This window comes from Candoia aspera, chromosome 1 (genome assembly GCF_035149785.1).
Source record: "Candoia aspera isolate rCanAsp1 chromosome 1, rCanAsp1.hap2, whole genome shotgun sequence".
Classification (NCBI taxonomy): domain Eukaryota; kingdom Metazoa; phylum Chordata; class Lepidosauria; order Squamata; family Boidae; genus Candoia; species Candoia aspera.
The window spans coordinates 323,902,675-323,963,622 of NC_086153.1; the positions used below are offsets into that span (position 1 = coordinate 323,902,675).

General features: G+C 42.4%; 1 protein-coding gene across 1 annotated transcript; it reads left to right on the top strand.

The window, feature by feature from the left end:
- Positions 1 to 13,614: 13,614 nt before the first annotated feature.
- Positions 13,615 to 60,410, top strand: GNG2 (G protein subunit gamma 2). Its single transcript, XM_063290528.1, has 3 exons — positions 13,615 to 13,843; positions 53,686 to 53,820; positions 59,554 to 60,410. The coding sequence occupies exons 2-3, from the start codon at positions 53,734 to 53,736 to the stop codon at positions 59,680 to 59,682; spliced, it is 216 nt and encodes a 71-aa protein (XP_063146598.1). The 5' UTR covers positions 13,615 to 13,843; positions 53,686 to 53,733; the 3' UTR covers positions 59,683 to 60,410.
- The last annotated feature ends 538 nt before the right edge of the window (positions 60,411 to 60,948 follow it).

Genomic DNA, 60,948 nt, shown 5'->3' on the forward strand with positions numbered 1-60,948 from the left:
GAGCCTTTTCCAGAAAGCTGCGTCTTCACATATTGTGTCCAAAGAGTTCTGAAATAGAGGGAATCAACGCTAATGTTGTCTTGGTCCTAATTAATATGTGGATTCTGAGCCTGAAGTCATTCCATTCCCAGGACTAGGAGAAAATGTAACTGGGAAGCTAAATAAATTTGCAGGGATTCCTGATGATTGTGGATGATGAGTAGGATAGGCTTATTGAACTCTGATGAGCATAAAAGATGGCTACCAGTAGTCTGAACCCAAACAGTGTGTGTGTGTGTGTGTCAGACAAACTGAGTGAGAGAGTATATTTGTATGTGAAGCAGGATTTGATTATTTTGCCCATAGCACTAGAGTTTACTAGGGCCTGCAGTTGCATTTCCAAACCTGTAAAGTAAGAGAAATGATGAAATGTCAATTTATAGCTCTACAGGCCTGGGCTCCATTTAATTTCCGGGTGCCCCAGCCTCTGAACCTGGGAGATTGGGACAGCCTTGTTTCCCAGCAGGTCAAAGGTACAGCATTTAGAGCAGCTGTTTGCAAAACGTTTCCCTTTCCCACAAGTATAAACTTAGTTGATGTTTCAGAAGGATGAGTCATAGCAGGGTTAGGTGACCAGGTTCTCCACAATATAAACCAACACCTATATATATATTTGTGCATCAGTTCTCAGGCAAATAAGAGAACTGAGGTAGCCCTCAGGTGCATGAGTTTAACTTCAAAAGTCTCTAAGGAATGGACAGAAGGGAAAAAGGAATAAAAGAAAATAGCATTTCCTCCCCACCTACACTCTGCTACAATTCCTTGAGCTCCCCATCAATACCCAAGTAGAACTGGATTGATTCAGACAAGTCTCTGGGGTGCCCTGTTGAATGGGTTTGTTCCATATTTCATCAGGTTTTTGTTGTTTATTCGTTTAGTCGCTTCCGACTCTTCGTGACTTCATGGACCAGCCCACGCCAGAGCTTCCTGTCGGTCGTCAACACCCCCAGCTCCCCCAGGGACGAGTCCGTCACCTCTAGAATATCATCCATCCATCTTGCCCTTGGTCGGCCCCTCTTCCTTTTGCCTTCCACTCTCCCTAGCATCAGCATCTTCTCCAGGGTGTCCTGTCTTCTCATTATGTGGCCAAAGTATTTCAGTTTTGCCTTTAATATCATTCCCTCAAGTGAGCAGTCTGGCTTTATTTCCTGGAGGATGGACTGGTTGGATCTTCTTGCAGTCCAGGGCACTCTCAGAATTTTCCTCCAACACCACAGTTCAAAAGCATCGATCTTCCTTCGCTCAGCCTTCCTTATGGTCCAGCTCTCGCAGCCATATGTTACTACAGGGAACACCATTGCTTTAACTATGCGGGCCTTTGTTGTCAGTGTGATGTCTCTGCTCTTAACTATTTTATCGAGATTTGTCATTGCTCTTCTTCCAAGGATTAAGCGTCTTCTGATTTCCTGACTGCAGTCAGCATCTGCAGTAATCTTTGCACCTAGGAATACAAAGTCTTTCACTGCTTCTACATTTTCTCCCTCTATTTGCCAGTTATCAATCAAGCTGGTTGCCATAATCTTGGTTTTTTTGAGGTTTAGCTGCAAGCCAGCTTTTGCACTTTCTTCTTTCACCTTCATCATAAGGCTCCTCAGTTCCTCTTCACTTTCAGCCATCAAAGTGGTATCATCTGCATATCTGAGATTGTTAATGTTTCTTCCAGAGATTTTAACTCCAGCCTTGGATTCCTCAAGCCCAGCTTGTCGCATGATGTGTTCTGCATACAAGTTGAATAGGTAGGGTGAGAGTATACAGCCCTGCCGTACTCCTTTCCCAATCTTAAACCAGTCTGTTGTTCCGTGGTCTGTTCTTACTGTTGCTACTTGGTCGTTATACAGATTCTTCAGGAGGCATACAAGATGACTTGGTATCCCCATACCACTAAGAACTTGCCACAATTTGTTATGGTCCACACAGTCAAATTTCATCAGGTAGTCCCGCTTTAAACTGGTCAATTAACTCTCTTTTATTCCAGCCCACATCCTGAGCTAACAACTGAAACTCAGCAGCATGCTCCCACAGTTGGTGGTCCCTTGTTTGATTGAATCACCAAAGTTAACCTTCAGTAGGATTAAGAAAAATGGGTGTTAATTGTCCAAGTCCAAGTTGTTGCGCAACACAAGGGAGATTGCTCATTTTGTGGCTTTTTTCTCATGAGGCCAATTATAAATCCTACACTAGTCTGTGAGAACATCCTCAGGTGTCCAGGAGATGTATAATTTACACTGAGCGAGGAATATAATACATTTACCAGGATCCCCATCTCATCTGGGAATGAAACAGGTGCTCAGGGTTGGAGGGTGGCTGCTGCAACAGGAGCAACAGCATACGAGCAACCATTTTGCAGCATATTCTGCCCCAACTTCTGGGCTGGCTGCTTCATTATCTAGGTTAAGGAAACATATACAGAGGACCTCTCTGGCAAGATTTATAAACTGGTACATTTCTGGCTTGACCCTTCATTATAATCTTTTTTGGGGATCATCAGTTGAGTTTCTGTAATCTCAGTTTCAATCACTAGATGGCAATGTAAGCAAGGATTTGTTTTTTAAAAGACTAAAGATGCCCTTGAGTGGTTTTGGATTCCTGACTTTATGGCCACCTCCATGACGTTTCTACCCAAGTGTCCTTTTTCCAATATTTTTTTGCTTTCGTTTTACTTTCCAATTTAGCCAACAGCCCTGGCATTCCATGGTGATCTCCCATCCAAATACATGTTGATCTTGGGGGAGCCTTAGTGAGGTTTAATAAATTGGCTAGGTCCAAACATTGCAAGGCCTGAGTTCACACATCAAAGAAAGCTATAAACCATAAATGCTGAGTTCATGCATCACACTTAGGTCAACTAGATAAAATACACTATGTGTAAACTTGGCCTATTAAACCATGGGATGACTTTCTTAAACGCATTTTCTGCCCAGAGTGAGTTTCTGGCAGCAGTGCCCTCAGCGTGAATACTGTATTAGAGTTCCAAAGTAATAGTAACAATAGCAACAAACAGAAAAGCAAGGATATACTATGAAAGAAACCTCCATCCAAACATTGCCCAAGACTCCAAATGTTGGGTGTAGACGAATCACCGTAGTCCCTCTCTAGTCCCCTGAGTCCCCAGCCAGAAGTATTGATGTCTACTTTGTCTGGAGGGCCCCAGGTTGCAGTAAGCTACCACACTCATTGGCAAGGTAGATAGCATCTTCTTACTGGACCACAACACCTTTTGGGGGTTGTGCTGTTTCAGGTGTAGCTGCATTCCTCTGCCTATCTCAGTAGCTAACCTAAGAATGAAAGGGCCAGTAAGGAGGTGAGGCCTATGTGGTTAATTAAAGTACCACAAAGGATGAAAAGCAAATCTAGAGCTGATGCTGGCTGAAGACTGGTCATTCCAACCTTGGAAGGACCACATTCCCCTTGATTACCTTGATGTCCTTTAGCCATGAGTACCCAGTGCATCATAGACTACAAAAGTAAATACAGTTTAGTCTATACAGTTTTATAGACTACAAAAATAAATACAGTTTAGCCATGTGTACTGCCAGGTAGAATGGAAATGAAAATATATGGCTGGGTTCATATAACATACAAGCCACACTGTGATTTGTTGAGTTTGGCTTAATGTGTTATGTGAATTGAGCTAATTACGATACCAATAAAAGAGAATATTATGAGCTAATTATGGTTTATCAGTAAACCATGACAACACAAGTCATGGCTTATTTTGAACTGTGACTGCAGTGTAAATGTAGGCAAAATCATCAGCCATAGCAAATGATTAGAGCAATGTGTCAACCAACCCACTAGGGCTTGTTCAATAAACTATGATTAAACCATGTCATAGGGTGATGTGGAAATCCAATCAATTAATCATAGACAGAAGCTGTTTTAAATGTTTTAAGAAATCCTAAGTAAAAGAAATGAAAGGCATGAGATAAGGAAAAAGAACATAAAAGAAGAAAAAGACATCTACTAATGTGTGTTTGTGTGTGTTGTAAGTGAAGGACTTTGAACATGCTACCATGCCATATGTATATACTGCTCTACTTGAAAGCAAATGTGTGTGTTTATTGATCATGTACTTGCCTGTTTTGCTATAATGCAGCATAAATTTAACTTATTATTCTTAAAATTTGGATGGAAGTAATAACCATCACTCCTAGTCTTACCAGCATAAGGAAACATTCTAGCATCTTTATAGCCAAGATATAGCCAAGCCAAAATAACAATATTTATTTAAATAAATAAATAAATAAATCATTAAATAAAGAAACCATTGCCTTTTCCCCACTGATTTTACTACTTTATGAGCAATTTGCTCAGTATTATCCCATTTCTCCCCCAAATCTTTAGGAATAGAACCTTAAGGAAAGGAAATTTAAAGAAGATCATAGAAGCAATTCCCATCTGCTCCTTTCTTCCTCCAGCCATGTGTGCCTCTTCTTGATATAACTTTATTGAAAGTTTTAAAAACAAGAGTAAAAATTAATTCAAACTAAAACAAAATAAGAAGGAAAAAAGAAAAAGGAAGAAATAAAAGAGGAAGCTAAAGTGCAAAAAGAAAAAAAGAAAAAAGGTAGAAGAAAACTAGAAAAGAAAGAAAAAAGATATAAAGAAGTGGCTTCCGATCTTCTTTACAGCAGTTATAAGTACAATTGTAGATTTACTTCTTTCTCTAAAGTTGCATCATGACTCTCTCCTTTCTATATTCTATCCTATCTAATTGTCAAAACCATCGATCATGTTCATTTTTTTCTGTTTTACACGAAAACTCCATAAGGGGTTTCCAGTCAGCAATAAACAAAGATATTATCTTTTCTCTAATCAAACAGGTCAATTTGGCCATCTCAGCAAGTTCTGTCATCTTCACCAACCATTCCTCTGTTGTAGGTATTGCCAAATCTTTCCATCTTTGTACATACAATAACCTTGCTGCAGTTATCATATATAAAAACAAAGTTCCATGACTTTTTCCCAGCTGTTTATCCATCAGTCCCCAGATGAAAAGTTCTGGTTTCAATTGTATGTTAATCTTTAAAATCCTCTGAATCAGTGTATGCATTTGAACCGAAAAACCTCTAGCCTTTTTGCATGTTCACCAAGCATGGTAAAATGCTTGTTCTTGTTCACATTTCTAACAGAAATTTGAAGTACTTTTATACATTCTAGATAATTTTTCTGGTGTCATATACCAACAGTACATCATTTTATAAAAGGTCTTTTCAAGATTATAACATAGTTTAGATTTCAATTCTTTCAACCACATAGTTTCCCATTGTTCCAACTGTATATTACAACCAAACGTTTTAGCCCACTTTATCATACATTCTTTCCCTTCTTCTTCTTCTGTTTCAAATTTCACTAAAAGTTTATACATTTTTGTAATCACATGTTCATCATCTGTACACAATTCCATTTCACAGCCAGCCATGTGTGCCTCTTCTTGAAAACTTGAGTACCCATAGGATTGGGACCAGGCAACATTTTTAAAATTTTGAAGCTATCTTGTGGATGCTTCCTCACAAAATGGCATTACAGGCAGAGGCCTGTCAATTCAGGAAATGGCTGCCAATGGATCCTATCTATATGTGTGCAGGGCATGAGGAATGAAAGGAATAGCTGAGTCCTCCAGCTTTGCTGCCCTCTCTCTTCTGCATGGCACCAACCAGCAGGAAAAACATCCACCCATCATAGTGCTGCAGCACCAGTAGGGTGTGGCTCTGGTTACAGAACTCTACCCATCATCTCTAGGCTCATTTGTGTGCCCCATGCCCTCCACCCCATATTTACCTAAGCTAAATAAATAATAATTTTAAAAATTGAATCACAAAGTAAGAGGAATCGTCATCAGCACTTAGGATTTTTCTCTCCTTCCTTTCCTTTTTTTTTAATAGGCAACATAAGCAGACTTTCAGATTCCTTTGTGTTCTGTTGGGAGGTAGAGATAGTCTCACTCAGGGTTTCTCAACCTTGGCAACTTTAAGATGAATGGACTTCAACTCCCAGAATTTCCCAGCCAGCCATGTTCCCCATGCTGGCTAGGGAATTCTGGGAGTTGAAGTCCACACATCTTAAAGTTGCCAAGGTTGAGAAACACTGGTCTAAATCATTCCACTGTTTTGCTGTTTCAGTGTTGTGCTAAACTGGTAAGGGCCATAGAGTTTAATGCATTTATGTTACTGCCAATAGAGTAGCCTAGCGCTACCATGCAAATTTTAGCGATGACCAGCTCAGTGCTGCCATGTCCAACTCTTAAGGAAGAGAACCACAGAATGGCAACAGAGAAGGCTAATCAAGGACCAGGAGGGAGAGGAGATTCCTGCCACAGCCTGAAACAGCCAAAACATATTGCTTTGATCCCAACCACTGCTAGCTTCTCCTCCAACATAATGACTGGTGACACACAAAAGATTTTACATACTTTGCCATTGCTGTTAGGAAAATACTTTTTTTTAACTCAGCTGAAGATGACGTAAAGCTTTCTCTGTCGTCAGTTGGAAGGCAACATCATGAGAATGGGGCAGAACAATAGTGTCAGGGCATGCTTATATCATGGGAAAAGGTTCTTAGGGTCATCTAGCTATTATTGTGCCAGTATAACAGGAATGAGAATAGGCTTTATATTGTCTCAAAAATGTCTGAGTAATACTAGTAAGACTAGTAGGAAAAAAGTAAAGAGGGCAGATTGAATGGATGGGGAAGCATCACAAATGGAATCACTGTGCCTTAATGGAACACCTTCAAGCCTTAATATAGCCAGCAACCAAGCCACCTACATGGATTGCCACCCATCACTCCTTCAGCTAGTCCTACTTAACAAAGGGTGGAGGGATTCCAGTTTGTACTAGCTGGGATATATGCATGGTTTACTTGAGGCAATTAAATTTCTGACCAGCAAGCCAAACCTTTGGTCTATCTAGACAATCTCCCCCAAACTGGCACTCTGCAGATGTATTGAGACCATCACACCCAGGATCTCATCCAGTATGGCCACCAGAGAATCCTGAAATGGAGTTTCAGGAGTAACACCTCCCAACACATGTGAAGGATATCAGGTTGGGGGAGGCTGACCAAACCAGTCCCTCTAGTCCCTTACATGGCTGAAGTAGACAACCCTGGAAATCAAAGAACCACAAAGTTCTGTGTGTAGACCAGACATGCTTGGAGTAACCTGGGGTCTTAGTCACCCTTCCCTTCCCATTCCATCAAACAAGACTTGATCCCTGTCCTTACTCTACAGAAATGTTGCCCCAGGCTCAACTATACACACACACACACACATATACATACACACACACACACACACACATATATATATATACATACATACATACACATACACGCACACACACATACCCACACACACACACACACATACACACACACATACACACACATACATACATATAGCATATGATGAGTGCACGACAAGAGAAAGGCAAATATATACACACAGTCCACACAGTTATATACAGAACTTCTGAAGGGATACCGTAGTAGCCTCATAACTGGATGTCCGGTTCAGCTATCCAGGCAATCGCTTCTGGCATTGCTTCGTGCAGATCTTCTAAGGAGCCAGGGAACGCACGTCGGGGGCAGTCTTGCACAATATTCGGCTGTGGAATAAACCAGGGCCAAGGCTGTTGTTCATAGGGTGTTAGCGTCAGCACCCCAGGATGTTCCATCCAGTCTGTTCAATAGATCGTTGCGGTTTTTCAATTTTGCAGCTGTTTTTTCCAGATGTTGTCAGAAGGTCAGTGATTTTGTCCAAGATCCTTCTGGATTATTCTGTCGACGTGCTGGTACTCCAGGAAACACACACGGAAGATGATCATCAGCTGATAGCTAGGGCCAAAATCCCCAGATACAAAATAACAGCCAGGATCTACTTACAAGCCATCTCCTCCATTTCTTCTGCAAATAAATTCTTACATGCTTTTTCTAGTTTCAGTAGGTATGTTCTAATTTCCAAAGGCTGCTCTTAAGTTTTGTTTTATTATTTTTTAAAGAGATTGATGTCTAGTATGCCATTTTGTATATTCCTTCTACGTTCCTAACAGCATCTAAGAAATAACAAAGATGATGGTGGTGATGGTAACAAAAATAACCTATACACTGCCCAGAGACATTAAGCTCCTAGGCAGCGGAAACAAAATAAATTAACAACAATACTTAATACTCAAATATTAAGGGTAGAGTTTTACTCAAAGGGAGGCAGATTTTTTGCTAGAAACTTTTCAGTCCAAAGGAGAAGGAACCTTTAAGAATGGAGGTTGGCAGGCTTTATGGATAATACTTTTTTCTTTCACAGTCAGGATCCAAAATATATGATCACCTCTTCTCTCTGGCAAGCACTTGACTAGAAGAACAAGAAAGAGTGCAATTCTACAGTGAACAACTGTATATTTTATGAGAGAGAAAAAATATATATCCAACACCACTGACCCCCTTTCCATGGCAACCAAAATTATTAGACAACTAGAACAAGCTCCCTTATGAAGAAAGGTTGCAATTGTGTATAAAAGGGAATGAGGTATTTAGAAAATGTGAGCAAGGGAGAAAATTATGGAGATGCACAGTTTTTCGTAGTATGGGAAAGTTTTTCTCTCTTTTTCAAAATACTAGAACTGAGGGCATCTCATGAAGCTGAGCTGGAGGAGATTTAAGAGAGACAGTGGAATTCCCTACCACAACATGGATCATTGCCCATGAACTTGGAGTGATTTATCTGGAGGATAACACTATCCATGCCAGTAGTCCTAATACTATCTGCAGGATCAGAACATAGGAGCACATGTGTTGTTTGCACTGGTGCTTGTTCCTGAACACAACAGCAGAAAAGAAAAGGGCCAGGTCACCACTGAAGAGAACATAAAGGACACCCTGAACTGCTTTAGAAGCTAAAGCTCAGAATAAGCTGAGACTGGGCAAGGCTGTAAAAATAACAAAAATGATGTCTTTAGATATGCTCAGAAGAAAAGCATCAGTATACCAGCTGTTCACTAAAGATGACAACAGGCTAAAAGGTAGCAAAAGAAAAGAGGAGTTACTCATCTGTTCTTTTGGTTTAGTCTTCAACAAGAAGGTATATATTGCACCAGGAAATTGTGGAGAGCAAGATGAAGAGTCAGCATTGAACTTTGAAGTTGATAGCAACAAGATTTGGAAATGTCTATTTCCTTTGAATTAGTTTAAGCCTCCAAGGCAAGATGAATTGCATTCTAGTATATTCAAGTCCCTTTGATTGAACTTTATTGTATTATCTCTAAGAACTCCTGGAGAACTGGTGAAGAACCTGATGACTGGGGTAGAGCAAATCACTCCGTCTTTCAAAAGTGGAAAAGGATCATCCAGAGCACTGTAGACTAGCCAGTCTGACTCTGTTAACTGGGAAGATTCTAGAACTGATCATGAAATGATTGATCTGTAAACATCTTGAATACTGTGAAAATTACCAGAAGTCATCATAGATTGTTGGGATCAACTTTTGCCAGACTTAATTGGGCCTATCCAATTATGTTCGGCTACCCTAGCATGAAGGCATGAAGACAGTTCATACACTGTTTTTCAAGGACAGGAATGTAGAGTGTCATCCTCAATCTACTCCCAAACCCTTGTGAAGACAGCCTTCACCTATAGTTTCTTGTTCTGCTGCAAGAGGGGTGTTTTTCCATTTCTGCCAGCACAAACTGTGCCAAGCAGTTGGTCTGCAGAGAATTATTCCAGGGTAAGTTTAGGGGCAGGACAAGCCATGCTCCTATTGGCCACCTAAGGCTATGTGGACACAGCCCTCCTCTGGTCCCTAGCTACTGATTTTCAGGGACATTCACCTTTTGACAACAGGAGAGTAAGGGCTCTCCCACTATGCCATCTCCCATTATGCCAAACAGCCATTTCCCTACTTCTTTTGCCAATGTATGAATGGCAGAAGAAGCAGGGAAAGAGGAGAATGTTTTGGGTGCCCAGAATCTACAAGGCTCATGGTGGGGCAGGGGGACAGATCCTTCACTGTCAGTTTCTCCAACCTCTGAGGGATCAGAGAACTGACAATAAAGAAGTATTCTTCTCCGCTTCTCTCCCACTTCTCTTGTCGCCCATCGGTTAGAGCAGTGTTTCTCAACATGGGCCCCTTTAAGATGTGTGGACTTCAACACCCATGCTGGCTGGGGAATTCTGTGAGTTGAAGTCCACACATCTTAAAGTGGCCAAGGCTGAGAAACACTGGGTTAGAGGAAAGGAGGGGAAGCAAATCTTTTTAAGCACCTGTTCTCCTGGCACCAAATCTCACAGAAGGACCACTGAATGGCAGCAATGTTTCCTCCACAGTACAGCTGCCTGCCACTCCCACCACCAGCTTGGATGCTGCAATAGGCAAGGTGCAGGGGACTTTTTATGCATATGACTAGTGGCCAACCAGTGCCTCTGGAGGTGTTTTACCCAGGCTTCCTTACAGAGCTGTGACCAGTACTTCCTTGCAGGAGTGATCTGGTTCTGATGGCAGCCCTGAGAGGAAGCCATGGGCAGGTTAAGCACAAAGACTTCAGGAGAGCTGCAGTGAAGCTACCCAAGGCTTCCTCACAGAGTTGTAAATAGTGCTTCCTCAAGTTCTTTGAAGAAGAACAAATGAAGTCAGCTTCATTACAGAGCCTACAGAAGAACTGCTGGTTGCCCCATGGTGAAGCTGCCCATAGGGGTCTTCTGCCAGCATCCATAGGCAGTTTTGGAAAGCATAGAAAGCAGCTGTCCAGCTACCACTCTAGGTGGGAAAGGAATCTTTTGGTGCTGGGAGAACTGGCACCACAAAAGCCCATTTCTTCTATTTCTCTCCCCATACGTGGGTGGCAAGAGAAGAGGGGAGAATGGGAATCCATGGAAACCAATTACCTGACAGCAGCAGATCAGTAGGTTTTCTGCTGCCAGTAACTGGCAGCAAAGGTAGCATTCCCCATCCCACTTTTTTCCTCCCAGTGCTTTGAATAGGGACAGAATCCCTCCTCTGTTTGTTGCTCAGGCAGAATAGAAGTGGAAGTATAGTTAGCACTTCCTATTTCTGCAGGCTCCTGCATAGGCTGGCAGCACTTTAGTGCTGTGTGTAGAAAAGCCCTAATTTTATCTCATTTTTGGCCAGATAACTTCATTAGTAAATTGTGGGAATGCTGGAGGTATAAAATATCTTGATTTCAGCATTCATCTGACAAGATATCCATGGGATTATGCTTAGCAAGCTAGTGCAATGTGAGATGGATGGCATGACAAGTTAATATACCTGAAGGGTGGTTATCAATAGTTTCTTATCAAATTGGAGTGAGATACTGACTGGGGTGCTATAAGGTTCTTTTCTGGGCTCGGTACTATTCAACTTTTTATGACTTAAATGAAAAGGTAGATTGGATACTTACCAAATTTGCAGATAACACAAAACTGAGGGGGATATCTCAACAAACAGAAATGAAATTCAGAACACTTTTGATAGGTTAGAGAAACGGGCTGAAAATAACCAAACTGAATTGAGGAATCTAAATTTAGCAGAGTTAAATTAACTGGCTTGATAATGCTACATGTGAACACAGCCATAACATATTGCAAATTGAATAAAAATCAATGGTATGCGGTGTTGCAAAAAAAGAGGCAAATATAGTTACCAAATCATAGGAAGTATTAGTTTCACTTTTTATTTTTTCTTTGGTCATACCCCATTTCAAGTATTTTGTCCAGTAATGAACGCTACGTGCTTTAAGGAGATAAAGATAAGGATAAGATGTTGGGGAGAAACTCATGGCCTTCAGAAAAAAGAACTAATGAGCAGCTGGGCTCCTCAAAGACAGCAGGCTTGATTCCATTCATTTTGAAAAGAAGTAAAGTTATATATAGTAAGTACAACAACAGAAATATACAAAAGCACACCTGAGTCTAAAATTATCTAACTAGACTCCTGGTTCTGCTTAGCTTTTTTTTGGTATTCTTCTTCACCTGGAATACCCCCAAAGAATACAGAATGAAATGAACTTGAGAAAGGAAGAAAGAGCAAGAGAAATGCTAGCACTTTTCAAATAAATGGAAGATGAAGGTGTGCAGTTATCTTTCCCAAGTGCAGGGCTTGGGATAATGGATTTAAGTTACATGGAAGTATGTATGTTGAACGTTGGAAAAAAAATTCCTGACAATAATAACAGTTTGACAGTGAACCCAATGGCTGTGAGAGGTGGAGGAATTCCCTTCACCAGATGTTTTCAGACAGCAGCCAGACACCCGTTTGTCTGGGGTGTTTTAATTTGCTCCTAACCTGAGCAGAAAGTGGAGCTTGATTACCTAAATCAGGGTTTCTCAACGAGGGTCCCGTGGCACCCTAGGGTTCCATGAGGGGTCCCTAGGGGTTCCCTGGGAGATCACAATTTATTTCAAAAATTATTTCAACTTCACATTAAAGAGGTAAGTTTCATTCTTTATTTTTAGTTCAAGAACACTGTTAGTGCATATATACAGGCCTGCACATGAAACAAATATAATTATTTCGTAATGTCTGGCCTATATTTGAGCCTGAATGTGCAGGGGCTCCTCAAGGCCTGAAAAATATTTCAAGGGTTCCTCTGGGGTCAAAAGGTTGAAAAAGGCTGACCTAAATGCTCCCTTCCAGTTCTGTGATTCTGCATAGTTACATATGTGAGATGGGTGGCTATATACATCAAACAAAAAAACAAACAAGTTGGTGATTGGTGTCACATATTCCAGAGTTGAAGCAACTGGCTGCAAACAGTGCCATTTCAGTTTAAAATTAATCTGTAATGTCATTTCCCTCCTAGGCCAGCAGCAATGGAAGAGATGGGCGTGGCCTACTTTCTGGGGCGGCGGGCAGGGGAGGAGGAACAGAGGTTTCTAAGGCTTTTAAGACTTCCTGTATGTGGTGGTGGGTGCCTGGAGAAATCTCACTTGTCACCACATACCCTGCAGGATTGGAGCGCATGTAAACCCCAGTAAATACATAAACAAATCTCAAAGCTCCAGTGTTCTGATGCTGCTAGAGCTTGGCTCAAGATAAGAACTGTAGAAAGATGTTGATTTTTTTTGTTTATATATTTTTTATCCCACCTTTATTATTTTTATAAATAACTCAAGGTGGGGAACACGCCTAATACTCCTTCCGCCTCCTATTTTCCCCACAACAACAACCCTTTGAGGTGGGTTGGGCTGAAAGAGAGTGACTGGCCCAAGGTCACCCAGCAGCTTTCATGCCTAAGGCGGGACTAGAACTCTCTTACTACACCTGATTGGTTCTTGGGCTGAGAGTGACTGGCCCCAAGTCACCCAGCTGGCTTTCATGCCTGGGGTGGGTCTAGAACTCTCAGTCTCCTGGTTTCTAGCCTGGAGCCTTCACCACTAGACCAGACCGGCTCTCTTTGCTGTTGATGTTGCTCAAAAAAGAAAAGAGAAAAAAACAACCCTCCACCCTCTTTTAAGAAGCAAAGGACTCGGGTAAAAAGAAAGACTTGCAGACAAGTTGGACAACCACAGGGGCTGCAAGTTAAGAACTAAAACACCCCCAGAAGCTAGAGGAGGAAGTGGTGGATGTTCCGTTTCCTGTACAACGAGAAGCTGATATCACACACGACACTGGGTGGGACTTTATTTGCAGGCTGAGGCGCTGCTCGCTCGCTCGCTCCTCCGCTCCTTGATCATCAGCTGTTGCTCCTCGCGCCACACCGAGGACTTCGCCTTCTTTCCACATTTCACATCTGGATCCAGTCACAGAAGCCTCGGAGGGAAGGTTTTTCTCGCCTGCCCTGCACGGACGGCTTTGGGAGCGCCTCTCCGTCAGGTAAATAAGCGAAACAACGGAGAGAAGGGGCAGATATACTAACCTTCTCCCACGCGGTGTGTGTTTGCGTTTGCTGATCAACGTGGAGCTCCAACGCTCCGCTTCGGCGTTCCGCCCATCCCCGCTTCTTGCTCTTTCGCCCGACGAGTCCGGGCAAAAGTCGGAGATGCAGAAAACAAGCGGGGATGGAAGGCAGATTCGGCTTGGAATCGGATCGCCTGCTAGCAGATCGCCCCGCGAGGGGAAAGACCGAAATGTTGCAACCCAGGAATTGGGAAATGAAAATCGATCGATCCTTGGGTTTAGAGAGAGAGAGGCTTGACGAAGGAGCCCCCACCCCAGGCAGAGCAACGGCAAGACAAATGGATTTTTTTTTGCACTCACCCCAGGCGTGCGCGCCCTGTCTTTCTCGCTCACATACATGCATGTATGAATGTGAGTGAGGGGCAGCTCCTTACAAATCGCTTTTTACTGTAGCTGCATTAAAATGTGTTTAGTGTCACCCCAGGGTTGCATTGTCCAGTTCTTTGGCTAATTCGAAACAGGCGTGAATTCAACCCTGTCCACTGCGCTCAATATCGGGGGGGCGGGAGGGGAGAGGAGGAGGAGTGATCCTTTCAATTTCTCTTGTGCATTTGTTCTCTGCAGCCCTCTTTGTTCAGATCAGGCATTGTTAGTTACATCATCATCATCATCATCATCATCATAAGGAGGACGAGGACGAGGACGAGGACGAGGAGAATGGATCGGTGGGTGGGTGGAGAGCCTTGTCTGTCTGATTCAGATATACTCATCAGGATGGGGGGCAGTGAAATTCCACCCACATTTTAAAGAAAAATATCTCGTGCTTGGTATTGTCTGTTAAAGTTATTTCTGCTTCCCCCAGAGAAGCTGGCTGGGGGCAGTGTGGTGGTGGAAAGATGGAAATTTTGTGAATTGGTTCCTTCATCAGCAAATATTTCTCCACCGGATGGGGATTTGTGTTGCTGCTGAGACATTGGGTGGCTTGACAGCTGGGATGGAGAGAAAATCTAATCGGGTGGGAGAGCCTTATTATGTTTGCTCACATCATGTACAAGTGTACAATACCTGAACTGGTGAGGAAGGAGGGCTTCGTATTTATTTCTGGAGCAGCGGATAGCTAGTAGGTTTTTAAAGTGGATGTGTAGAATGAATGGGCAGCCTTGCTGAGTTTCTCTTGAAAGCAAATGGGTCCACCTTCCACTTTATTCTTCTCCCATTCATAAAGCAGGCATGGGTGCGTTCTTTGCTGAATTCTGAAATTGTGGAAACAATTAGGGGCGAAAGTAGTAACAAAACAGCCATGGAAGATATTTCAGGCTCAGAGAACAAAGGCTGAATTTAGAATACTGGAGTTGCCTGTTAATCTTTGTTGAATGGAAATTAGCTTCTTTCCTGCTTCTTTTTTCATTTGTTTTAGAAAGCTGGAGATTAGCTTCTCAACCTATTTTCCTCTATACCTTCATCATTTTTCAAAATAGCGCTGAATAATGCAAATGTCACATTTCCTCTTTTCTTGCAAGCAACTTCTTTAAAAAAGCATTTTAGGAGAAGAGGATGCAACCTGGATCAAATGTGGAACTGTTTTTAATTCTGATTTCTTAAAAACAAACATGGTTTGTTTTGACAGAGGAGTCGGAAGTAACTATAGCAAAATAAGCATCTTTTTCTTTTGATGTTGAAACTTAAGAGCCCAAAAATGCAGTGCAATATCTACTCAGAAATGCCCCACTGAGTTCAGGGAGGTGAACTGGTGTGAACTCTGATTTGCAAGGTAGCAACTCTGAGAAATAAACTGAAAGGGGAAAAAAACAGTATTCAAATCCATATATTTTTTATGAAATAAAATCTGTATCCTCTCCTACTCTCCACTTTGGGCTTTTCTCCTATTTCTCATGCATTATAACAGCCCATAAAAGTTAATGATGTTGAGCATCTGGGTATATCAGTAACCATTGCACAAAGGTACCTGTTGTTTCTTGTCCATAAGGAGAACCATTTATAATTCTCTTCCCCCCCCCCCATAATTTATTTAAGTAATCTGGGCAGTGACATCAAATCCCCTGATGTCTCTTGTGAGTGGTTATCAGTCTGCAAGCTTCCTGTTATCTTAAAAAAATAGCATCTAGTTTCTTCTGACCAACAGCCAAACCCCTGATTTTAAAAAAATAAATTCGCAGTCCAGACAAAAGATTACCCTCTTTTCCCAGTTTCTTTCATGGGGTGATTTGGAATTAAATTAGGCTGGTTTTCAAACTGCAGAATCTATCTCAATTTCTCTAGGCTTGGGTCCATAGCAGAAGCTGCCACACCCACCTGTTCCTTATACGCTAACAGGATTTTGTGGAATTTTCCAATTTTAATCCGCTATTCTGCCCTAAGGCTCTTGACTGAATTGCAGTGCAATTTGTTTAAAGATAATGTAGAAAGCTACAGTACTTGGCTTTTGTCTTGAAGCAGTTTGGCATTTCCTCCATGGGTGTGGCAAATTAAAAAATCCCATGCGATGGAGACCGAGGTAGATCTTACTTTTGGATGAAGGCATTCGGTGTTTTGTTTTTCCTGTTTTGTTTTTTTGTTTTTGTTTAAAGGAAAGACATGGTAGTTATTCCTAAAATGATAACTGGCATACAGTTATCCTTCCTGAATCCTCCCGTCACCCCACCACAACCACCGCACACACAGAATATCTCATAAGACTTTAAATTAAGCTCACCCAATGAAATTGATTGCCCATTGGCTTGGACCATGAAAAAGCATAACTGATTTATGCAGTTCACTGTCCCTGGATGGGGCAATAGCTGCTAGTTTGGTAGTAATGCAAAAAGACAGGCCAATTCATAGAAATGGGCAGATCTATCACGGGCTGTCCAATGGAATCACCACATTCAGAGTCAGTCTCCCTTCTAACCCCAAATGCACACAAAAAGGAAAGGCTGCTGACTTCAACCCTGCTTGTGGGCTTTCCAGAAACAGAAGGCTGATATACTTTTGAAACAGGATGGACTACTAAAGTGAGGAAGTTGGTGGTCAAACAGCTCTGTTTGCACTACAGCCCCTATGATCTCTGAACTTTGGCTGTGTTGTCCAGGTTTATTGGGAAGGGATGGATTCCAAGGATCTTTGGAGGGCCACAAGTTCCATACTACGGACTACTGTACATGACCCTTTGCGCTAAACTGGCAGAGTTCTTCTAATGCTAGGTTTTGTGCTTTCCATATTGACTTTTCAAAGAAGGTTTCAAAGGCCCTCATTTTATGGAGCCATTTGTAATTTACTTCGGATGCTCATCTTTTCAAGAGGAGGGCACATGGCTGAATGTGCCTAAACTGGGAGGATTTCTAGAGAGAAAAATCCAGGTTTCTTCCTACTGAATACTTCCTTTACTAGCAAATGGCAGGGCCCTCAGGTGTGAAATAATAAACCCATGGCCAGAAGCGATGGCAGATTGGCAGGCTGGCATGTGCTTACAGGCTTCCTGTGCAAAAGGCTTGGTTCAGCTCTGGGCCCAATGGTAAAAAAAGTCTCCTCTCCGCCTCAAACTTTGATAAACTGTTTCCAGTCAGAAAGACAGTGCTGAGTGTGATGGACAAAGAGTTTGGCCTGAGCAAAGGCAGTTCCTTGTGTGCCCTACAGGATTCATAATTAGAAGCAGATGGCGGGATACGTTCCTGTTTTTAGTTTCTGATTCAACAGATCACTATTTCTGTGCATTGTTTTGCATAGCTCTTCATGCAAAATGCTTTATCGGCTTCATTGAAGTTCCTCTGCCCAATGCCTCTTCTGTCGCCCCCATCTACTGTAGGGGAAGTGGAGGCCAAGTGATGGTGACTGGCGTTGGCCAAGCCATAGCCGTGTAACGTGAACCATCTTCTCCATTCCAAGTCCAGGTTCCTCTTTACAATCATACTCTCAGAAAGGCAGCTGATAATGCAAGAATGGGTAGCCAGAGAGGACTTGGGATAGAAGGCGCATTCAGATGTGGATGTGCATTCAGATCAATCATCTAGAGCCAATGAACTACAGTTCTTAACATTACTGACCCAGTAGGGCCATTATAGAGGTTCCTTAGGCTTTAATGCTTAGATTTGTTCCCCTGACAAAGCAAATTTTAGGTAAGATTTGGGGTAGTTTTCACCTCTAGCCTGATATTTGGAGTATGTGAATGAAGTCAGCTTTTGTGGAGGTCAGTGTGGAAACAAAGCAGCTTGTTGCATACTGTGCTCTTGGACTAAACCCCCCAGTCCCCCACCCAAAGCCTCCCTGTGCATCACCTTTTGGAAGGTCAGATAAGCCCAAGTAAAGTAAGGAGTGTCCAGAAGTGCAGCTATGACTTTCTGGAAGAGAACGACAAGTGGACCATAATGCATAGCTGGCTGAAGTCTTTAGAAGGGTCAGCTTGATACTAAAATAGAAAATTGATTTATCACTTGAAACCAGTATGGTATTATTGGTCCATCTGCACGGCACTCTGGGTTTAGTATGATTGTAATGTATTGCTCAGAAGGAAATTCTGGGTAAGCACAGGAGAGAGTCATGGGAGAAAGGAGATTTTCATTAGCGGGATCTCCTTTGTAGAATACTTTTCACAAAGTATTCCACAAAGTATTCCACAAAGCCACAAGAATCTTGTGTGGCTTTATATCATGGCCCTTCCAGCACCAGATGAGGGAACCTTTTTTTAAAAAAAATTCCCAGGTATTTTAGGAAAACATTTTCAAGTTACAGACTATTGCTTGCTTGTGTTTTTACTGTATTTTTCTCTTATCATTTTTATTGTGCTTATTCTTGCTGCTGTTTTAATTGTTTTATATTGACTCAGTCAATTTTTTACTTATTTGTAAACTGCCTCACTCCAAAAGCTCTAGATGGTGTTGAATTTGGTGACATATTTGTGTATTGAGCAGGAAGTAAGGTTTTGGGGAAGTATAGAAATATAGATGCATAAACAAAGGTTGTAAAAAATGTCCAGTTTTCAGATTTCAGGAGTAGAAAGTATCCAGATTTTGCAAACATTTTCCTTTTACTCTGTTCCAGAAATAATACACTGAATGCTATGGCTACTTATTCAGAGGATGCATATAATTAGAGCTCTGTGTCATAAAGCTACTTCATCGCAAAGCTGGGGAGTTGGTGCCGTCGGTTCCCTGCGCCATTGTTCTCCATGAATTAACATCAAATCTAGTTTTTGAATAAAGGAGGACTTTCTCTTCGGGTGGCTGCAAAGTGGGCAAAAGGGTGCTATTCAAATCAAACTGAAATCACAAACTGTGGTTCAAGGAATGTTTCTGGATGGGGGCGGGGGTCAGTTTACCGGACTGGCAAGAATTCAGCTGGAGTTCAATTTGGGTTGGAAAATGATCCGCTTGTGTTGCCTGCGATACATCGATGATTCTTAAATTTAATTTGTGGTTTTCTTCTTTGTGGGCCACAAAGTTCACTAGTTTTGCTTTTGTTGACCTCATGATTATCACAAGCAAAACTAGTGAAAAGAGACAGAAGTCTTTCTGCATTCTGATACAACTAAACAGAATCATAGCTTCTTCTGCTTTCTGATTCAGCTGTAAACTTGCAAAACAAAGAAAAAGAGTTTTAGATTACTACATGAATCCATTCATTGGGACATATACTGGTTGAGACCCTCCTAGGAATTAGTTTGCATTCCTTTCACTTAGTAGGTCAAGTATCACTATGTCAAGGTACAGAAGGAGTTCTTTTTGGATGAAATTGCCATTCTGGCAGCTGAGAAAAAAGCTTTCAGCATCTGCTTCTGGTTGTTTGTGTTCTGCTTGTGGGGAACACCAGGAAGTGCATTTCAGAACCGTTGGTGATTCTCAGTCATGAGTGTAGATAAGAGTTTCTCAAGTTTAACAACCTTAAGATGTATGGACTTCAACTCCCAGAATTCCCAGCCAGCATGCTCGCTTGGGAATTCTGGGAGTTGAAGTCCACACACCTTAAAGTTGCTAAGCTTGAGAAACACTGGTGTAGATAATTGGCATAGCTGCTTTCCTTTACAGGGCACGGAGGGGAGGAATAACATGCACTTTGTGGGTGGTCAGTTTGTATTTTTGTCTCATTTTTTTAACTGTTGCAGACTCAACAAAAGTTTTGCACCTTTTCGCCAGAGGGTTCCTTCTGGAAAGGAAATCTCAGCGGGCTCTAGCCATTATTTATAATTGTGTTGGGTCTGCCTTTCTAGATGCAGAATGCATCCAAGTCTCTGGAGAGCTTGGGTGAAGATTTCTGCCTCACGTTACTCCTGTGGCCACTTCTCTTGGGAGAAACAGCGCCCTAGATTAATAACTTTCTGCTCTAATTTGATTTCAGGTTCCCTTCTCCCCTCCCAGGCTATCTCCTAAGGGCCTGAGAGGTATAGTTCAGTTGTGTATGTATGTGTTTCATGATAGTATTGCATGCAAGTAGATAAATTGGGGCACACAATGAAGCCTGCTAAGAAATTCAGCTTTGTTTTGTCACAGAAATGCATGCTTCTTGTTCAAAATGTCACTACAGTCATTTTGCATGTAGATACACTGCCTGGTGATGCACCAAAAGGAAAAGCAGGATTGGGCATCCTGGGGCCCAATGTAGCATCCATTTCCTATTTTGTAGCTTTTGAATTCTTTCAGATCTCACTGCTGAAATTTAGTTATGCATTTATTTCATATATTTGTATTCTTCCTATGACTGTGAATTTCAAGGCAATTTATAGTAAGTTAAAATGCATTTTTCGAACAATAGATGAAAACAATAGAAAATATCACAAAATTTTAAAAAGGGAAGAAAAAAAGGAAATCAGGAACCAAATCAAAACTAGATATAGCCATCGGCATCCACAGGCACCTTAATGTTAAATTAAGGATCAAGAATGTTAGAATATTGAGCAAAAGAAAAGAATATAAAGTTGACTTGTTTGATCAGAGTTAAAAGAAGAAATATTTCTATAAAATTCTGGAAACCCTTTATGGACCTTTTGCTGATATTGGAGAGAAATTTTAATGATTTTTGGATTTATGGTTGGATAAGTGTTGAATATGGGAAGAAGTGAACTATATAATGTAGCTTTAAAGGGGGTGGGGAGATACCAGGTTTGCTTGTACTTGCTGTAAAGAAGATTGGAAGTCACTTCTTTAATCTTCCTTCCTTCCTTCCTTCCTTCCTTCCTTCCTTCCTTCCTTCCTCCCTTCCCTTCCCTTCCCTTCCCTTCCCTTTCCTTTTCCTTTCTTTTTTTTTCTTCTTCCGTTTTGCACTTTTTATTTTACTTTCTACTTCTCTTTTCATTTAGATTTTAGTTTGTATTATCTTTTACTATTGTTAAAATCTTTAATAAAGAGTATTGGGAAAAAAAGATAGTGGATGCAGTGTGCGATGTAAGCTCTACCCCTTTGGTAAATGTGTTGATACGTGTACAAAAACAGCAGCAGCAGCTCCCATTGCAACACTGTGTTTGCCATCTTGCCTTTTTTGATCCCCTTGCCTCATCATCAGATGCTGATGCATGTTCCTATAGGGAAGGCCTGGAAGAAGATTTTGGTGATGTATTTGCCAATATTTGGTAGCATAGTTTCCTGAAGTTTTAGTGAGGACAATAAAATTGTTACATAAGGTCTGAAACAGACATCACCCCCAAAAGCAAAGGAAAAACAAAATACCTTCCCCAACTGGGAAAATCCAGCATGGCCCTATCTGTTTTGCCCCTTTGCCCTACTGCACTCCATCCATGGCAGTTTTTGCAAATTAAATCTGATATCCAGTCATCAGAGCTAGAAGCACAGCAGGCAATGAGCTTATGGCAATGTTTGATGGTAGGGCAGGGGTTTCTGGGTGGGTGACAACTATTTGCCCCTCCCCAGATCAGAATAAAATTGTAACATCATGAAAAGTCTTGTGGCTTTTTGAATACACACACATTCCTTAAGATACTATCTTCTTGTAAGGAAGAGTCCACCATACTGGATAATGAACATTTCTGTGATACATTAATACGTTGCTTAGGCTTAAAATTGCTCTAAAACTTTTTTTTTTTCTACCATGGGCTCCCAATTTCACAGCTCCCAGTTTCCTTAATTTAGAATCTAGCTTTTCTTGACACATTGACCTAGGTTTACTTACCCCAGTTTTCTTCTCCCAGTTAGTTGGGAGTGAGTTAACCCATGTGACTTACTACACTTTCCTATGCTTGTTCCTGAGAAGACATCTCTTCATGTTCCACATGACTTGAAAAATATTGCTACTTCATACATTGTGAGATGATGCCTTCTATCTAAACAGTTCACAAAACTTCATTAAGTTTGCAAACTTTTATCCTGAAATCCAAAGGCTGCCGCTCCGATGTTGACTCTGCCTGCTGTCCCCACCCCATTCGTCACAGAGAATTATTCCAAGGAAGACTGCAAAGATTACAGCTGTTCTTATTCAATCTATGGGAGGGTAATCTTTGGAGAATGGTGTCCATATTATGCTAGCATGTTTGGATATTTGGATTTCTGTTTTTAAATAATTTTGCTGCTTCGAAATGCATTTGAGGCATTTCTTCTTCAAGAAACAAATACATAAAAATGAGTCATTAAAAGAGCCCACAAGAAATCCACCCACTTGACTCGTGCTGTTGCTATAGTAATTTGGCTCAGCCATGCAAGATAGTCTCCTGAGTTCTCAAAAACAAAAAAAACCCCAACCCTCAAGTCTGACTGACACAATGGGTCTCTTTTTTCAATTCTTTCTTTGCCGCACATGAAGTAGTTGTGCTCAACTGTTTCTCTTGGGAGTCCCACTGAAATATATTATTTTTAATACTACAATATTTTCTGTTGTTATTATTCTTAGCATTACTATCAAACCATTTGGGGCCTAAGGATCACCAAAGCAGAGAATCTCACATTGAAATACAATAAAAGTGCAGTAGCTCAGTCATCAGCAAATCAATCAACCAATTCAAAATAAGAAGAAACCACCCAATCACAGAAAACAGATGGCTCAGGTCACCTTACTGCAGTGTTTCTCAGCCTTGGCAGCTTGCTGGCTGGGGAATTCTGGGAGTTGAAGTCCACAAACCTTCCAAGTTGCCAAGGTTGAGAAACACTGCTTTATTGCATCCATCCAGAATCTGGGAGATTTGAAATCTGTTGGAACTGAGTTTCTCCTAGAAGTCCCAGCCAAGACACCTTATTGGGAAAGGTTAATCTAGCACAATTTACCCTGTGTATCTCCCACTATGGTTATGCTGAGTGGCAGCAGTGATGACACAAGAACACCAAGGTTGTTTTTGAGTTGTTATAGAAGATGCAATGATATAGTCCTGGGAGGCAGTTCCAGAACCCGTGGGATTCTTCAGATGTCCTCCTCTGAAGGTGAGGAAAAGGATGACGCTTGGAGGGCCATATAAATTATAACATCCTCTCTGAGTCTCTATGTCTGTGCAGTTATTTTATATCAGGATTTTGATGTCAAAAAGCAAGGAAGAGATGTGAGGAAGCAAGAGATATGCTAAAGTGGATCTGCAGCTCTTCTCATCCCCAAGCACAATTCCAAAGCACTCCTGACCTAAACCAGCTATGGATCAGTTTCCTCCTATTAGTTTCAAATTGAGGAATATTTTTTTAAAAACAATTGAAATAACTTGGTTGGAACAAGAGGAGAACAGATTTAAAAATCCTTTCTTTTCTGTCCTGTTAGGCCAAAGGATTTTGGATTTGTCTGGAGGCCTCAACATTAGACGAAGAATTGCTTTATAAAGATGCAGTCCTATACAAACTTCCTGGAAGTCCCATTATGAAGGACTTAGCTCTGACTAAGTTGTTATGGAGTTGCAGCCCTTGCAAAACATCTCAGGCTGGACCCATGTTAAGGAAAAGGGGATCCCCATTTCCATAGGGATCCCCACTTTTGCTGAGAGATACGATGTGGAAGATAGGAAGGGTTGTATGTAGTCTATGGATCGTAATAGTTGCTATGTAGGTAGTAATTACAAAAAGGAATATATATTATAACAAAAGCCGACAACAGTGTTGGACACGTTCTCCAAGCAAAATGTGATGATAGATGTGACAGTGAGAGATAGTGATTTAGGTTTGTTGGAAAAAGCATGCGTATGGTGCCTTGGAAACCCATTGCAGAATGTCCCCTCCAGTTTTTTATACCCCGCTGAAAAGATGATACTTCACCAACTGCAGTTTTGAGATGATTCCATGCTACCCCTTTTCACAGTTTTTCTTTATTAAATGACATGCCAAAAGGAACAATTCAGTGCCTGCCCCTTCTAGAAAGAGGTGAAAAAGACGGAGGTTGAAACCGTAGGGAGTCTTTCTAAAGGAGTATATTGCATGAACCAGCAGACAACAGAACACAAGCCCAGTTGATTTACCCCATGTTTGATAATGATGAAGATGAAGATGATGTGCCATCAAGTCGTTGTTGACTCTTAGATAGATTATTGCCATGATGATCTCTCCATGATTTAACCTGGTCCTCCAGCTCTTCCAACGATACACCCATCACTACTGTAATTGAATCCATCTGCCTTGCCGTTGGTCATTCTTTTCTTCTCTTTCTTTCCACCTTTCCCAGCATTAGAGCCTTCTTCAGAGAGCTAGAGCATAATGTGTCTGAAGTAGGGTAATTTGAGCCAGGTCATTTGTGCCTCCAGTGAGAACTCTACTAAATCATATCCATGAACTTGTTTGGAGACATGGAGCAGCCTTTGCTGGGTAATATGATAGATGTGGTCATTACAAATGGAGGTGCCAGATTGAGGAAAGTAATAACAATTCTTGTAATTAGAACCAGGAATTGAGGCCATCACTATGACTAAATATATTTTTTTCCTGGGTTTTTTTTTCAAGTTTTGTTCCCCATGGAAATGGGCTTCAGTGCATTTCTTCAAGTGGATTTTCTCAGCGTCCTGCTGTTGGATATATGGTCCTCATCAAGCAATGGGATTTTACAGGCTTGGGAAACAGGAAGTTGGACATAACAGAAGAACTTATTCTGGGAAGACTGAGATGTGCTTTTTCTGCTGTTTGAGGTGACAGTGCCTTAGATTTTTAGGCCACAGTGCAATTGGAAGGCCCCCTGCGTAAACATCTTTGAAATGAGAAAGAGCCTTGATCTACCACATTCTCTTGGGTTCTTCCAAGACCAGGTAGAGGAAAGCAGATTTGAAGGGCATTGACACATTTATGGTGGATAAGAACATGAGTCCAGTCCTGATAGAGAGAGACAGAAGGGGGGGGGGAGATGGTAGTATCACTGAACATCCATTGTTGAGAAACCATGTCTTCATGTCCCACTGTGGATGTTTCATAGGCATCTAGTTTGCCATTGGTGATTCTGGTCCAGTACAGTATGGCTTTTTAAAACCTTCTGAATCCTGCTAGGTACTGCCAAGTGACAGAATCTGGAGGTACAAATTTGGGGAAAAAGTAGAATTGCCCACCAGTAGTTCCTGTAAATACTTGATGAACGTCTGACTGATAAGACTTCTCTAAGATCTCTGGTTGTAGGGTTCTCCAGATGTGTCAGTTGAGATTGAACCAGAGGTCTTTCATATGTAAAGCATATTCTTTGCCACTGAACTTAGGGATGTCCCTTATTAAAGGGGAAGGTAAGAAAACTAATTCTCCAGGGATAGAAAAACTGGAGATTTGAACCAAGCAGTACTAGCTGAGGCCTGTGTTAGTAATGCATGTCTACAGATGCCAGAGCACCCAGACTATGCAGACGTGACTTTGGACCTTAAACCATTTTTTTAAAAAAATAATTAAAAGCTGATCATGCAAGATTTTGCACAGCCTTAAAAACCTTGTGAAAATGTGTTTTCTTACATGAGACCTCACGACACATTTGATTTTCTTTTTAAACATCACAGCCAGGGCCCAGAAGTAATTGCTTTCCCTTGTGCTAAAGAAGAAACGGGTAGCTTCAACCAAGAAGCACCAATCTGGCTCTTTGGTATTGCAGGAAGAGTTACTCCTCAAACATTGTGGGAGAAAGAAGCAAATACCAATGATTTCCTGCTCGCTCCCTTGGCTGGCAGTCACAAAGTGCAAAATCCACCGTTGAGCTGAAGCCTGGCATGAAGCACGGTGCGGGGAAGCAGCTGCGAGGGCTGTGTCCACAGCTGCCATTTCCTCATTGCCATATTGTTGTAATGCCACTTCCTCCCATTGTGCTGTATTTGTAGCTTGTCTCTGTCTGCTCAGCTGGTAACTATGGAGGAGCCAGGCACCTGCTCTCCACAATAGTGCACACTCTGTTGTGGTCGTCTGTGTATCAGAGGGGGTGTTCATTGAGGGAAAGATTGTGCTCAGTTGCTGGCTGCGCAATCTGACATGTTGGTGCGCATGTGTCTTGTGTAAGAGTAAGTGTGCTCCCTTTTGCTAAAGGACAAATAATATGTCCTTACCATGTACTTATTTCCTGCAGTTTAAAAAAGGCTCCCTTGAGTTGAATTCAACTTTGATTTTGTAGAAATATTCATACGGTTTTCTAACAACAATATGGAAGTGGTTTGCCATTGACATTTTTTCAATTTCCCACTCTAGCCTACACTCTCAGTAGGTCCAATCATGCTAGGTTTTTCAATATCAGCCAAGGTTGGCTAGGTGCTGTGTCTTTGAACACTACTGTGGAATTTGCCCTGCCCTTCCAAAATTTCTCTTTCCAGCCTTCTACCCTTTGCCCAAACCTAAGAGTAAAGCCCCTCATTGGGCATATCTGCCAAGATTCGTATGTTTTTCTCTGTCTTTATTTCTCTCTCATCTATTGGCACAACCAGATCAGATATACTGGGTTTTATGTCAAGAAACTTGATGGAGGAATCCAGTGTATCATTAAAATACTACAGGAGGAAGAAATGCTGGATAGCAAGTTATATTCAGAGCCATTTCTAGCATTTGCAAAAATCTTTTTATAGATAAGCCCTTACTCTTTGCAAACGTTACATTCAGTTCACTACTGCAGATTGCCCCCATTACTAACTTGCCTCATTCCTTAGATTTACTTTAAAGAATTATGCTGTACTTCAGCAAAGGATCGTTACCTTGTCGTGGTGCTGGAGCTTGAGCACCTCAAAGATTACTGCAGATGCTGACTGCAGTCAGGAAATCAGAAGACGCTTAATCCTTGGGAGAAGAGCAATGACAAATCTCGATAAAATAGTTAAGAGCAGAGACATCACACTGACAACAAAGGTCCGCATCGTTAAAGCAATGGTGTTCCCCGTAGTAACATATGGCTGCGAGAGCTGGACCATAAGGAAGGCTGAGAGAAGGAAGATCGATGCTTTTGAACTGTGGTGTTGGAGGAAAATTCTGAGAGTGCCTTGGACTGCAAGAAGATCAAACCAGTCCATCCTCCAGGAAATAAAGCCAGACTGCTCACTTGAGGGGATGATATTAAAGGCAAAACTGAACTACTTTGGCCACATAATGAGAAGACAGGACAGCCTGGAGAAGATGTTGATGCTAGGGAGAGTGGAAGGCAAAAGGAAAAGGGGCCGACCAAGGGCAAGGTGGATGGATGATATTCTAGAGGTGACGGACTCGTCCCTGGGGGAGCTGGGGGTGTTGACGACCGACAGGAAGCTCTGGCGTGGGCTGGTCCATGAAGTCACGAAGAGTCGGAAGCGACTAAACGAATAAACAACAACAAATTATGCTGTAATTGCCCTTCTGAGATCCCAGAGACAGAACCTATGCCAAGACTCATAACTCAAAGAGGCAAGATTACAAGGGAAGAACTGGCAAAGAAGTTATCCCTGTTTAACTCTCTACTTAGAGGTACAGTAGGCCTACCATATCTGGGCTGAAGAAATCCAGACATTTGATAGTTGGTGGCAAAGCTTTTGGGCTTTCAGTATCTCCTTACTGCCATTTAGCAGAATGTCTGGCTGTTGGGAACCCAGATATATACACCTACTTTGGGTGGCAATTTTCCAAAACCAGCAAATGTTCATCATAAATACCTATTGCCAGACTGGATCCAAAAACAGAGAGCAGTTGCACTCTTGCACTCAGCCCATATCTTCTGCAAAGCTTTTACTGAAAGGCCAACAATGATTCATTATTTATTATATTATATTATATTTTGATTAATGGGGGAGATTCTTGTTTTGTGTATAGATGGTTTCAGGTTGAAACAATCTGCATATGTAAGGTCCCAGTAGTCTAAGACAGGTTCTTCTGTTTCTACTTGAACTTGGAAACACCCAAAGAAGCAGACAGAAGAGAATTTCCCAAATGACAAAATGACGTACTTCTTTCACATCATGCAACTGCAGGGAGTCTTGGAAGACACTGATTGCTGATATCTGTTTCAGTCTGGCTTTCTGCCTGAGCATGGAATAGAAGCCATTTTGATTTCATGGCTTGTTGACTTGCAAGAGGAAGGGAAAGAAGGAAGGGTTATAACTTCCTGGATCTCTCCGTAATTTTGAATTAAGATATTCCTTGGACTTGTGGTGTGGATCTGACTTGCACTGGCTTTACATCCCCCTGGAACATAGGATTTAGAAAGTATTTCTGCCATTAGCCTTTTCATATGCATGTATGTATGTATTCTTCAATTTATATGGCTGTCCAAATCAAAATACTGCAAGTTTGGGTGGGTTACAGTAAATTTAAAAACCCAAGATAAAAGCATCTACCTCCGAACAAAACAAATAGCACTGAGACTTAGAATTCGTTTCCATAAATCATCTTTTTTTAAAAGTCTCAGAATTGGACTCACTCAGTGGCTTAACTCAAAGCCCATGGGAACAGCCAGGTCTTCAGTGCCTTGCAAAATGCTGACAGGGTTGGGGATGTAAGCTCTTCCAGTAAGACAGGTGTCACAACAGGCACATTTCCTGGGTCCCATCAGATGGCATCTCCTGAGAGAAGGGAGACAGGCAGTCCTGTAAATAACCCGCCCCTATGCCATGATAGGCTTTCAAAGTGACGACTATGTTTTTTGCCAAGTGTCAAGGCAGTGATCAGGTGCCCAGACAATTGGTTCTTTTAGATCCAGAGGCAGTGATCACACCAGTAAGTAAGGAGACTTTAAGCTTTATTGTGGCAGGCAAATTAAACAGAAACACAAGAAAGCATACCAAGCCAGATGATAAGAAATCTCACATCAGCTGTCGGGAGCCCCATTAAATGACAGTGGAGAGTCCCCAACCCAGTTTTGCATATAGTATCCAGTACCAGGATCTGTGGCCAAGCTCCAAACTCATGAGGCAATCCTAAGGTTTTTATCAAAGTCTGGCACTAAAACCTCGTGACCCAGTTTCCATGGTACCAAGACTGCAGGATCTGGCATTGACTGGAGAGTTACCAGAGTATGGAGCACCTGTTTCTGACATAACCAAGAGCCTGGGAAGCTATATAGATAAGCTAGTGCTAATGTAAACAATCTTGGGGTTTTCTCTCCCCCCTCACTTTCTAAGTAAAAGTGAAAAAACAAGCAGGTTAAATATAGCTCAGAATGAACTCTAAACTTCTAGCATTTTCTTAATATGAAGGAGAAATCAAAATATGTCACTTAAATTCGAAATACAGTGGTCTTCCACGTTGCCACTACAGACCAGCATCCTGAATTGCATCCAGAAGCCTACTCGATGCCAGTGCAGCTCCCAAAGTAGTGATGTAACATGGGAGTGCTGAGGCATGTTGCTGCATTCTGGAGCAGTTAGAGTTTACAAGTGGTCTTTAAGGGCACCCCTATGTAAGGTGCATTGCAATAATCCAAATGAAGGGTGACTAAGGTAGGAGTGACTATGATCAGGGAGTCCCACTCCAGGAATGGGTACAATTGGTGCATGAGATTAATTTGTGTAAAGACTCCCCTGATCACAGCTGCCATCTGCTCAAACAAAGGTTGAGAGTCCAGGAGGACCTCCAAATTGTATACCAATTCTGACTGGGTAAGTGCCACCCCATTCAAAACCAAAGAAAGGTCCCCAATATTGGGAGGCCCTAAAACTCACAGCCATTCAGTCTTACTAGGGTTGAGTCTAAGCCTGTTTCTCCCCACCCAGGCTCCTAATGAGAAAGAACTTTGACAACATCATTGGGCCAGGGGTAGAGATGTACAGCAGAGTATCAATTTACTGATGTTACCTCACCCATGCCAGGGGGTTAAATAGGAGTGGGAAGAATTTACAGCCCTGCAAAATCCTACAAATCAAGGGCCTAAGGCTTGATCTCTCCCACTTACCAAAACCAAATGGCCCCAGAGAAAGGGGGACCACTACAATACTGTGCCCCCCACCTCTGTCCCCCTAAGCTGGTCCAGAAGGATAACCTGATTGATGGTGAAAGCCACAGAGAGATCAAGAAGGGTCAGGATGGATGTACCAAGACCTCCAGAAGTCATAAGTGTGATCAGTGCCCTATTGGTACCAGATTCAGGGCTGAATCCTGACTGAAAAGGGTCCAAATAATCAATTTCCTCCAGGGCCCTCTGAAACTGCAGCCTGACCACTATCTCTTCAGCCTTCCCCACAAAGGGGAGGTTGGAAACTGGACAAAAAATTATCTAGTATTGTTGGGTTCAGTGATGGTTTCTTGAGCAGAAGGTGAATCACATTTCCTCAAGCACAAATGGGACCACTGGTTTCCATGAAACCACTGGATAAAATAATCCAAAAGAAGATTTTAGATGATAAAGTATTATCCATTTGCAAATGACACATTCCCTACCTTTCTTTTTTACATTCTAATCCCAAAGCAGCAGCAGAATGGTAACTTAATCTGAGTGCTTTTCAAATGAGATACATCCCTTGTGATAGCTTCCCCTATTCTGATGTTGGTCAACAGAGCCATCATATTGTCTTGGGTTGAACATCCCTGAAAAGAAGCCCTTAATGAGCAATATTCTGGGATTGGTGGGTTGGGATTAATCATGCTTAGATAAATTCTATTAAAATCATTGGACTTTAGGGTCCACTCTTAGTAAGAATATGACTACCCTAATTACAACTCAATCCTTTGACTAATAAACATCAAAATATAAGACCATGTTTTTAAAAATGACCTAACTGATCAGACCTAAATAAAGTTTTGCTATGGAAATGTAGAACCATTCATAAAAATTAATCTGTAACCAAATGTTTGGTTTGTTGCAGAGTTGATGCTTTTCTCACGATTTGTCCAAATTCTGCTTTGCCATTGTTAAGACGTTGGGCTTTGCTACTCTCAAAATGTTGTAAATATGGGACAACCTTTTAGTTCCAGGAATTATCCAAATGAGAAAACCAAATGTGCTAAGGATTTATATTCACTCAGCACAAATTTGAAAGAAATTTTGCATATGTACTGGAATATTTTTACATAAGTTGATAAAATATAGCTATATAAGTTAGGCTGACTGTACTGATTTTCCACTGCAAATGTGTATGTGGCTATTTCCTTTACCTTTTTCCACATTTCCTTTCTCCATTTGCCACAATAAAATTCCCTGTTCTTGGCTTCATTATCTCTATAATCTTTCTAATGTGCCGGATTGCATGATTGCCAAGGCACTGCTAATGTTCTCAAGGCTAATTTCAAAGTTTATGAAAGATTTGGTGTCTTCTGGGCTTTAGGAAAGTAAAAAGTTGGGCTGGAAGGAAAGGTTCAGGACAAGCAAATTATTTAGGTGCATCTTCTCCAATTTAAGAGCCCTCCAGGTGTATTGGACCAGCTTCAGAATCCAAGCCAGGATGCTGGCTGAGAATTCTGACACTGAAATGTAGCATATCAGTAAGGCATCAGGGTGGAAGATGGATCTAAGTTTCATGGGATTCAGCTAGTCCAATGAGAACATTTAATTATTTTTTCCCTGGGATGTAATAATAGAAAAAAGTTTCCTCTCTCAGATCTATCTCCTATAGCCTCCTCTTTCTCACCACCTTATAATACTTTCAGGTCTCAAGGCTTTGTTAAGTAAAAAAAAGTCAAAATGGCAGCTGCAACCATGTGATTGAAGCCTCATCCCGTTTTTTTTCACACATTGCACACATAACACACATAAAAAGGGCTGGGGCTTTGATTGCAAGGTCATGGCCATCTCAACCTTTTGACATTCCCCCCCATGGACACCCTGCCTATCTCCTGATGGAACGTTGTTTGTGTGGTCATGGCTGCCATCTTGACTTTTTGACCCCCTCTCCGTAGATGCCATGTCCCTTCTGATAAAAAGTTGATGGTGTGACTGTGGTCTCCATCTTGACCTTATTGACACACAACCCCCTGTTTCTTCCATTCGCAGTCTCCTCCCTGATAGAAAGTCAGAAGAAAACCCTTATTTCTAAAATGTGAATTCCTTTTCTTTGTGATTCAGTTGACTTTTAAAATGCATTATCCATTGCAGCTTACAAGTCTGATTCTCTGATTCTAAAACGGACTTGGTGCCCTTGAATTCCAAACCCAGCTGTTTCAATTCCCAGGTGCAAAATCTCAGGCTGTGCATAACACTGAAAACCCATGAAACTGCTGTGATCAGGAATGGGGCTTTTGATACAGGCAATGAACAGAAACAGTTACAGAAAGAAGAAAATTGCTATATTTTAAAGCATGCTGTTGCCAGGGCAACAAGCAGAAATATTTCGTAGGTGTCTAGCAGGAAAAAAAAAGCAAATGCCAAGACTGTGAAATGTAGTAGAAGGAGTACATGTCTCTGCACTTTCCAGAGCAAAGTGTCACTAGCTGGACGCAAAACCAAGGATATCTGTAGTTTTTGTACCATGCAGGTGTAACATCACCAGATGTGCGTGTATTCGCCTCATTTTGGTCTGAGATCATAGGTGCTTAGCCCCAGTTGTTGTCTCTCTTTTCTTAGTAGAAATGTTGGGGTGTGTGTGTGGAGCCCTCTCCCAACCTGGCAAGTGTTCCTGCCATTTTCCATCAATTTGCCCATCTTCTGGGGAGCAGCAAGCGATAATGTTCTTGTTCATTTGGTGCCTTGAGCCAAAAGGTAGCTAAGTGTTGGTGGAGGGGCAGGGAAGAGGCCGTCAGGGGCAATATCAGACTTAGTAGCTGCACCAGTTGTCAGAATAATTAGCTACTACAATAACTCCTTAGCCTTGTGTGTGGATCCAACATGGATCATGTGGTAAATTGTCTCTTACTGGGTACTCATTCACCACAGTCGTTACTGAAATAAATAGAAATGTTTCACTGGCGTTTAGAACAGGGTTGTCTGCAAGGGAGGAGGGCTCAAAATCTGATAATTAGTCTTACTGCTGCAAAATCAGAAGTTATCCTTTATCTGCGATAGTCTAGGTCTAGGTCGTATTTAGGTTTATCATCAGAGTTAAAACAGCCAGAATTGTCGTAAAATGGAGCTAGAATTTACCTAATCGCTTTTAGAGAGTAAAGATTACTTCCAAGCAGTTAGGTAGGGTAGCTTTTCAAAAATTCACCTCCCCCCCCTCACCAGGGCTTTAGACTACGTTTTTAAAGAGCAGGCCACTTCTGTACTGTTGCCAAGAAAACTATATGGATGTGACCATGAAGAGCCTTGTGTGGCGCAGAGTGGTAGGCGGCAGTATTGCAACCAAAACTCTCCCCATGATCTGAGTTCAATCCCAACAGAAGCTGGAATCTCCGGTAGCTGGCTCAGGTCAACTCAGCCTTCCATCCTTCTGAGGTCGATAAAATGAGTACCCAGCTTGCTGGGGAAGGTGACGACTGGGGAAGGCAACGGCAAACCACCCCACTATAGTCTGCCATGAAAACGTCACGAAAGCGTTGTCCCCCCAAAGGGTCAAACATGACTCAGTGCTTCCACAGGGGACCTTTCACCTTTCACTTCATGAAGACTTATGACAAATTCAGCCCTTTGCAGTTTCTTTCTCATACACAAATTATTTAGCCTCTGTTTCTTTCCACCTGAAAAACTCTTGCCTCCGTTTCCCCCCAACCAAAAAGATAATATTTTCCCCAAGTTTAATGGTATCTCTTTCAAACACACCAATTGCTTCCCAGTCATATTGTGCGAGTAAATGAGTTCTCACAAGCTGGCCATTCTAAGACATGTACCAACAGTATCCCTCATAAGAAGCCATAAATGGTGCTTTGGGTGGATTTCCTTGTTAAAACAGCTGAATTTAAATATACAAAAGATGCTTCAGCTACATAGCTCTGCCAAATCCCAGATGTCTGCCTCTGTTGGGGCACCAGCAGTTTATACAATCTGATCATGCAGGTATAGATTCCACTGAAGACTCTTAGCAATGTTTAATTAAGCTTGATGCACTTATTAAATTGCACACAGGCTTGGGAGTGGCCACAGCTTGTGCTTTGGGGTAGCAACAGTTTAGTTTCTGGCTGGTGAGATGGAAACAGATTGGGAAGGGATGATTAAGGCACAGCAGTGCTTCAGCTTTCCATTCAGACACATGGGAAAAGGATTCGCTCTGAGAAACCACTTCCATGAGAAGTCAGCTCTCTGCTGTTTTACACATGACTTGCTTCCAGCTGCATGGCCTGCATTTTTGGCAGAATATACAATAGTACAAAATGCCTTGTGGCTGCAGAATGGGAGCGATAACAAATATTCAGGAGGGTAATCCGGCCGGTAACTCTTGGTTTTGAAGGAATAGGCCATCAAGCCATCTGAGGACAGTAATTGTATAACCTTTCTTTCCTTCCAAATTCCCAGTCTGGTATCTTGTTCATTGATTATTTATTAATCAAATTTATATAGCCGCTCATCTCACGAGAGTGACTTTGGGTGGTGTACAATTTATTTATTTAGTTAGTTTTTATTAAACAAATTTATATGGCCACCCAACTCATACACAGTGACCCCAGGTGGCTTACAAAATTAAAATCCACAGTATTAAAACCCATCAACCCCCCACCCCCACTTGTGCAATTCCCAGTCTGCTGTACTGGTTGGGAAGTTTGGGAGTTGCAGTCTCAACAGACCATGATTGAGAGCCTGACAAATGATCAGCCACTCCATGGCGATCTTTGCAGCCCAATCGGCGACAGACGAATGAGGAGGGGATTCTAGCTGAAGTTCCGGAATTGGAACAAAGTCCTGGCCATAAACAATGCAAAAAGGAGAAAATCCAGTGCTTTGATGCACGGCATCGTTATAAGCTACCTCAGCGAAGGGGAGGAGGTCAACCCAGTCATCCTGCTGAAAGCTGATGTAGCAACGGAGGAATTGCTCTAGAGTAGATTGAGCTCGTTCAGTCACCCCTTCCATCTGCGGATGGCTAGATGAGCTAAGGGATTGTTGGATTCCAATTAATTTTAAAAATGAGTGCCAAAATTTTGAAGTGAACTGGACACTGCGGTCTGAGATCACATGGTTGGGACAGCTGTGGATCCTGTAGATGTGCGTTAAAAACAATTTTGCCAGTTGCTGGGCAGTGGGGATTTTGGCACAAGGGATGAAGTGGGCTTGCTTTGAAAATAAGTCAATAACTGTCATGAGTAAGGATGGCGAGCAGGGGGCTCCCATCCAGACTGTTAAGCGCATGCGTAGCACTGAGGAATTGGTCAGCCATTCAAAGAGACACAGATCGGGACCGCCTTAACCTTTGGGGTTTATATGTCTGGGTTTTTCCCACGCTTCTTCAGTTTGTTAGGATTACTGTTATGTATTAGCAATAAACATTAGAGACCAGTTCCCTGTCTCAGTGTGTTTCCTGGCTGTCAGGACAATAACAGTCCAAATTACAGTCTTATTTTTACTCTCAGGCAAGTCCGCAATGAAAACCATGGCGATTTCTTTCCACGGGGCTTGAGAGGAGGCAACAGGTTGTAAAAGTCCCTGCGGTTTCCCCTCCTTCCTTTTTACCTGGGCACGGACGTGGCATGAGGTGATGTAGGATTGTACATCAGAGTGAAGGGAGGGCCACCAAAATTGGCACCTGACCAAGTGCAAAGTTTTTGTGAAGGCAAAATGTCCTGCAGATTTAATATCATGGGAACAGTGTAGAATGGTTTTGGCAAAGATTCAGGCATGTAGATTTTATTGTTGCAATACCAGACTTTGTCAATTTCAGTCAATTGGGCTTTGTTACATTGTAGCCAAGGATTGTCAGAGAAGGCCTGGAGCGGTTCCTCTTTTAGGTCTGCCTGCTCTTTCACTTTCCTGGCTACTGCTTGTTTGCGCGTTGGGCAAGCCATTCCAAGCTGTTTTTGAGAAAAAACAGTATCTGCAATTTCAGAGTGGGCTGTATTATATTGTGGAAGGCGAGAAAGTGCATCAGCAAGAAAGTTCCTCTTGCCAGGGAGGAAATTTAGGGTGAAATTAAGGTAAAGGTAAAGGTTTCCCTTGACATTAAGTCCAGTCGTGTCCGACTCTAGGGGGCGGTGCTCATCTCCGTTTCAAAGCTAAAGAGCCGGCGTTTGTCTGTAGACACTTCCACGGTCATGTGGCCAGCATGACTACACGGAACGCCGTTACCTGCCCGCCGAAACGGTACCTATTAATCTACTCATTTGCATATTTTCGAACTGCTAGGTTGGCAGGAGCTGGGACTAGCAATGGGAGCTCACCCCGTCACGCGGATTCGAACCGCCAACCTTCCGATCGGCAAGCTCAGCAGCTCAGCGGTTTAACCCGCAGCACCACCGTGTCCCTAGGGTGAAATTAAAGCGGCTGAAAAATTGAGGCCAACGAATTTGTTTGCCATTCAACTTTCTGGGAGTTTGTAAAGCTTGGAGGTTTTTATGATCAGTCCAGACATCAAAGGGATGTTTGGAGCCTTCTAACAAATGCCTCTAATGCATTAAGGCAGCTTTGACAGCAAAAGCCTCTTTCTCCCATATGTGCCAATTGCGCTTAGAGTCAGTGAACTTGCGGGAGAGGTATGCACATGGGCTAGGGAAACTGTTTTCATCCTTTTGAATCAAAACGGCCCCTACTGCTGAGTCAGAAGCATCTGCCTGTACAATGAAGGGGCGATTTGGGTCTGGGTGAGCCAGAATTGGTTCTTCTGTGAACAGAGCCTTCAGACGATCAAAGGCAGCTTGGCAGTCATCGGTCCAAGCAAACTTCACTCCCAGGGAAGTTACTTTCTGTGTCTCCCCCCTCCCCCTAGTTTTTAGTAAGTCTGTCAGGGGCAGCACAATCTGAGCAAATTGGGGGATAAACTGTCTGTAAATATTGGCGAAACCGAGAAAACTTTGAAGCTGCCTTCTGGTGCTAGGTGGCTCCCAACCTCTTATGTCTTGTACCTTATCTGGGTCAATTTCAATGCCATTTGAAGAGCTACGATAGCCCAAGCAGTCTAGTTGAGTCTTGTGAAATTCACACTTGGAAAGCTTAGCATAGAGCTGAGCATCCCTCAGTTTTTGCAACACTTTCCTAACCAAAGGGATGTGGACCTCTAGGCGTTCAGAGTGGATCGGAATATCGTCTAAGTACACCAAGATCCTCTTGTACCAAACGTTCATGGAGGACCTTGTTGATATATTGCATGAATACTCCAGGGGCCCCAGCCAACCCAAAAGGGAGAACCTTGTACTGGAATGAGCCCAGCGGGCAATTGAAAGCTGTTTTCCATTCATCCCCCTCCCTGATTCGGATTCTGAAGTAGGGTTCCCTGAGATCAAGCTTGGTGAATGCCTTTCCCTTTGATAGGTGTGAGAGCTTGTCCTTCATGAGAGGGAGGGGGTATTGGTTGGTTACTGAGATTGCATTTATTCCGTGGTAATCTATACATAGTCTTAGGGAGCCATCCTTCTTTGCCTGGAAAAGCACCGGGGCGGCCAATGGGGAGTTAGCCGGTTCGATAAAGCCCCTAGCCAGGTTTTTATCTATGAACTCCCTGAGGACATTTTTCTCAGTCTCAGACATAGCATACATTTTTAGCTTGGGTAACTTAGCTCCTGGGTCAATTTCTATGGCACAGTCCATTTTTCTGTGAGGTGGTAACTGGTCAGATTCTTTCTCATCAAAGACAGCAAGAAAGTCTGAGTATTTGGTTGGTATTGTTACAGCTGCCTCAGGCATTCCCCCGGGAATCTGATTCAGGAGTGTTCCCGCCACATCCTTCCTTTTGGGTGGTGGGACCGGTGGGTTGCTGACAATGCCTTTAAATGTCAAAGTGCTCATTCCCCAGTCTATGTGCAGTTTCCTGCTTTTTAGCCACAGGATCCCCAATATGATTGAGTAGTTCACTATGGGGGCTACAATGAATTGCAAGGTTTCCTTGTGCCCCCCCAGCCTCATGGCTACAGTCTCAGTTCGGAACTCTACAGGGCCCCTGTGGGCAATGGAACCATCCATTTGGGTAAAAACGATGGGCTGTTCGAGTCTCTTCATTTTAAGGCTTAGCAGGTTGATTAGGGTAGGGTGTGTTAAGCATTTAGGGCATGCCGAATCTAGCATTGCCGTTAGGTTGGCTTTGTGGTGTGTTCTCAAGTTTTTTAATTCCACCCTGACTAGCAACATGGGGCAGTCATCACTTACCAGAGGCCCTCTCTTTCCTCCTCCTCAGAAACCGGTGTGTTGCGCCCAGGATTTTCCACCTGCTCATGGATGCGATTCAAAACAGGTGAAATTCATTTCCCGCCAGCTTCTGGTCTTCAGGTTTGGAGTCCTTCCTTGACTCCAGCAGTGACCCTGCATCTAGGTCTCTGCACGCCAGTGCGGTCATGGCAGCTCCTTTGCGTTTGGTTGGTGGGGTCTTGGCTGGTTTCGTTCCACCTTTGGCAACTTCTGGCTCTCCGCAGGGACATTCCGCTGCTCGATGGGTGTCCTTACCACATTTGAAACAGCTGCCCTTTTTCCATGTACAGTCTTTAGGCTCTTCTCTCTCTTGGAATAGCTTATGTTGAACAAAAGGGAATTGGCCCGGAGCCCCAGTATTCCTCCCTGCCGCTTGCGCTCTGAGTTGTCTGCGAAATTGGTACTGGGTATTTTCAACCTCCCCAGCCAGGCAAATCCATTATTTTAGGGTGGGGGGGTCTCCTCTGCAGAGCGCCCATCTTAGGACCTGCGGCTGAAAGCCCCCTTTGAAATAACCAATCTTGGTGGTCTCCGACCAGTCCGTAACTTTCCCTGCCAGGGCTTTGAACTCCATGGCGTACTCTGCCACCTTTTCCCCCCTTGCCTAAGCTGCTGGATGGCCGATTTCACCTTCATCTTGTCCAATGGGTCCTCGAACCTCTCCCTCAGGGCTTTCATAAAATCCCTCAAACTGTGTAGTTCAGGGGCCATGGCATCATGCAGCTGCACATACCAGTCTGCTGTGGTTCCACGGAGCCTCGCGCCCACCTGGCTCACCTTCTTGTACTCTGTGGGGAAGCAGGACCCAAATTCTCTCATATAGATGGACACGTTGGTCAAGAAAAATGCCAGCTGTCGGGGGTCTCCATTGAACTTGACTTGAATCTCCTTCGGAGTCCCCAGAGGCGCCGCCTTGCCCATGTTGTCCTCTTCACTTTCTGCGTGGCCTCCGCTCCTTCGTCGCCTCGTTGGGGAATCGAACCCCCTAGGTGGGGTGATGGTGCAGCGTCTACCTCGCGGGTTGAGCGATGCCACCCTGGAGAGTTGAGTTGAAATTTCTGCCAGGGGATATGCCATAGTGTCAAGGGTTTTTGACACATGCTGCATCATCACCCCCATGGCAGACATCCTCGCCTCCAGTCCACAAATCGCTTGCGGGGTCCCATCAGTGTCTGTCGCAGCTCCACGAGATCCCTGGCTTAACACCCTCACGTGTGCCTCCAAAGGTGGAGGTGCTCTCCCCTCCACCTCCTTGGCACCCGACTGCAAAGGTCCCATCTGTGGTTCTTCCAGTATTGCGTCTGGAGTCTCGGGCTCTCTCACGAAGTCGAGGGTCAGGAGCGCACTCTCCAGCTTGGTAGCGTTGATCTGGGTTTCTGGTTCGCCCTCACTTTCCCTGCTCCCGGAGCTCTCTTCTGACTCTACCTTCTCTTCTTCCTCCTTGGCGTACACCACCATCCTCTCAGTGGAGGTTGAGGGCAATGGCTGCTTCGCCTTGGTTCTTCCATGTTTCGGCATTATTTTGTCAACTCTCAACTGAGTTACTTTCCCAGGAAGAGTTTTCAAACACAATTTGGATTCGCAGCTTAATGTCAACACTAGACCATTTGAGCATTCACACAATGCCAGTCAGGAGCCTGGAATCCTTTAACTGTTTAATGAAGCGAAATGACTAGGACAGAGGTAAAGCTGCGAATGGAGAATTCCCGCTAAAACATACATCTATAAAACTACATTCCCTTGTTTGCCTCCCTTTCCTACGAAAGTATGCCACCCCCCTTCCCATCCAGGCGGTGTTGCTGGTGTATCTCTAACGACCGGCCTTGATATGAACCATCATAAATCTGTAGCCATAATAATGCAATTCAACTTAACACCCCCTCCCATCTGGCGACAGAGAGCCTAACCCCTTGATAAGGAAGTGATGGAAGATGCTCCGATAAGGGGTTCTGTGAACCCTTTGATCGGAGGGATCTGACATGAGTAAAGTCTCATATTGGCTGAAAGGTTGCTAAAAACATCCATGCAGTTTTACTGTCTACTCTCCAATTGCATATGTGTAATTCCTCTGCAAACTTCCTGTGCAGCTGGAACATTTACACACCTTTTTGAGAGGAGGTGATTATGTTTTAACTATTCCACTGCCAGAAAAGGGGAACAAATGCATATTTAGAAAGAGTAACTATATTTTAATCAGATATCAGATGTTTCACAAGTGGAGTTGACTAAGACCATCAAGTGACATATGTGCCTGCTTGGGGGTAACTATTGAAGGACAGCTTCAGGGTCACTGCTCATCCTGTGATCAAACCGAGGATGCCTTCAAATACAGTGTTTTCTGTAAAAATGAGGACAGTGAAACAGGGTCTCTATTTTTGTACAGTTCATCCATTTGAGATGGATATTATTCCTCCAGTCACTGGTGTCTATAATAAAACACAGTGGTATCAAACTGACAACATATCTAACTCTGGGTTAGATATTTATATTTATTAAGAATTTTACATACAGTAAAAGTCAAATCTAAAGAAAAAGACAGAAAAGAAAGAAGAAAAAGGTGCAAAAAAAGAAGAAAGAAAAAATTAAAGTTATGAAATATGACTTCCAACCTTCTCTTCAACAGATATTAACAAACCCATTGTCTCCCCACCCTTTTAACTATTCCAGAAACCCCTTCAGCCCCCTTATTTAATCCATAAAATCATTTCACTCTTTTCATCTTTTAGCAAAAAGTCCATAAAAGGTTCCCAGTCTTTTTAAAAGGCACTTGTTTCCTCCCTGACCAAACAGGTCAGTTTTGCCATTTCCACCAGTTCTGACATTTTTATAATCCATTCCTCCATTGTGGAAATTTCAGAACTGGCCACCATCTTGATTTTTTGGCACACACACGCACACACCCTGACTTGGCCTTGTGGAAATTACTTGCCTTTTAACTAAGTCACGAAAGGGGCCAAGTGGAGAGATGGTGACCTGGATATGGCTTCCTTCTTTCAAACCAAAATGAATTAAGTGTTTAAAATAAAAGAGCCGAAGGGTACAAATGTATAATGTAATTCAGTTTAATTCAGTTTAATTGATGTTATATGGGTCATTCCTTGCATGGAATTAGAAAAAGGGCATATTTAAGGAACCTACTTAAATATTAAAAGGGGCATATTTAGAGAACCTACTCGCTGATTTTCATTTATGAATTTTAAACATTTTGTAAGTGGAGAGTAACCTTTTAAAGCTGATGTTCCACATTTTCAAAATTTATTTTATAAGATATATATAGAGAGAAAGAGAGAAACAGATAGACATAAGTAGACATACACATATGCATCTATATCTTGCACAGGTTGCTTATAAAAAGAAAACATTTAAAAAAAATTAAAACATGAAGTATAACCAAACACACTGCCACTATGCTACAAACAGATAAGCCCAGCAAAATAAAAATCTCAAGGAAATGACATTCTTAAAAATCAATTTGAAGACATGGAATTTAGACCCATCTAAAGACATAAAGAGAAGGACCTTGGTGGGCCTCCCAGGAGAATGCTGCCACACCAGCTGGGTGCCACCTCATTCCTCCCATCTTTCCAGACAGTTCTTGAACTAGGACAGCACAGAAAGCAGAGACTCAGATTTTGATAAGGGTATCTCTACAGGATATAGAATCTTAATAACTTTGCTGTTGGAAGCTTGTTTTGGCCATCTACTGATTTTGGAATTGTACTAATTATTGCCTATACTTTCAGGATCAGCAACATTTTGGGCCAGGGGCATATTTGTAATTCTGAGAGAAATTGGATGCTTTCTCATGCATGTGTGGAAAATATTAATTCACTCAGAATCTATCTCTGCTAAAGTTACCAAAAGGGAGTAAGAACAAACCAGAAGCTCTTTCTATATCAGTGATCTAACCTTGCTTTAGGCATCCCCAGTTGAGGAAAGATCTACTCAGAAACTCAAGGGAAGGATGATTGAGAGATGGGGATGTCCAGTTGGTATTTTTTGTGACAGCCAAACATCCAATGTTGTAGGTTAGATCGTTATGGCCTAGGGCCTGGATACCTGAGTGACCACTTATCCCCAATTGTTTCTCCCCACCCAGGGTGTTCCAGCGGAGTGGTGTGCTCCAGGTCCCCTCCGTTAAACATTGCCATCTTGTGGGACCTAGGAAGCGTGCCTTCTCTTTTGCGGCCCCCACCCCCTGCAACAGCATCCCCCCAGAGATAAGGATGGTGCCCTCTCTCCTAGGGTTTCAGATAGCCTTGGAAACCTGGCTCTGGTCCCAGGCCTGGGGTTGATGTTTGTCATTGTTTAATGGCCCCTGTTTTGTTTTGTGGGTTTTGTTAGTATTTTAGTCTGGACTGCCTGTTGATTTAATGTTTCGTGGTCTGGTATCCAGTTGTTTGCTTATGACCATCTGAGAACTGGCTCTCCAGAAAAAGAAGCAAAGGTGGATTCTGTGACAGTAGTTTTGCTTTCTAGAGAATAATCAGACCTGGTCCATGAAAAATTAAATTGGTCTTGGTCCTGAACTACTAGAATCTTAGTGACTCATGTGTGAAAAGAAAATACATGACCCTTTTGCCATATTCAAAGCTCTTGTGAATATTGGGTTCCAGGTGCTGATTGCTAATTAATTAATTCATCTGTGGAATGGATTGCTAATTAAAGCAGTCCAGGAGGCTTCATGCTAAAGGGAGAGAAACTTACTCAGATTCTTTTGTCGTAGCTGATGTCATCCTGGAACAAATCCCATGGTCCTCTGGGCCAGGTGTGTTTGCCTTTGTTTGCTGGTTACTAAAAATAAAATATTAATAGAGGATTGAAGGTAGTCTCAGCAGCTGGAGGAGATGATGCAATTTTGCCTAAGGAAGAGAAAATTCAAGCTATGGATCTGACCGGGAGGTGATTAGCATTAGGAGAAGTTGATTAGGAGCTTATTCAGGAAAGCATTCAAGAGACAGTGTTGGGACCAAGCTCTTAGATTCATCTGTATAGCTGCCTCAATCCTCTCTAACTCTTATTTCTTTGGGACATTCTTAAAAAGCACTGGGTTAACCCTTGGTAATCCTGAATGGCTTGGCATATTGAAGTGGGTTGAGTTGGAAAATAAGTCTGTTACACACTGTGAAATAGTTGTTCTTGACTAACATTCATTAATTCAGGGTCATGGATGAATGAAATCATAGCCTCCATGCTCTACAACTTATTGAAAGGCTCTGGTGCAGTAGCATGAGTGGAGGCAGAAGATGGCAGATCAGTTGAACTTGACTACAGTGCACCATGTTAGTCAGGGGTGAACTATTATCTGTCTGTCTGTCTATCATCTTCCAAAATTCCCCGGCTTGAAACCCACAAAATATGTTGGACCACAACTTCCATTATCTCCATTTGGCACAGCCAATGACCATTAACTATGGATAATAGAAGTTATATACTACAAGATATTTGAAGGGCTGTAGCTTGAGAAAAGCAGAGACAGACAGACAGACAGACATTTTTCACATCTGCCTACCATGGCCCATGGTAACCCAGAATTCCTGAGTTCAACCAACCTGCCAGTTAGAGCTACTGTGGTCTAGTGATTAAGGAGTTGGACTAGGACCAGGATGTTTAGAATTCAAATCCACCACTTAGGGATGGTAATTCACTGGGTGACTTTGGGCTAGTCCCTTTCTGTCAGACCTACCTCACAGGGTTGCTGTTATGGAGATAAAATGAAAGGAGGTCTTAATATAAGCTCCCTGGAATTCCTGGAGAAAAAGGCAGGATATAAATACAACAACAACACATACCTGCCAAGTATCATTCTAGGAAAAGACCAAATTTATTTTGAATTTTCTTTGCTCTTTGGGTTTAATCGTCCCATTGCTGGGATTAGTGGAGAATGTTCTTAAAATCCTCCATTATATTCTTTCCGGGCTACAACTCTGTACAGGTCTCTGGGATTAGAAAGTTTCATATCTTCCTCATGAGTTTGGGAGTAAGTGTTCTTTTTGAATGACTGGTCATTTTTCTTGATGTCACTATGGAAACTAAGCTGAGTCTTCAAAATCCAGTTCTGCATTTCTCACTATCACAAAAATGTGCTCACATTTGACAGCCAGGAAAACAGGAAAAGGAGGATACACACACATTTATGTCTTTATTTATAATTTTCTACTGTCTGCTGGGATTATAGCAGCAACAGGATAGGATCAATTCAAATTTTGTGCAGTGATCTGGAATTATAAAAAAAAATACTCAATGTTGTAAGCTAAATTATCCCAAAGATAGAAGTTAAAGATTAAATCAAATACCTTTACATAACTTGCTTAAATCTAATTAGTTTCTCAGATTAGTTGGCATGAATTCAATATAAAAATTCTGAGACTCATTCTTAAAAAAACTAAGACTGCACATGTCTTGCATGCAAGCATGAATGGTGTGGGCTTTATAAATAGAGAATCCAGGAATATGTGCCCAGTGTCTTTCCATCAGTATCTAATAACCACTAGTATCTTGTACATCTGAGATTACAGGAAATGGTTCTCTGTGTGTCTGAATATAACTTGAAACAACTGAAGTTATATTTTACTAGCAAGACTGTCGTGAAGGGTCTGATTCTCTTTTTCTCAAGGGTCTTTCCCAAAACAGGTTACATTCTGATTGTGTGTCAATATGCTGTGTCAGTTTTTCCTCTTTGGAATCTAGCCTGGAAACAGTAAATACAAGGAAGAATCTGATTAGTAGTATATATTAGTATGAAGATAACACAAGAATTCCAGCAAGTTGCCCCCTTTAAATGAGACACCACCATATAGACAATTTATGACAGCACAACCCTTGCCCATGACCACTTACTTTTTTGATGTAAGGATCTGCAAGTTTGCCTCTATTGTGAAGATGGGCAGCCTGCATCTGTTCATGGCTTTGGTAACTGCTCATCTTTTCATCAATATGCAGAATCATTTTAACCCAATGCATGTACCATTGAATTGGCGGGTTGCAGGCAACCGTATGTTGGCTTCCCAGGTAAACTCTAGATTAGAGATCCTGTCTTGCATAGAACAGTTCAGAGCATTCCTGGAGTAAACTGGGCTTTGGCTGCATTTGTGGGGTACTGGCCAAAATGAGCCAAAACAGACCAGTACTGACCTTACCATTAGCAGGGAATGCTGCAGATGACAGAGGTATTACTAAGGCTGGTAAACTATCTACCTTACTAAAAGGCATGTGAAAGCCTTGGTTGACTAAAAGTATGATGGGTGGTGGAGGACAATAGCTGAGGGCCCGTCTTGTGATGGTCATGGCATACGGAAGATTGCAACATGAAATTTAAGAAGAAATGATAAAGAGCATGAATTAACAATAGAAATTATAGAAAGAAATATATATGCTTGTGTGTCTATGAAAATAAAGGAGAAGGATGTAATAGATCTCAGTGTAGGGATTGATCTTTAAAGATCTTGAAAATTTAATTATGAACAAAATGGCAAACATGTATGTCAGAAAGTATGAATTACTATGATTTAAATTGATATGGAGTGCTTATGAAAGTAGGAATCTATAGGTTAGTGATACTCATATGTTACACACCAATGAATGGTAATAATGGAAGAATCAGAGATGTCTTTGGGAAATAGTTGTGCAATATTTTGAATGAACACGATCTTGGATATTAGATGACATAAATGGATGGGAAGGAATGAGCTGAGAGAATAGAGAAAAAGTGGCCCCTTTAGAGACCTAGGAATGAATGAGAATGGCAACTGTTGTGTGAGTATTTCTTTAGGAAAAGATCTGTTTATTTTGATTATGTGATTCAAGCATAAGTCTGTTCATTTGAGCACATGGCAAAGGAATTAATATAAATCTAAAAACATGATTATGATTGAAAGTTGAAGAGAATTAGTGAGGGATAAAGGGAAGTGAGAGGTCATATAAGACAGACCATTATTTGATAGTGCTAAGAGTGGCTCCTGAAAAAATGGATATGGAAGAAAAGGAAAGAAATAAAAGAAACTAAAATGAAAGCAGAATGACTGCAGGAAGAGAAAGCACAAGTCCTGTATGAAAAATTAATAGGAGATAAATTAATTAGACAGTGTGATGTGTCCACAATTTTTATTTTATTTGTAGGGCAGTGGAGTTGCAGGGACAGATGGTTTGCTGTATCTCCTGGACCACTACTTTCCAATGCTCATTAAAACACACAATGGAGTTTCTATAGCCATATCCATACACAATTGGTGCAACCCTCCATTGGGTTCTCTGCAGCTTAATGAAGGAGCCACTGTTTTTCTTAACAATGCCTCTGGAGTGTAGTGTGGAAAGAGGAGGAAGTACTAAGTAGAAATCAATCTTTATTTGGATACTCTAGCACTGTCTTCCTCACCCTGATGTTTTCCAGATGTGTTGGAGTACCATCTTTGTCTTCTCAACCAGCACAAGCAGTGCTTCAGGTGTTCATAGAGTGTTTCTTCTGAAGGCATCATAGCAGCCTCTACCTGATCTTAGCTGATCTCAAAAAAAGCTAATAGATCAAGCCTCGATAGGATACCACCAAGAAATACAGAGATATAGTTAGACTTGGAAGTAAAAAATATATGTAGATGAATCACCTTTACAGGGAGAAGGAGAAGAATCCATGTAGTAACCAGAAGTCAAGTTCAGCTGAAGGAAGAGGTTCTTCTTTTCTGGAAAAATGTCTCTCAGGAGTGGCAGATTTGAGGATCCTTTAAGAAAACAAAGATGCAGAGGTAGTTAAGTGGGAACAGGGCCTGGTTAGAGGTAGTTAAGTGGGAACAGGGTCTGGGTAAAGCTGGGGCATTGCTCTAGGCAAGATACCTTGAGGACTACTTCCACTACTTTCTGTCTCCTCCCTATCTTAACTTTCTCCTCCCCACCTCTGTAGCTACCATCTCTCTCTCCCCACCCCCAATACCTCCCTCCCTCCTCCTCCTCCTCCTCCTGCTGTTGCCTCTCCTCTTGACTTCCTCCTCAATGCTTCTGCTAGTATTGCCACATAATCTTTCCTCTTTCTCTTTGCTTACTAGCCCACAAAAAAGACTTCATTGGCCAACTGGAAGCTGCTTTTGTTTTCATGAGCATGCCTGACATTAGTAATTGGTGTTGCACCCTGCCCCAGACCTTGGGGCCCTGGCTGGGGCCCTGTGGTCAATCTTTGCAAGGCCATCTGGAGCTGACCTGTTCTGTTTTTGAAAACCCCTTCTGAATGACCGCAAGAACTTGTGCTTTTTAGTCTGTCCTGGGCCCACTTTGGCAGAGAGGGCAGATGGAGGAATTGTGTGCCCTTTTCCTCTGCAGAAGCCACTAGTTACTTTTTTATGTGAACATCCTTCTTTCATTTGCAAATCCCTCACTTTGGGGTGTTTCTCCCTTTGAGTGCTGCAAAGCGGTTGTGAACTGTTGTGCCTGTAAAATCTTTGCTACTTGCCAATATGCAAGGAAGAAATCTGCAAATGCCTGAAAATAGCACAAATGGCATCTGTTGGGTGTTCCAATATGGAGTGTCTTGCTTGTGATCAATTAGCTGGCTGGCCAGACCTTGTTTAGCTAGGAGCTTGCTTCCATCCGTTGCAAAGTTCTGTTTCGCTTATTTGCCAGCTAAACAGTCAAGAGACCTTCTGGTTTTTGAAAACCTTCTTATATTGAAACCGCTTCAGAAATGCATGTTTTTTTATCTCTCAAGTGCTGCAAAAAGCAGCAAACAAAAAGGTTAATTTGAGGAAAAGGACTGAACCCCACAAACCTTTCTGCAGTGGTTGGGTTAAAATATATATGACATTAGGAAATAGATTGATTACTACCCACCAATTTTGCACAGATAATGTACGTGCTGCTGTGTTATAGTTCTGCTGAAAGCATTTTGGGGGATTGGAAAATGTGCCATACTCACTAGTCAGTCAAGAAAATGCATCATGCCTGTCACAGAATCTGATGTGTTCTAAAGTGTACAATCATTTCATACAAATTTATTAGCTTCACTTTTGCCATAATTAGAACACTTGTCACAAAACAGAACAGTTGTAGAGAAAACTCTTTGTATGGGAAGTTTGGTTGCAAGTTCTGGTCCTTCTCATACCGCGGAGTGCATGAGTGCTGCTACGGGTTGTAATTCCGCTCCCTGCCGTGAGCGTGCCGTTGCTTACAAAAATTGTGTTTAACAAAGGTGGTCAGTTAGCATGGGGAGTTGGGGAAAGTAGAATCAAGGTCTGGTTTATTATGCATTTCCATATTGGTGCCAAGAAAACTACAGGTACAGTCAAGCTCAACTTGAACGAGTGTTTATACACCATCATGCAAACTGCAAGATAGAGCTTGGTGAAGAACACTCTGTGATCGTTCATTTGTTTATTTATTTAATTTATATGCTGCCTGACTCCCAGCAGCTGTAGGTGATTGCTCTTCAAATCTTATTCTTATTTGCCCCTGCTCAGAATTTTGAATAATATTGTCAATTAAATTCAAATAATATTTCAATAACTATTCAAATAATATTTGAAACAGCAATGCTCTAAAAAAACTGGGACTTTCCCCATTTTGTTGCATTCCCATTTAATGGCCTTTTTTTCACCTCACATCCAGGTATTCATGGTATCTCCAACTTTCAGGACCGGAAATATCTTGCTTTCAAAATATCTCTTGATCCAACATCCCTGAACCCTTTGGGAGGCTAACAATTTCAAATCACTTCCTTATTTTTGTGGACAAATTACATATTAGCCAAGAAGGCTTTCCTCCTGCTCTGCCCCTCCTTCCCCTCCCCCTGCCCCTCTGTTGAGCAGCATCCTGTGCCAGCATGCTGATGAAGCGGTCTCCATGGAAACAGGCTCATTACCACTCATTTTTACTAGCCTCCCTCCTGTTCCTGGACTGTGCTGCTTTTCGAAATTTTGACCACAGATCATAAAGGAAAAAGGTGGGGAATCTGTGGGAAAGGGAAGGGAAGGGATACAGAACTGTCAGCAACTTCTTGGGAATCAGCCCCTTTGTCCCTCTGTAGATACATCACAGGAATCCTGTGACTTTGTTCCAGTGAGCAGTATTTTGTTTCTCTGGTTTGAATGCAAGTAGTCAAAATAAACAAAATAAAATTCAGACAGGATAAGGCAGCTTTTTCCCACCTGAGCAACCTCAAGAGATGTGTGAATACAATTCCCTTCATTTCAAATAAGAGCAAATCTGGAAGAAGTCGGATTGGAAACGCTGAGCTAAAACTGATCTTTCCTGGATTAGAGGAACGGTCTAAGGTTCTGTTTGCAATGCAAGAGAATCAAATGCTTCCAAGAGGGTGTCAGGTCAACAGCACTTTCCTCAAATCATCCCTGTGGGGAGGATTCATAGGTGTTCTGCCTAGAACCATGGAAGCTGCTCTATAGTTTTCCCTAGCCTGGCACGCTGCAGGAGTGTTGGATTGTGTCCCCCAGAGCTGGGCACAGTTGAGGCACATGTGGATGATCCAGGTTGGGTAAGATGGCTTATCTAGTGAGTTGCCATCATTCACAGCCATCAGTGGAGCTATCTGCTGTGATTTGCTTCTCTAAAAGCCATGCATGCTTGCAGCCATTCTGACGAAAACGTGCAAAAGAGATTTCTGTAACAAATTTATACATTGCATGAAGAAGATCCGTTTGATCTAAGAAGAGTTTTTCTAGAGATCCATTTCATTAAGCAACTCTTGGTTATAATATTAAGGTGGCAGGAGAAAATATGGAAAATCTTTCTCTGTTCTCTCTCGCTACCATACTTTTAGAGACTTTTAAAATGTCCTCTTGTTTTGTCCACATTCTAAACCAAAATGCCCCAAATAATTTGGCCTTTCTTTGCAGGACAGGCATTTTTCCTTCCCACCCCCTTCATTCATGTTTTGAATGGCTGGGCTGGGGAATACTGGTAGCTGATGTCCACCCATCTTAAAGTTGCCAAGGTTGAAAAACCCTGGGTTAGACTAAAATTCCCATCAACCCCTCACTCTATTTGTGCAATGCTGAGTACTGGTTTTTAATCTCTGTTTGAAGTGTTCCACTAGTTTCCATGTTGAAATCGAAGCATGAAAATTGGGAGGGGGAAAGAGCCACCCCCTTTGTCTGTGATGAGAGCAAGGAGGGTGAAAGCAAAACTGCATTCCCGATTGCCAGCCATTTTGAAGAAGAAAATTGCCTTGGAAGATCCAATAAAATCACAGTGCAATGAGCTATCTAGCCTAGAGGTGCATTATAGAGTGAGGGAGAGAGAACATAGGGTTCCCAAATGAAAGAATCATTCTCATTTTCCAGTAGATAAAACTTTCAGAAGCTGTAGGGACAACCATGGATCACTTAAAGTGACATGTCTGGAGGCATCAGATTGAAGAAGAACCCTATTATATGACAAACCAAACTTCATGCAAGTTTTCAAGTTCTCCAGAACTCACTGTTTAGCTCACACAAGATACTGAGCCGGTGTTTTTTAACCTTGGCCCTGTTCAGATGTGTGAACTTCAGCTCCCGGAATTCCCCGGCCTGGCTTGCTGGGGGATTCTGGGAGTTGAAGTCCACACATCTGAACAGGGCCAAGGTTGAAAAACCCTGTACTCAGCTATAAAGTGTGGCCGGTTTGCTGTTTAGTGTGTCATGCAAATAGAAAATTTGGATAATTGAGTAAACCATGGCTCAGTTAACTATGAGTGAATGCGTTATGTGAAGATAATGTAATTAAGAATAGGGTGAGGAGGTGGTGTCTTTGCTTTAATTAACCACAGAGTTCCAAAGCAAAAAACCAAAGTTCAACAATTGTGCTTGCATCGTCAAGAAATCCTGTGGATGACATTTCAGGATATTTTGCTGTTAGGAGTGAAAAATGAGGATGACCAAAATGAATCACATGGAGTTATCCAAGAAAAAGCAGTCAGAATTTCAGAGGTATATTCCCTGAAAAGAAGAAAATACGTAAAGTTTAAAAAAAAGAAAAACCTGAAAGGATTGTTATGTTCAAACAGCTCCACAGTCACAGAAAGGAAAAAGGAAAGTGAAGCTGCATCTACTGAGCTTCCATCTGGAAGAAGTGTCTGCAGGAGATTAGGTTTTAAATGGTTGCACCTGCCAGCAGTGTGAAGGGGGTGATGACTAGAATGTTGCAAATAGATAAAAGTTCAGAGTTTTTCTTTGTAAATGGAGTGGAATGGCAACAGGTGTTATAATATGTCCCTTAAAATCCAGTACAGTGTTTCTCAACCTTCGCAACTTTAAGATGTGTGGACTTCAACTCCCAGAATTCCCCAGCCAGCTAGTGCTGGCTGGGGAATTCTGGGGGTTGAAGTTCACACATCTTAAAGTTGCAAAGCTTATGAAACACTGATCCAGAAAGTAGGTGAGTTTGGGAATATGGAAGAAGGATTTTGGAGATCATTCTCCCTGCAAATGTCCTGGTCTACATTTTTGTCTGTTTAGCAGCCTCACTATGTTTTGTGAATGTTGTTGTCTTATTTGTGCATGTGAAGCCTCCAATTCTGGAAAGCAGTCCTGTTGTCTGCATTTGCTCTGCTTCTGAAGGTGTGCCTATCAGGGCTTTCATTACATCAGCCCATGTGTTGAAATTGAGTCAGTCCCTTCCATTTTGTATTTACAAAATATACTTAACCAGGTCCAATCAAGGACTGATAGATGTATTTAGACAACATGCAAAGCTTGGTTAGTATTAACATTGGTTTGATTTGTGTATGTGTGGCTAAGTGTGTTGTGCAAATTCAGCCATTTGTTTAATTGATGTGTTGTATGAACCCAGAAAATGAGTTAATTCAATAATTATTTTAGATATGTGAAAATAGCTTCTGCTGAAGATCTTGGAAGAGTAGAGAGGTCTCGGAAATTCTTTTTTAAAGCTGAAACTTTGCCCATTATGCAATTGTTAGACATGACTGGGTCATGTCTAACATAGTTTGCTTAATTATAGCTTACTAATGAAGGCACAGTTGTCACAGTTTGCACAAATGCTAAGCCATAGAGTGTGCTTTACAGTGACACAACACACTGAACCAAATCAGATAAATCACACTACAGTTATTACAGTGTGGAAGAGGTTCCAATGGATACTCCATATTAGTTCAGGACACTAAGGAGCCTCATTTATACCAGTGGAGATTTCCCAGATATTTTTCTAGGAACATCTTGACAGCTTCACAGGCATTTAAGAACAGGATATTTGATATTATTGCAAAGTTGATTTATGTTCAATTGCTAACGACAAAGTTTCCTCTTGCTGCACAATTATAAAAACCAAGGCTGAATGTGAGCAATATTTGAAATGCATTATTGTCCCTTCCCTCTGATCAGCACTAACAAGATTACAGGTACAACAAATGGCTGTTTACAGCTGTTTCTTTAAAATTTCACACTTCCAATACATCACCCTTGTCTGGATGGCAGTTTAAAGAACATTCCTCATTATCTGATTTATTGTCCAAATTATCTGCTGCATGTACTGAATCTGTGAAAAGAAAAGTATTCTGGCTGTAGCCCCATAAAATTAAATTGTTATGGAAAACATGGAACATGGCTGTCCTGTGGAACTTTGCAGGTTTTGCTTAAACCACAATTGACACTTACCCCATAATGTAATTAAATGATTTTACTCTTGCAACAATTTTTATGGTTATTAACCTGATTTTATATTAATTTTACATTTAGTTCAGTAAAGACTGTTTGCCATTTTATACATACCTGATAACTGTACATTATATATCTATAGGCTGGAACAATAATAAATTAACTAAAATTTAAAAGGTACAAAAAGAGCAGTAAGTCTGATGTCTCATATGAAGTCTTTTACTTGAGAATCAGAACTTGTAACTGTCCAGATGTGTTTTACTGTTGATCACATTGGCAGGGCCTGCTGGAAGTAGTAACATCTGGAACACCACTGGCCTTTTACTTCTGCTGAATGAAGTACAGTAGCTTTTTCAAAATCTCTGTCTGATGCTTAACTTCTATAATAAGGAACAACAAAGTTCCATCCTTATTGCTACCTCTTCTGTAAACTCTCAAACTTCGGGGGCGGGGAATTGGTTTTAAAGGTTGGGGAATCTACATAATGCTCCCTGTTCTGCTCAAATACATTCTCTCCTCAAAAACAAGGGTCAATCAGTCCTTATAAAAACCTTCCATAGCAAGCTAACTTCTTCCAGAACAATCCTCTGAAGTAGCTAAGATACCTTTAAAATAAAAATCAAACATGCAGAACAAAGGGTTGAGATCTCATTGCCAGTGAAAGTGTAGCTTTTGCATGATTATTAAGCATCATTTCCTTTATTAGATTCCCTGTCCCTGCAGCTAGGTTTGCAAGCCTGGCAGTTTATTAGTTCCCTGATGGATCACTTTAATTTATTCCCTTTTCTTTGGCAGTGCATTTGAAGAGGCAGGAACCAACATCTATACACAGGAAGGGCTCTGATGGCCAGCAACAACACCACCAGCATAGCGCAAGCAAGGAAGCTGGTGGAACAGCTCAAAATGGAGGCAAATATCGACAGAATAAAGGTAAATTCCATTCAGCTTATCCTTCACTCTAATTAGAGGGTTTTGGAAATTTGGGATGGGGTTATTCTAAAGCAGTCTTGTACAAACTGATGCCCTTCAGATGTATTGTTGCCCAACTCCCATCTTCTCCAACCAGCACTCTCATTATTTCCTAGCTATTGAAAAAAGCTCTCTGGAAGTCTATAAAGGGTCTTTTCATGTGAGAGAAAGGGAATTGCAGTAATAAACTTATTTGTACAAAGTGTTGGAAATATATTGGTGAGTCAAAGGCAAGTGCTTTGGGATAAGTTAATAATCCAGAACTGTTTTTATCTCAGTTTCAGCATTGAAATGACCTTGTTCTGTAGGATGACCTCAGTTGAGACAGTAATGGGTGGACTGGAATTTGTTTTGATTTTGCAGTGACTTTTGATATTGCTGGCCATACATCTTGTGGAAGCAACTGTGTGGGTGGACTACAGGAGGCATAGGGATGTGATGGTTCCATCATTTATCTACAGGGTGAATTCCTAAAGATGTGTTTGGGGTGATAGTTCCATTTGTCCCCATGCACTTGTGAAATAAGGTCCTGCAGGTTTAGGCATCATGCCTTTTCATATCAGTATGAAGCTGCTGGATGAACTCATCAGAGAATTTGAAGTGAAGCATCATCGATCTGTGGCTGGCACCCAGCTCTATTCATCCTTGTCATCTGAGTCCAATGAAACTGTGCAGGTGTTAGATCAAGAACAGGCAATTGGGTACCTGCCATACATTTTGACTGACCATGCTTATACGGACAGATGAGAGATAAAACCCAAAACATCTAGCACACATCAGGCTACCAACCCATTCTAGACCACTCTCTGGACTCAGCATGAATAAGAAACAATGAACTAAAAATGTATTTTTAATAGACCCTATGTGGATAGTTTACAAGTCTAGAAATGTGGGGTGCATCCTGTTCTAGGGTTTTACTGCTCCTGAAAGAGTATGTGTATAGCTTAGGGCTGGTAATGTGCCCTCCTCTCAGAGGCCTTGGGATCCCGCCTTGGTACAGCTTAGGGGTTGGTCCTTGGTCAAGCAATGTCTGTTGAAGACCAGGTAACCTTAGTGGCTACATTTCTTTCCTGTACCACCTCTGGACAGGAATCATCGGCCTATGGTGGCTCATGCTCTGGTAATTCAATTGGATTATTATAATTTTTATATGTAGGGCTTTCCAACTAGTGTCAACTGCATATGCCAGAGTATTAATAAGTAGTAAGAAAGCTGGATCATATTGCCTGTTGGGTTTGGGGCCCAATTCAGCATGCTGTTTTGATCTTTAAAGTCCTAAACAGGGGTTGAAAAGGCATGATATCCTGGAGAAGCTGCCTAGGTGTTGATTCTTGCTTCTTATGTAGTATTAGAAGTAGATTAGTGATCATACTTTCCCAGCCTGATACCGTCCTGTTATATTGTAACTGCATTTTACACTGCTCCACAAGTGGCCAGCTGTGAGACCCTGTTTTTCAAGTCAGGTGCCCGAAAGCAGTTGGGAGTGTTGCTGCTGTACCAGCCTCCCTGCTGCATAGCAACTTCCCTGCCTGAGCTGCTGGAGGCTGTCTCAGGGCTGGTGGTGGAGTTCCCCAGGTTTATGGTTCTGGGGGACTTCAACCTGCTGTCCCTTGGGGTGTGCCTTGAAGGAGGCTCAGGAGTTCATGGCTACCATGGTGGCCAAGGGCCAGTCCCAGATTATTCAGGACCCAGCTCGAGACAGTGGCCTCACCCCGGACTTGGTTTTCTTGTCAGAGCAGTGACAATGTGACCTGAGGGGAGAGTTACAGCTGTCCCCATTGTCATGGTCAGATCACACCCTGGTGGCCCTGAGATTCTCTTACGCTGCCCAGGGCCACAACTAGGGTCTGTGTCACCTGGGGCAAACATGGATTCCGCACCCATTTTGGTGCCCCCCCCAGCACTCATTTTGGCGCCCCACCAGCATGGCGTCTGGGGCACATGCCCCAGTTGCCCCCACCAGTTGTGGCCCTGACGCCGCCCCCCTCCACAGGAAGGCTGGACCCATTCGACTGGTCCACCCCCCAGTGACTGATGGACCTGGCAGGGTTTCAGAGGGAACTGGGGGTTATACCCAAGGATCTGCTGCACGGTCCAGCGGAGGCCCTGGCTGCCGCCTGGAATAGAGAGGCGGCTGGGGCCTTGGACAGGATCGCGCCTGTGCGACCTCTCTTATCTCATCGTACCCGATGATCCCTGTGGTTTACAGAGGAGCTGAGGGTTCTGAAGAAGATTAAGAGACATCTAAAGCACCACTGGAGGAAGCAAAGACTGAATCTGACTGAACACTGGTTAGAGCCACTATTAAGGCCTACCTGGTGGCGATAAGAGCGGCGAAGCATCAATACTTCTCTGCCCTTATTGTGTCTGCAGAATGCTGCCCAATGGCCCCGTTTAAAATCACTCAATCCCTTTTGGGGAAGGTGGGCCCAGTGACCCACCTACAGGGCTGTGCAGAGGAGTTTCCAGAGCATCTGCAGGATAAAATCGCTTGGATCCGCTCTACGCTAGATTCCAAGCGTGAGGCATGGTCTGTGGAGATACCAAGGGAGCGTACTTATCCCGTTATCTGGGAACAGTTTGATCCTGTTGGACCCGAGGAAGTGGACAGGATCCTCCGGACAGTAAATGCCACCATTTGTCATGAGAGACCCATGTCCCTCCTGGATGGTGAAAGTAGCTCGGGAGGTGACATGCGGCTGGGTCCAGGCAATGGTCAACACATCCTTGTGGGAGGGGGTGTTTCCAACTGCCTTTAAGGAGGCGCTGGTACAGCCCCTTCTCAAGAAACCATTGCTGGACCCTACTGTACTGGATAATTTTCGTCCAGTCTCCCACCTCCCCTTTTTAGGGAAAGTGGTTGAGAAAGTGGTGGCATTGCAGCTCCAGAGGGTTCTGGAGGAAACGGATTATCTAGACCCCTTTCAGTCAGGTTTCAGGCCCAGATATGGGATGGAAACGGCATTGGTCACACTTATGGATGATCTCTGGCGGGAGCGGGATGGGGGTAGTGCACCCATCCTTGCTCTTCTTGACCTCTCAGCGGCTTTCAATACTATCGAACATGGTATCCTTTTGGGTTGGCTCAGGTAGTTGGGGGTGGGCGGTGTGGTTCTGCACTGGTTCACCTCCTTCCTCCAGGGCCGGTTCCAATCAGTGGTGATAGGGAGTGAGAGATCCGACCCTTGACCATTCCTTTGTAAGGTGCCACAGGGTTCGGTTCTCTCTCTTCTCCTATTCAACATCTACATGAAACCGCTGGGTAACATCATCCGTCACCATGGGATGAGGTATCATCAATATGCTGACAATGCTCAATTGTATATCTCCATCCAGGGTGAGGTAAGTGATACTGTGACTGCCCTCTCTTGGTGACTGGGGGCTGTGGGGGCTAGGGAATTCTGGCTAGGGAATTCTGGGAGTTGAAGTCCACACATCTTAAAGTTGCCAAGGTTGAGAAACACTGCGCTAGATTATAGCCTCTGTTGGAGTGTTGGTAACTCTTCCATATACACCCTTAATCTGGAAATCTTGAAACCTTTCGCCATGCATTCTTTCCCTAAGTCAGAGAGAAATCTCACTTGTCATTGACTCTACCTGGAATGTTAATCTTTTTGATGCAACCACCCCTAATAGCTGTGGTTCGAATCTGAAAGAGCCTGGCCCTGAGGTTTGATATAGTCAGCTTCACATGCACAGCTCCAGACTGTACAGTCTCACTCTCTTCTCCTTGGGTTACTATGGCAACTGCAAGCCTTCACCAGTGAAGCTTGGCATCTTTATAAAGAGGGCTAGAAGCACCTCACATATGGAAAACCTGCCACTTGTATGCAAAAGCAGCAATCCATGCTGTAGCTGATGGCACTTGATCTGGGAAATGGTGTGTGCTTTTTTTTTGCGGCGGGGGGGTGGAATCTCCCAAACTTAGACCTCTAAGGCCGACTTGCAGGGAAATGCAGAGTCACCTTCAACCTGGTGAGTGGGCCAAGAAAAAGCTGTGCTAGGATCAACTCAGTCCATACGGATTCCTCACAGTTACGAGCACCTGGCCCTTCAGTCTCCCAGTGTCCTTCCATTTGGGCCCTTCAGGACATCCCTGCCTTGCCTTCCCTTCTCCTTTATAACTCCATTGGCAAAGTGGGCAGCCATGGCTCTTTCCCAGTATGCCATGTGTCCTCCCTCCCTCAACCTGCTCTCCTCTGAAGACCCAAAAGGACATCCATGGAGAGGGGTCAAAATGGCAGCCATGACAATGCGGTTGAACCCCTGCCATTTTCTTACGCACATCACACACAACGCACATTTTAAAAGGGCAAGGCTTGATCCGTTTTGACATTCCCTTTGAATGTCCCTTGCTTTGCCAAGACCTCTGGCCTGCCTCTTAGGAGAAGCAGCTCAGGTGGCCACCACTTGCTGACAGCTCAGCCGAGCACCTTCAGTGACTCTTCCATCACTCTTTAGTGCCAGAGGAAAAAGTTCACAGCCACGCTCCTCCTCCTGTAGCATCAGAGACCTGGAGTTTGGGCGAAGCTAACACTTTGCACCCAGCCCCAACAGTATTCCACAAATCCTGACTTAGTACATGTGTGTGTTGGAGGGAGGGAGGGAATGAATCTAACCTTTAAATGCCAAGAACAGTATGGGATTTGGGACTGGCTTAAGGTTACAGTCCTTTGAGTTTAGTTCGCTCTGATCCATTTGCAGAAGTAGGGAAGCTAGGACCAAAGAAGGAAGGGATCCTGGAATTGCAAGGTTTGTGGTGATTTCTTGACTTTAGTATGAACTAAAATTAGAGGTTTTTAACCCCTTTCTCTCCTGAAAAAGGAGAGGTTGTTTTCAGTGATCTTCATTACATATGACATACCATAAGGGAATGTATTTGCCTTTTTGAAAAGAGGCAGCTTGTGGCGCACAAATGCTTGACATCATCATAGTTCCTGTTGGCACAAAAGGCCATTTTCATTTTGTACAGAAAACTTAAGTGTGTGTAAACTCACCCTCTTCATTTGGACAAAATATTGTAGATCAACATATAAAAATTCACTTTCCCACCTTGGGCAAGACACCATTGAATAGCTTTTCCTGTGTAAGTCACTTGGTGACTAGATTCACACATGCTAAATCCCAAATCTGAGTTAATGAGCCATACTTGATGAGTTCCCATAACACTCTGCCTGAACAAACCATATTGTAGTTTAACATGGTGGCCTGGTTCACACAAGTTGCTGATAATGGCGGGATTCCTACAACTCACTGAACCACAACCTACCCAACTTTATTTAACCCTACTCATAAGTGTGTTGTACATCTGTTGCTAACAGCCTTCTCCTGATGAGTGTGGCCAGTCATGGAGCTGAAGTCCAACACATCTGATTGCCAATTTAGGAAGACTAGTTTAAATCTAACCATAGAAACAAGATTTTTATAGCAACTGACCCTCCTTTTAGATATCACTCCACATCATAGTTTGCTTCATCATGGCTTGTCAAATAAATGACATTTGGCTGAGTTCATACATCATAACTAAGCTAAAACCAGGCATACTACATTAAGATTTAGCAAAACGAATCTCAGCTATTCTTTCTTTTAAGGGTTTATTTGGCCTTCCCTTGGGAGACTGGCTGTATATCTTTGCTGTTTAAGAACAGCTACTCTGGAATACCAAAGGAACATAAACCCTCTTTTTACTTCCAGGTATCCAAAGCTGCAGCAGACCTGATGGCGTACTGTGAAGCCCATGCCAAGGAAGATCCCTTATTAACTCCTGTCCCTGCTTCAGAAAATCCATTTAGAGAGAAGAAGTTCTTCTGCGCCATTCTGTAAACCTCACAGGAGCCTGACTCCAATTTGGGCTGCCCTGGACACTGATGTAGAGATTTTTCAGCAAGGTGGACACGTTTCTAGAGTCCACTTACTTTAAGAAAAATATATCAAACCACCTGGAAGTTTACAGAGAAGTGCATGATAAAAAAGTGAATTTCTGCCTTCTTTGGGGAATGAAGTTAATGATGTTGACCTACATCAAGAGGCTAAAGATCTTGACATCTGCAGAGTTGCCTGGAGGAGGAGGGAGGGGGAAAATGTGTAAAAGAGTAAATTAAATTTTCACTTTTGCTCTGGCCAAACAAAACCCTATTGTCTTTATCTGAAAAAAAAATGAGGGTGTGCAGAGCAAGGTTGCAAATGATGCAACAGGGTATGTGTATGTAACCTCGATTATTTTGTTTTGCTTTTCTCAAATGTCACTCATATTTATGTTGAAATGTAAAATAATTGCAACAGATTCGATTTATTCTGATGTTCCTTAGTGTGGAGTATTGTGCATATATAGCATTTTAGAGTAGTGCCACACGAGGGGAGGGGGTGGGGTGGGCAGGGATCAAACTGCAGTAGCCTATCGGTCTAAACATTTTATCAAAGGGTTTAGTTGAGACTGTATCCTTGTTTCCCACAGGCTGTCTTGTGCATTCCTAGCATACTTAGCATTACTGTTTTCTAACATTTGTATTTGGTAGCTTTTGTTCTGCTAGTAAAATGTATGTTGTATTGGATTCTGCAGTTTGTTCTCTTCACCTTGTTCCCAGTGTTTTCTGCTATTAAGTCAAGAGTGAGCAAATTTCAATCTTAACAGACTTGTTTTGGTACTTGGTAAACCATGATTTATGGTTTATTGTACTTTGAGAGCACAACCAATTATGTGATTTAATACCAGGCTTAGTAATGCAGGAATCCAGTTACTGTCTGGGTTCAGTTTTACCTGTGGTTAACTGGTTTACTCAGTTAATGTTCTGGGTTCACCTGAGATATTAAACTATACTGATATAAAACTAACCATATGGATAGGTTCACACAGTAGACCAAGCTAAAAAAGGGTTGTGATTCAGTTTGTTCTGTGAACAGCGTATGTGTTGTCCCAGGATTGGAATACAGCAATCGAAAGATGGAATAATAAGAGAAATTAGACAGCAGAAACAATTATCCGGATATACGGAGGCTAAATTGCCATCTATTGGAAATGCTTTAAGTTGGATTTCTATATTAAATAAGAGGTGGGTCTCAATTTGCCCTTTCTATTGTATGATTCTCTGT

Excerpts from the sequence above, each read along its gene's own strand:
- GNG2 (XM_063290528.1), top strand. The coding sequence starts at position 53,734 with ATGGCCAGCAACAACACCACCAGCATAGCGCAAGCAAGGAAGCTGGTG. Across the intron at positions 53,821-59,553 it reads CAAATATCGACAGAATAAAG|GTATCCAAAGCTGCAGCAGA; the intron begins GTAAATTCCATT and ends TTTTACTTCCAG.